The sequence below is a fragment of the Vigna angularis genome, chromosome 1 (assembly GCF_016808095.1).
Source record: "Vigna angularis cultivar LongXiaoDou No.4 chromosome 1, ASM1680809v1, whole genome shotgun sequence".
In the NCBI taxonomy this organism is placed as follows: Eukaryota; Viridiplantae; Streptophyta; class Magnoliopsida; order Fabales; family Fabaceae; genus Vigna; species Vigna angularis.
This window is the reverse complement of record NC_068970.1, coordinates 4,206,419-4,263,704: the sequence shown is the minus strand read 5'-3', so window position 1 is coordinate 4,263,704 and position 57,286 is coordinate 4,206,419. Positions and strand designations below refer to the sequence as shown.

Here is a 57,286-nt window from a genome sequence, read left to right as displayed (position 1 = left end):
TAATTTTCATTTCAATTATTTCCTATATCCACGAACTTTTTTTATCAACACTAATAATATAATTCATATCAATTTTATATAATTATTTCTTTATTTATAACTTTTACCTTTATTATGATCACGTTAAGGTAATTGTTTATATATGGTCGTCATTATGTTTAGTTTGAATTTCTTGGTAAGATTTATCCAAGTAATTTCACATCAAATTTAAATCAATAAAATTAATATTCTATGAGTTAATTTACTTGTTACCATAAAATTGTTATTTACATACAGAAAAGTATTATATATTTCGCAATGAAGATTTATTTAACAAAAGAGATATATTATTGTTTTTAATGATTACTATCGTATTCATGATTTCAACCTTTTTTTTATAAATAAACTACGGAATCTCATAATTACAAATAATAATGATATAATTTGTTATTATATTTTGCAAATTTAAATATGCTATTACAAAACTTTCACTAACTAACTTTAAATCTATTACTGGAAACACTGTATATTTGTATCGTTTTTATTATGCTAATAAAAAAATTTAATTTTTATCATAAGAATACGAATAAAATAAAATATTATAATTGTATTATAAATTTTTTTATTATAGCTAATTAACTAAGTTATAAAATTTAAAAGATAAAATAATATAATAATTTTTATCAATAAAAATTAAATTGGTAAAAATATGTACATTAAATATGGATATAAAAATAATCTATAAAGTATAAATAATAAGTAATTGATTTACTTTAGTTATTAATTTTGAATTTAAAATTTAAATTCAATAGAAGAAGGAACAATTAAAAATATTCAGATAAACTTTGATTTTAATTGATTATTTTTTTTTTATTAATTTAATTTTCAAAGGCTGTGGCTATTGTGACGCTAGCTATTTCTCATGTTTATAATAACTGTTTTCTTGGTAACAAAATACGCTTGTTTCTATTTTAATAATATTTTTGTTATTAACAAATATTTTTTCAATATTAAGATTATTTATTATATATTTTGAAGAAAAGTTTCCTTATATTTGCATTTTTAATCAAATATATTTTATATATATCTTAAATGAATTTTTGATCAATATTCTTAGATAATCAATTTCTTTATTAGTCAGATGCATTTGAAGAAGTTTGATAGTTGACGTAACTGAGGGTGGTTAGATTTTTTTTATGTTATATGTAGTACTAATGAAAGTTTTAATATTAATTTTGAATATTATATTATATTTAGTGCTGTGAAAAAAAATTATAACTATTCGATAAAAGATAGTAAAAATATATTATTCTTTTAATCGTTAGTCAAGTTTTGGCAATATTGAATGATTAGGTTTCCTAAGAATTTAGGAATATTCTAAAAGAAGTTGTGATCACGTGAAATTAGGAAATTGCTTCTTAGAAATGTTCAAAGTTGAGTTATGAATCCACATGGGCGAACTCACCTGAATATAAAACAAAAGTGAAAAATAAAATATATAATATTCGAAAAGTAAGATAAAAATCCTAATAAAATAAAAGTTAATTTGTTTGACACGTTTGAAGATTAGAAAAGTAAATGGTTGATCACATTGTAATTGTGGTGGATGAAGGGTTGAAAATAGTTTTCTATTTCAATCATTGTCTGTGCAACGTGGCAATGCGATTGCGTAGACCTATAATATCAAATGCAATTATTGTCAAACTTAACATACCATATCATAAACACTTAATATATTTTATCACGTGTTACATGAAACAAGAAAGATAAAAATAACATATTGGAAGATGTTTAAGATCATAAAAAATCACCATAATTCATATTAATATACATTTTTGTTTCATCTTCTACTCAGTTTCTTTCTAATAGGTAATATAAAATATAAAAACAAATGGTAAAACATATTTTATGTCTATGCAAAAAATCTCATCAAAGATATATAAGGTTTTCAAATAAAACACTTTTAAATAAATACTACGATGACATTTATAATTTTTTTTATAATAATGTGTGATAAACTTTAAAACAATTATTAAAATTAATATAAATAAATAATATATATGTCTCATTGTCACGTAAAGTCAAAATATTTTATAAAACAAGGACAATAAAACATAATTTTTAAACTTTTGGTCCATGACAACTCTGTACTTAAAAAAAATGTTCATTTAGTATAACATTTGACTTAAAAAAGAAAAAGAAAAAAACAAAATGATAGAAACAAAATACCAAGTGATAAAATCGCAAATTAGTTTATTTGATATCTATTCACATAATATTATATAACTAGAGAAAAATATATGTGGGCACGTATGTTTATTTTTTTATTATAGATAATTCATTTAATTTAAGAAAATAAATTAGTTTATAAATTGTGATTTAAAAAGATAAATGATAAATAATTTTATTAATTAAAAAATAATTAAATTTAAATTAACGGTTATTTAAAAAATAAAAATAGAAATGTAATTTTTTTAATCTAAAATAGCGGTTATTTAAAAAGATAACAACATATTACAAAATTGATAAATAAATTAAATTAATTAATTAATTGTATATAATATTTAACTTAGTCTAAATAATTAGTGATACATTTTATGTGTGTGTCATATACATATAAAAAGAATTGAAATGTGACTAAATAAGTACAACATCAAATAGACCTATGTTCAGAGCGGCAAATTTAATCAATTGATCCAATTTTATTTGTTTATAATGTATGTGATATCATCATATAAATAATACAAGAATATATGAATTGAATTTTACATTAAGATATTTAAATTTCATCACATTCTACGTATTGTAATAATCCGCATGCTCAAGTCAATAACATCAAATCAAAAAAACAAATATGAGAGTATAAATTTGTTATAGTCTAATAACAATTCATATTATAATTATTTATTATATTATTTTTATTTATATTTAGAACATTTTTCATGACATCACACGAATTATTAGAATTCAAGTTGTCTTTTCAGCTATTTTTCTTATCTTAAATTATTATTATAGACAGATCTTCCTTCAACTCTTTACTTTTTTCTTGCACTTTCAAAATTCTAATTTTATTTATTTTATTAAGAATTAATTCGCTTTTAAAAATCCGTTAAAAGTTTTACAAATTTAAAAAATAGTTAAAATTTTAATCAGTTTCAAAAACTAGTGAAATATTAAAAAATTTTGGTTAAGAAAATTTCTTAATTGACTTCGAAACATTTTAAAATTCTTTTATTTTATTTTTTTCATTTTAAAATTCTTTTTATTTTCATTTTAATTAACGTGTCTTTTAAATTTAAATTTTTTTAATATGTATTATTTGTTATTATTTAATAAATAAAATTTTGTAAATTCAAATATATATTAAATTATATAAAAGTATTAAATTAAATAAATATTTATTAAATATTAAATTAGAAAACAAAATTAAAAAAATATGTTAATCGGTTATAAAAATTCATCTAACATCTTAATTTGATATATATTAAAATATTATTATTTATATTATTATTAATATAAAAACAAAAAACAAACTAAAATTTAAAAAAATTAAGAAAAGATAAGAAACCTTAATTACCGATTAAAAGAAATTCTTAATGAATTTTCGAAAGTTCGTTAAGATCCACGATTAAAATTTTAATATTTTTTAAAAATTTTAAAACTCTTATGAAAGCTATTAGTTACTAATAAAAAATAAGGGTAAAATGAGAAGTTTGAAGATGAGAAAGAAAATAAAAAGGTGAAGGGAGAAACACTCTTTATATCAGTCCTTGTTATTCCAATAGTTTATAATTGATGTCAAAAGTTTAAACTTTTATTTCTAATACTTGTGTGTGCAATATAGAACTTATTCCTAATTTTCCCCCTTTTTAATCATCCTTATTTTTTTCTTCACTAAAACACTCATTGTTTTATTCTCCAAACTCGGTTAAGTAATTTAATTAAGTCAAATAAACATCTATATTATATATTTTCAGATAAAAACAAAATGTTTCATGTAAGATTTGAGAAATTAAGAGAAAGTGGAGAAGGACAAGTATACCCAGTTTATTGAACGGATCGGTTTTGGCAGTGATATATATATGAAATTTTCAAATTTCACATTCCACTCTCTGCATGCACATCTCACTCTAACTTGCTTAATCCTTCTTTTTCTTCTCCTTCTCTCTAGATTTCTTTTATCTCATTTCATCTACTCTACAATCAGACTGTGTCTTGGAATTGTGGTGTCCAGAGCTTTTATTTCTACCGATCATACTCTTGTTTAAAGTTGGTAAGTTTCATTCCTTTAATTCTTGTGAATTTATGTAATTTATGGCACATGCAAGTAAACTTTGTTGTTTGCATGTGTTCATCAGCCTTTTATTTCTCTTTCTAACTTCCTCTTTGGTACTTTGGTGGGTCTCTTCTCACTAATTAGTGAGTTATAGGTGTCCTTAGGATTTTTTGGAAGTGATCAAATTTATGGAAGGATATAAGTCTTTCGATTTGGTTAAGAGGTAAGGGAAGCTAGTTAATTTAATTGTTTGGTTGGTGATGTATGAAAACGTTGTTAGTTGGTTTTGCATGTGAGTGAAATTGAATGTTTGGGTGATCGACATTGTTGTTTGACATGTTAAATGTTGTGATTGTTAAGTTGTAGATTATACTGATCTTGGGATGAATTCTTGGTTGAGAAAAAAATATTCATTTGTAGTAAATTCTAATATGTATTTCATTCTATAGAAGTCTGCAGAATTATGTAGAAAGTCGAGCGTTCGTTGTTGAAATGCTCGGTCAGGTCAGGTATTTGGTTTGGTATTATCATTCGTTCTTAGTCGTACCAGGTATTAGCGTTCGTTATTAGTAGTACTGTGTATTAGCGCTCGGTTTAGTAGTGTTAGGATTTGTGTAAGTGTTAGGCTTTGTATTCACCTTTCGATCTTATAAGTGTTATGCTCGGTGTTGTATTAACTTGCAGTTTTAGTAGTATTCGGTCTTGTCATAACGTTCGTTTTCGTACTAGTATACCGTTTATCTATCGCGTTCCTTCTCACACTAGTGTTTGGTCTTTTATTAAGCGCTTGTTCTTATACTAGTGCTCTGTACTTGTATTCGGCTTAATTGCGTTCGGTCTAAGTTATAGATGTTCAACTTCTCATGGGCTTTACACGTTCATGAATATTCGGTTATGATTGGATAATAGTTCTTGTATACAGTTTGGTCATATTGTTGTAACGCTCGGTCTCTCAGTAGTGCTAGGTTTTATGAATGGTATTCAGTATCAATCTTAAGTGTTCGAACTAAGTTGTAGATGTTTGTCGTATGTCATAGTGCTCGGTCTCGTATTAGTATTTTGTTTAGTGCTAACGTTCGGCCTTGTACTGGTACACAGTCTTGTAATGATGTTCGGTTTTGACATAGTTAGTGAGTTTTCGTTCGGTTGTACTTCGGGGTTGTGTTGTTGTCGTTCGTTCTTCTTCTACGAAAAATTATTTAGTCTTTAAATGTTGATTTCACTGTTTGGTTCTGATTGCTTGTTATAACTGCATTGATCTACTATGTATTAGAAATTATATTGATGTTCAAATAAGGTATGATGTTCCTATCGATATGAAAGAGAATTCCAAGGAGGGATGTCTCAGTGCTGGTTATCAAAGTGGTAAAGTATGAGTATGGACAGCAAAATCCACGAAGTTCATCCTGAAATTCTGATGGTTACCAATTCTCAAGTAGAGATGAGTAATGCATTGTGTGAGAATGACAAGAGGTCTTAGCCCATAGGTTTTTGGGTGAGTTATAACGGACTAACCTCGGGTGACAGTTGATGGTTTTCCAGTTACTACACCACCCGAGTGCATGAACGACCTCAAGCTACATATTCATATAATCCGGATGGTCAAGTCATTTGTTCGGTCATGTATTTTATGGTTATCTTGGTATGCTTGATATGCTCGTATGTTGCATGTTTGTTTTGTTAGCCTTATACAGAAGAGATGTTACATTTTTAATATTATATTATTTAATATTATATCTTTCCCATTTATTTTATTTCTTTTAGTTAATATCTGTGATGGTTTTTGGAGTAATATAGACTACAGAAAAATTTCATATTAGGTCACTGAGCCTACTATTTCCTTCATATACATCACCATCGTGTTTTAAGAGCAAGGGTTCAGAAACCAGAAACAGGCAAGCGTACAACAATGGCTGGAGGCTTCCGCTTTTATTCTTGTAAATCTGAATATGATTAAATGTGCTTCTTTGATATATTTAGATTTATTGAATCTTCAGTATGAATCTGTTACATATTTTTACATTTGGTATCAGAGCAACGTTTATCCTCTGCCTTATCTGGTTCACTCCTCTGTGCGTATTGTGTTTTTAATTTTATCAATTGTTTTGAAACTAGGTAGAAAGAAGAAAGCTTTTTGTGAAATTTTATGTGAAATATTTTGATGCTTGAGGTTGAAGATGATTGAAACGGCGTTTTATTTTATTTTCTTCTTTACCTGTTACATACATATGTGCACTGGAAGTGAAAGGTATGTTGTTTTCTGGTTTCAATTCAGATTGATCTTTTGCTTTTCACACACACACACACACATATATATATATATATATATATATATATATATATATATATATATATATATATATATATATATATATATATATATATATATATAAATATATATAGTACGAAAGTTGCATTGCCTTTTTTTCGGTGCTTTTCTGGTATAGCACGTTTGCATATATATTATATATGTTAGTTACTTTTGTGATAGGCTCCAGTTTTACACACGCTATTAAGTTTATTCGGTGTGTGAACTTAAGAATTACCTTGGATGGTTTGAAAATGACTTCCTTTTTCTTCTTTCTCTGATTATTTAAAACATGACATAAACAAAATTAATTTATTCTTGAATTATGTTTTGAATATAACAAAGAGCAATCAAACTTGTCTTTTAATGTAAAATCATGTTTGTAAATAGTCTAAGTTCATCTTTGTAACTGTTTTTAATAAGTTAAAAAATAGGTGTTACAGTAGACTTTGAAGCTTGATCTTGATCACAAGTAAAATTGATTTTGTATTCTCTTTATACAGGTTTATGGTAAACAGTAAGTATTGTTTAAATTGAAAGTTCGTTTTTTTTGATCTAAAAAAATTCACTCATTTCATTTTATTTTATTTTTAATTTATACATACATATTCATGTTACACTCCATATTATTATAAGCTATAAATGGGTTATTCTTTGAGTACACAGTTGGTTATTCTTTTTATAAGCTATAAATGGGTTGATCAAATTAATCAGTTCAATTGATGAACTATAAATATTTTTTATTTTTCATGTTTCAATCGAAGATTTATTTTTTCAATTTTTTTTATATTTCTACAAATGGATGATAATATCAAATTATTATATTTTTTATTGAGATAAACTGATAGCACTCAAATGTATTAGGAGTAAATGTCACAGCGTATCCAACTGAACCTTATACAAGTCAATTTACTATTATATCATTATTAAATATGATTTTTTATCAATAAAAGAATTAAAATATCTTAATACTACAATTTTATACATTAATTTAATTATGAATGAATACATAATTAATACTATTAAGATTTATATAAACCATTTCGAATCATATCTCAATATTTGTAGAAAAAAATTACAATCTCAAAATTGATTTCAAGTGTATAAACCAAACCCAAACGAAATTAATTACATGGGTGGTTTATGCCTCACGCAAGTATACCTGTCTTTCCGTTTCAACGACGTCGTCCAATTTACAATACTAAAACAATGTGTAGCTTCCTTCCCGATTGAAGTGCCTATTCTCTTGGTTTAAACTCGGTTTTTATCCTCTTCTCTTCAGTTAGGTTTATCGACGATTCCAAAGTTTCCAGCGAAAAAGGTTATTACTATTATTAATATTATTGTTATTTTATTATCATGTAATTTTCCTACTTCCTCCTCGATCGCTCTTGGTTATCTTTCTTATGCATCAAAACCCTAATTTCGCATCCCTCGCGCTTATTTTTATTGACGAACTTTAGTATGTTCTTTGAATTATTTGTTTTTGTGCGTGCAATACGATACTTACTTGATGTTTGTTGTCGCTGTTCAATTTCCTTGAAGTTGTTTGCCTTAACTGATTCTCTATCACTTCCTCTTCAATGAAGTGTGTTACTTTGGGACTTTCTATTGCAGTTTTGCATTGCTATATTTAAGTAGACGCAGGGTTGTTTTGTTGGGTGAATGGGAGCCTCTGATGCTAGAGTTACTTATTCTTCACTTTCTAAGCTAGACAAGGAAAACACTACCTCTCTGGGCTACGGTGCGATGAATCATCACGGCGAATCCGTATGGATTGAACCTAAGCCTGAAACCACGTGTGGCCAATTAGGCTCAACGTTCTCTGACAAAGAGGTGTTATATCAGTTCCCCTCTGAGGATGATGATCTGTTTGACGGAGGTTATGAATCAGGTGATGATGCTCGTGGTTTTGTACCCTCTAAAACGCCACCGGAGGTGAACTTAAAGAATGTGCTTTCTGGGATCTTTGCTATTTTGACTGGACGGAACAAGGGTCCAAGTCCGAGGGTCACTGCAAACCAGCAACTCCCAAGTTCAAATGTATCATTTTTCGGCTCTGGAAAGAATGGGGATGTCCTCCTTGACTCTTCGGTTTACACGCCTAGTGCACCACCGCTCTGTCTGCCCAATGGGAGTGATTATAATTCATACAAAGAGGTTTTGGAAGCTGAACCGCCGGATTGGATTCCTGATAGTTCCACTAATGTTTGTATGCAGTGTGATGCTCCATTTACTGCACTTACTCGTGGTAGACATCATTGCCGGTTTTGTGGAGGGATTTTCTGTCGAATATGTACCAAGGGGCGGTGTTTATTGCCTGTTGGGTTCAGGGAAAGGAATCCTCAAAGGGTTTGTGATGCCTGCTATGATCGGCTTGATCCTTTGCAGGGGGTTCTTATCAACACCATAAGCAATGCTGTGCAGGTAGCCAAGCATGATGTCATGGACTGGACTTGTGCTAGAGGATGGATTAATCTTCCTGTTGGTTTATCTATGGAGCATGAAATATATAAAGCATCTAATACATTAAGAAACTACTGCCAGGTTAGTTTCATTTGTTGTAATTTCACTGAAGAATTTTTCAGTGCAAAAGGGTCTGATTAGTATTGCTTTACTAATATATCCATTAAGTATCTTGTTAAGATTTTTCAGAATATGAACCTTGCTGGTTTTATCTCATGTGAAATACTTTTTGTTGGCAGGTGGCCAAATCCAATCCTGAAAAGTCGATCCCTTTAACGGTTCTTAAAAGTGCCAAAGGCTTAGCTATTTTAACAGTCGCCAAAGCTGGTGCACTCGTCTCTTACAAACTGGGTACTGGTTTGGTTGTCTCTCGAAGATCAGATGGATCTTGGTCTGCACCATCAGCTATATTCTCCCTGGGTTTGGGATGGGGTGCTCAGGTATGGAGCTTATATATGGGTTTGTTTTTTTTTGTAGATTGAAACTATGGTTATGTTCCCTGATATGATTTGGCAGAAACAAATAATATAACAAATAGAGGGGGAGCCGTTTTGAAATTTGTTCGTGCTTAGAATTTCCTCCAAATATTGATTGACGTGATTATTCTGTCTGTGACTTATTTCTATGAAATACTCTTGAGTTGCTAGTATAGCCAACTTCAAATAGTGGGATAAGGTTTTGTTGTAGTGGTACTTTTAGATCGTTAATGACCATTTCTGAGCCATCACTTCATTAAATACTATCCTTATTATAGGTATGTAATCAATAAAGAATATAAAAATCCTCTTTGGTCATACATGACTAAGTTGACTTAGTCAGGAATTAATTTCTAACTGATGGACTATATCTGCTCATCCTATATTCTCAGATTGGTGGTGAACTTATGGATTTTATAGTTGTTCTTCGTGATATGAAAGCTGTGAAGACATTCTGCAGTCGCATGCATTTTTCTCTTGGTGCTGGTTGTAGTGCCGCAGCAGGGCCTGTTGGGAGAGTGCTTGAAGCAGATATTCGGGCTGGTGACAGAGGCACTGGCATGTGTTACACTTACAGCTGCAGTAAAGGTAATTTTGGTGTTTTTTTTTCCTTAATGTCAGTGGATCTTTGTATGTTAAATGCCAAAGATTTCTTTTAATTTCTTTATATGCTTGGGCATATATATGTGTCATTAGTGATCATGTTAGTATCCAAACTATTGCTTTCAAATTGAATTGTTTCAACATCTGGTCTAATATTTTGTCAAGGTCATGGAATAAGCAATAATCTTCATAATGTTCTTAATGCGCAAACCTAGATATCTATTTTTAAGCATACTAAAAAATGTGTGGTAGATGACTGCATACAAGTCCCATTTTTGTTTAGTGGAAGTGTTGCTAAAGGCAAACCTTGTCGCAAGGTTGTTGCTACCTTGTGTTTTGATCCATAGTAGAGTTCCTGACTTCAACTTTTGAAAACAGTTTTCTCCAATTGTGAGGGTAAGGCTGCATAAAAGTACCTTCCCTTGACTTTGTTTGAGCCTCATGCATTTAGTTGCCCTAAAGAATATGGCGTTGCTGTCATTTGTCACTTGGTAAAGACGTAAAGTGGATTGAAGGCACTTGTTCGGGTCTTTGTCTTTATTGCCTAACATTATAGTGTCAATAATTTGTCAATTTTGTACATGCTAAATCTTTGTATTGTTTAATAAGGACTTGGGTATTATGTGGTGTCTTAATCTCACATTGAATAGTGTATGGAATGCTTGGTTGGTGCACTTTAGTGGCTTTATTGTCCCTCACTTTTAAGGGGAGGGTATCTGAAGTGCTTTGGTTGCAAAGTGACATGGAAAGAGCTACATATGGAGGGATAACCAAAAAGACTGAGCAATGCATTAGAAAGTATAGCTGCAGGAGCATAAGGTCTTTGGGTTGGCGTTGTGTTATGATAAGAACTTGAGTACTGTGGAAAGTCTAAGTTGCAGGTCAAGTCACATAAGATGTTCCGTGGAGTATTAAGTAGCTTGGTTTCTCCCTTTGATTACTTAAGTGCTTTGGTTGCAAAGTGATTTGAAAAGAGCTACCTATGAAGGGATGACCGAAAAGCCCGAGCAAAGCATTAGAAAGTGCAGCTGCAGGAGCATAAGGTCTTTGGGACGGTGTTGTTTTATGATATGAACTTGAGTACTGTGCTGTGGAAAGTCAAAGTTGTACATCAAGTGATATAAGATGTTCAGTGGAGTGTTTGGTAGCTTGGTTTTCTTCCTTGGATGACTTAAATTCTCTGTAACGACTGCTTTGTCTGGCACATAATTTATGACTGTTTGCTTGTGCCTACTACATTGTTTTTATCTTTGTTCTTATGTTATTTTCCATTATTAATGTCCGTTTTAGATGACGTTTGAGTATAATAGCTAACCAAAAGGAATGTTTCCAAACCGTAGGTGCTTTTGTGGGAGTGTCTTTGGAAGGAAATATGGTAGCAACAAGGATGGATGCCAACTTGCGCTTTTATGGTGATCCTTACCTCACCACATCTGACATTCTACTGGGAATGGTGGACAGACCAAAGGCTGCTCAACCTCTGTATGCCAGTCTTCAAGAACTGTATTCCTGTTTACGTTTCTAAGCTGGTCTCTGCTTCCAGGTCCACAATTGCACCTTCTTTCTGTCTCTGCTGCAGGCGGTGTCTTAAATACTGCCTGTTGTATATACACTTCTAGTTCTTCCATGGATTTCTGAATTATGATTCCCATAGTTAATTCCAACTCCTCCATGTTTGGTTCATATGGGTGAGGGATCCCCTCGTAATTCGGTCATATGTTACGATTGATATTGATGCTCTATACACGAATTTATGATGTGAATATTATACTAAATTGTAAATAGACAATCCCTGAAATCAGTTATTCGTTTGCTTTCTTTTATTCATGCTGATGGATTTTTCTGGAATTAGAAATATTTTAATTAGAGTAATATACTTGCCTAAAGGCAAAATAATGTGTTTGGAAGCTCGAGGAGACAACCAATTTCTTTTGTTTACTGGTTGTTCAAATGTTGCCCATGAGAATTGGTTTTATATAAAATATTCTGTTTTTACTTTTCTGGTTGAGTATAGTTTTTTTTTGAATCAGCATATTACTACTCATCATCAAATTCTTTAGTTCGAACATGGTTGCTATGTGGTTTGCATTAAGAATAAATCTTATACACCATGACATGGATTGTTTAAACTATATAGTAATTGAGATATTCCTTAGTACATGAACACTTTAGGATTTTACAGGAATAGATAAAAGTTTGTTTTCGTTGGATTATGTTTTAAAAAAATAATATTTAGAGAAAATCGTCTTAAAATACATTTTATTTGAATGCTGGGACGCGGGGATCTTGATATATTATTTTATAATCATTGTTTGATTTTCTATTTTTGATCAGATGATTGAAGATTTTAGTCATTTATATGGTTAAATTTATTCTCATAACTTAGGCCTTTATTTAAGACTCTTCATATTACTTTAGTTTAAGGGAATATTATTTTACAATGCCGAATCTTAAATTTAAAGTCCTGACAATTAATAGTGAAGATAAATTAAAAATAAAACTAATAACTTATAATAATTTACCACATTAAGATGTCACGTCTCTCTGATCGTAAACTCTATTTGTAGTCAAATTCTTTTTCGAAAAATTTGTAGTCAAATTATTTTTTTCGAAAAATTGATCAAGGTTGCAACTTCTTCGGGCTAACAGTTTTAATTTGATAAAAGTATCCCACCATCAATATTAATTCGTTGACTGTGAGAAATACTTATAAATTTGGTAAAAATATTAAAAGTTACTCTTTAATCATTCTTAAAAATATCTTTTAGAAACTAAAATATTTTAGTAATTATAAATTATGTTTTTTGTTTTTTTAGGAAACGTTTGGTAACAATTATTTTACAGTTTTTCGAGATTCGAACTTTATTTTTATCTCCTCGTAACATTAAATTAATCTCCAAGAAAGTACGTGCAAATTTCATTTATTGAAACTCTTCTACCATATAGTTGGCAGGATGTTGCAGGGTTTTATTGGACTTTAATTTTAATGTATTGAAATTTAATTAAAAAATAAAAAATAAGTATGGTTTTTAAGTAAAATTAATTAAATTATTATGACCGAATAATAATTTATTCTTTTATTATTTTATCATGTTTATATTAATTTATTTGGACACCGAGGCAATATATTTTGGAACCAATACGTGATGAAATTTTCTTTTCCTTCTTTGTTTTAGAAAATTCCTAAATAATGCAAAAACTGCTTGGAAGCTTTCATTCTATTGATTACTCTCTTTCATGTGAATATTGAATAAAGTTCAAAATGTGGCATATATCATAAACTCAACTACCAAGTTTGTTCCTATCGTTGCCAAATCCAACTCTCCTTACACAAATCTATTAACTTTTTGAAACTCTATGATTTATCATGTGACTAAGACTTTCCCACACAAAATAAATTTGTTTTTCTGTGAAAAACGTATTTATTAAAATACAACGATTTAAAACGGATATAAGTTAATATCATTAACTTCTTTCCTCCTAAGCTATGAAAAAATTACTATATGAATTAAAAATCTATTTACTGCTTCATTTTATTTCTTCTTTCAATTTTCCAGTCTCATCTCAATTTATTATTCTCTTAAATTAAAAAAAAAAACAATAATTCATTTTAGGTACACGATTGATTGTCCATAAATTTATGTGGCTCTACTTTTGAAAACTATGGCAATCGATAGTTTTAGTAACACGTCATTTTAGCGAAAGTAGGTCAAATTTCTCGTGACTTTGAGAGGAAAAAACTCAAATAATCGTGATCAGAAGAAAAAAAGAAAAGAAAAGAAAAGAGTTTAGTTATCAGAAGAGAAGAAACGTATTTTTTAGTGTAAAACATTTTATATTATTATTTGAATAATAAAATTACTGCTAGTCTAATTTTATAAGAATAATAAATTTATTATATACAATAGTTGATTGAAGTGATAGTATAAAATAATTTATATTGCTGAGTTATTGATGTTAAAAATTTAATAATATTAAAAAAAGAAAACGACAGAGCGTATAATAATTACAGAAACCACGTGTAATTATAGAAGCTCGTAGTTTTCCAGATGTACAAAGCGCGTGGCGGTTGGTTGGTACTTCTTCCAACAACTTTAAACAAAATAAGAATAAAATAATGTATGAAAAATAGGAATAATAATTAATCTGAAAAATAAACATCAGAAAATAAATGATGAAAAATAACATATGGTAGAAAGCGTCGGATACGCACGTGATAGGGTGGCGCTATGTGAATGGGATTTTTCTATGTGCTTTTGGTTTGTCATCGCTTTCTTTTCCCTTCATTCAAAATACGTTTTTTTTTTACGATAATTATAATAACAAAAACAGTTTATTACAGTATTATTTTATTTGCTCTATCACTGTTTGTAATTATTACTCTGCTGGGTGTTTCTGGAGGGCTTGTGAGATCTGATTTCGGTTGTTTGAGGTTTCAGTTTCCCGAAAAGTTACTGTCTTTACATGCATGCTCAGAGTTCAACGGCTGATTGCTTGGTGGGTCGGTGACGGAGTGGAGAAATTTTGTGAACCAGCTTAGGGTGGTACTGATTCTGCGCTTGTTTGCTTGAGTGGTTGGTGTTTTCGCATCTGGGTAGTTGTTTTGGATTGAATTTTCTTGCTGTGTATGTGCGGAAGTAAGGCATTGAGTTGAGCTGTCTAAGATCCTATGAACTGAGATGATGGGGTTTTGCTTGCCATGACGGTGGCCAATGGTGGTCTCTGCCTTTGTTCTGGAAGTTAGTCTGAACCATTTCATTTGTTAACTATATATTATCTGTTAGCTGTTATTGGCTTTCCAATGTTTTCAGCGATTCATGTTTGAGGATAGGATTACAGTAATAGTATTACTTTGTATGTTTACTATTTCATTGTTCTTTGATCAACACTAAATTTAAACCCATTGCTAGTGTATTTTTCATTACTTATGGTTTCTGTAATTGTTGATTTTTCAGCCGTTCAGAAGCAGCGAATTTCTTTAGTATTATATAATTAATATTGTTGTATATCAACTAGTTATATTTTTAAGGGAAAAAATGGTAATTAGTAGTGCAAAGATGTGCTGTTTTTTCACTGTTCTTGGCTTTTTAATTTTTGTAGAATATTTATTTGTTTATCAGGATATGCTTCTTTCCGGCATCATAGATCAGATGGCATGTTAACAAGGCTGGTCAATGAAGGACTCATAATGAGAGGGCTTGGGTTGAATCACAGTCCATGGGCACCCCCGATAAGAAAAGATCTGATTTTGTTGATGTAGTTAGGTCTTGGATCCCTCGAAGGACTGAGCCACCAAATGTGTCGAGGGACTTCTGGATGCCCGATCAGAGTTGCAGGGTATGCTATGAGTGTGATTCTCAGTTCACGATATTCAACCGCAGGCATCACTGTCGAATCTGTGGGCGAGTTTTCTGTGCAAAATGCACTGCCAATTTTGTTCCCGTGCCTTCAGATGAGCCAAATACTGTCCGTGAAGAGTGGGAGAAGATAAGGGTCTGTAACTATTGCTTTAAACAATGGGAAGGGTTAGCAACAGTTGATAATAATGGCAGTGCAGACCCTTCGTCCACCCCTTGTCTTAGCCCTTCACCATCTACAACAAGCTTGGTCAGCACTAAATCCAGTTGCACCTGTCATAGTAGCAGCAGCACTGCTGGTTCAGTTCCTTATACAACTGGGCCTTATCAGCGTGTGCCTTATAGTCCCCGTCAATCTTCGCAAATGAATCAGATAGCCGATGAACAAGATAATTTAAATTCTAGCAGGAGTTCAAATCCCTCCGAGGCTGTAGGGAATTTGACTTCTAACCAATTTGGCTACTGCTTCAACAGGTAATCCTTCTTTTGTGGTTCGTCTTGTAGGACTGCTGAATGCAATTGTCTATCCTTGCCCCTTAAATATTAGAAGTCATTTAAGTCATCACATTTCCATGTCTACATCAAGATAAAATAAGGATGAAAAGGAGCTAGTCATTTCCATGTCTACATCATCTCATTTCACATTAGTTCTTAATGTCATTTGTTGACTCTAGAAAGACATATTTGACTAGTGCATGTGCAGCTTAGTAGACTCTGATTCATTGACTTTAGAAAGATATATTTGACTATTGCATGTACACAGATGAATGTTAGTCTTGCAAAGATGTGTTTTTGTATGGCTTTTCTAAAATTTGGATTTTGTTTGTCTGTGCGGCTAAGTTTTGATATGATCACTGATCATGTTCTGATCTAGAGATGAGCCTAATGGTGCCGTTGATATTGGCTGTGAGATTTTGGTACTGAAAAGTAGGGTGGTATAGAAAGGATCTCATTTCACATTAGTTCTTAATGTCATTTGTAGACTCTAGTAAGACATATTTGACTAGTGCATGTGCAGCTTAGTAGACTCTGATTCATTGACTTTAGAAGATATATTTGACTATTGCACGTGCACCATCAAACCAATATGTTGAATACTGCTGTTGTCATCAGACTTTTGTTTTTCTGTTCTTACTATTAGCTTGTTAATTCTTCTGAGTCAGGAGTGATGATGAGGATGATGATTACGGTGTTTATCATTCGGATACAGAATCAAAACATTATTCTCATGCCCATGACTTTGAAGATCCAGTTAACATTAATGGAGTTGAATACGGGCCACATCAAATGCATCCTGATGAAGCTAGCATTCAGGAAAAAAACTTTAGTAGCGTAACGCCACATCTTGATCTAGAAGGTATAGATGGGATTGAAGCTCCCAGTAAAGAAGATCATGAGCATGCTGATGGATGTGAACCTTCTCCTTATCATGAAGAGACCAATAATGCAGATCCTGTGGATTTTGAGAGTAATGGACAACTATGGCAACCTCCTGAGCCAGATGATGAAGAGGATGATAGGGAAGCTGTTCTTTTCGATGATGACGAGGATGAAGGTACTACTGGAGGTGGGGAATGGGGATACCTACGTTCCTCCACTAGTTTTGGATCTGGAGAATGTCGTAGCAGAGATAAAACAACTGAGGATCATAGGAAAGCCATGAAGACTGTAGTGGAAGGGCATTTTAGAGCTCTGGTCGCTCAGCTCTTACAAGTGGAAAACCTAACTACTTGTGATGAAGATGGAAAAGAGAATTGGTTGGATATAATTACTGCTTTGTCTTGGGAAGCTGCTACAATTCTGAAGCCTGATATGAGCAGAGGTGGAGGTATGGATCCTGGTGGATATGTAAAGGTTAAATGCATAGCTTGTGGACATCGAAATGAAAGGTAATTTTCATAAACCAACTATCACTAGCTTAATCTCTTAAATGAAGATACAAATGGTTATTTATGTGTATATTATTATATTTTAACAGAAATGATTATGTAGAAAAAGATATTAGTTGATAAATCTACTGAGCTGCATACGTGTTTTATTATTTTCTTTTCTTTCAGTATTATGGTAGATTTTATCTGATTTTAACTTAATGCTGCTGACAACTATGCTTCTAATTCGTTTCAGTATTTTCCCTGTACCAGAAAAAAAAAACAGGGAAAAATTATAATAATAGTATGTGCCCCATTGAAACAAAAAGAAGGAAAATGAGCAAACAAAATGTGCAGTCCTTGCCTTTTCTTTTCCCCTTTCCCATTATACATAGATAATTCATAGCTCAAGAAGCTATGTTCCTGAAATTTATTTTACGTAGATGGGCATTCCATTATGTTGAAGGATGGTTGATGTTTTCTCCTCACGTTAATCCTTTTCTTCCCTTAATAACCCCATTAATAAAACTGTTGGAACGTTCGTATAATTGCTAGTACTGTACAATCGTGTATATATGTCTGCTTAAGTGCGTAACTTCATTGTGCCTGTATGGGGCAACTGGAGTTGGGGCAATCATAGGATATTAGAGTGTTAAGATTTGTTATATTTCTATATGTGTCGTGATTTCCTTTTATTTCTACGTCTGGTTTTCTTGACAAATTTGATTCCTGTAATAGGGCCTTATTCTATGCAAGCAAATCTGATACTAAGTCTATATGATGTAAATATTGCTATGGTGTAGAATTATCAATAATAATATTCATAATTTTTTTCGAGTTAGAGAGTATGCTAGCGTGAACCTGTTCTCTTAATAATACATCAATGTTATGTGAGCAAGGTGGTGAATGGAAAATAGTGTTATTTACTGCATATGATTCATGTTTTGGGCGAAGTCTTTATAAGTCTGTTCATTATTTCTTCTATTTGTCTCTGTATACTCTTGATGTTCTAGTTTTCTATTTCCAGCATGGTGGTTAAAGGAGTTGTATGTAAAAAGAATGTGGCTCATCGGAGAATGACATCAAAAATTGATAAACCTCGTTTTCTAATACTTGGAGGTGCTTTGGAGTATCAGCGTGTTTCTAACCAGTTATCAAGTGTTGATACTTTGTTACAGCAGGTTCTCTCCACCCACCCAGCTCTAAAAACTTGATAATTATATGCCAAATATGCTTGTAGTTGCTGGCCTTAAATCTGAGCAATCTTCCTTTCAATCTAATTTCTATTAACTGACAGTACCTATTAAAAGATTTGGTTGTCATTGGTTTATTTCCTATAATAATGTTGCTGAATTTCATGATTTTTACTCATTCCCAGGAGATGGACCATTTGAAGATGGCAGTTGCAAGGATTGATGCTCATCACCCTAATGTGCTTTTGGTGGAGAAATCAGTATCTCGTTATGCCCAAGAGTACCTTCTAGCTAAAGACATATCACTTGTTCTGAATATAAAAAAACCACTTTTAGAGCGCATTGGCCGTTGCACTGGTGCGCAGATTGTCCCTTCAATTGATCATCTGACCACTCAAAAGCTGGGATATTGTGAAACATTCCATGTGGACAAATTTTTTGAGGAGCATGGTAGTGCTGGGCAAGGTGGGAAAAAATCAACAAAGACTTTGATGTTCTTTGAGGGTTGCCCGAAACCTTTAGGTTGCACCGTAAGTTTCAATGACTTTGACTTTACATATTATGGGACATAAAATTCAGTGTTAGTACATACACATTTTTACTGTCTTCGGTAGATCCTTAACTGACACTTTCATTTGATCATAGGCTAAAATAAGACAGGTGACAAATACAGAGAACGGAAATTTTGTATAATTTGTGTAGAAATTTCGGTCTGCATTGTGCTTTTTCATGTAGCTGATTAAATAGCATGTGGGATGACTGTCGGAATATTAAGCTAATGATGGCAAAGGGAACCAAAGTCATTAAATTAGCATTAAAACTAATTGCAACTTTTGAAATTGATTACGTAACATTAAGTACTGCTGAATTAAATCATGTCAATGAAAACTTCTCAAAATCTGAGTTTGTTTTAGATATTCTCGATTGGATTGTGAAAGAATTGATGGAGAAACTTGAAATAATTGATTTTGAAAGAAGATTAAAAAATTTATGTGTGTTTGGGAATGATATTTTGAAAGTGAGGTTAAATTTATCGTAGTTAGCTTGGAATAGTAAGTTTTAAAGGAAAGTTGAGTTTTTTAGTGCTTGCTGTTCTTCGCCCTCCATGTTTTTATTTATTTATTATGTGTACGTTTTTCTTTTGCTTTGAAGATCTTGCTGAAGGGTGCTAATGGGGATGAATTGAAGAAGGTGAAACATGTGATCCAATATGGAGTCTTTGCAGCTTATCACCTGGCACTAGAGACATCTTTTCTGGCTGATGAAGGTGCTTCACCACTAGAGTTTCCTTTGAAATCTCCCATAACTGTTGCATTACCAGATAAAGCATCTAGTATTGTAAGATCCATTTCTACTATCCCTGGATTTTCTGTTCTCTCTGCCAGAGAGTCTCAAGGAGCAAAACCTTTTCAAATACCAAAATCTGATGACATGCACAAGACTGAAAGAACCCCATCTAGCTGCAGTGAGTCCACTGAAAGATCTTTGGTCGGTGACTCAATCCATATGCATGAATTCTCAGGACAGGCCATCCAATCAGCCCAGGATATGCCACCTTCCCTCTGCGAAAGTTTCCTTTTGAACACTGCTTCTAAGGAGGATGGTAAGAAATTTTCTAAGGAATTTTTTCAATACAGACCAGATGAGAGAAGAAAAATCACGTTAAACAATGATCTTATTTCAGATTCTTTTGGAACCTTTGACTCTTCACAACAAGATGGCAATAGCTACCTCAGAGCTGCAGCATTGTACGCTAATCAAGGCCCTAGCCCTGGACCACCATATGTAAAACATGATAGTAGTAATAACAATAATGATCATGAGGACATGATACATTCAAACGAAGATTTTCCTCCCTCAACTTCTGACCATCAGAGTATTTTAGTCTTTTTATCAACACGTTGTGTGTGGAACGGAACTGTTTGTGAAAGGTCCCATCTTGTAAGAATTAAATACTATGGAAGTTCTGATAAGCCTTTGGGACGGTTCTTGAGAGATCAACTACTTGATCAGGTATTTTTTTCTTCCAAATCATTTCTTTCATTAAATAGATTTTAACAGTGGCTATGGCTATTCTGTGAACTCTAAACTGATAACATTCCCATATTAGAGTTACACCTGCTGCTCATGTGAGTTGCCGCCAGAAGCTCATGTTCATTGTTATACTCATCGGCAAGGCAGCCTGACAATTTCTGTTAAGAAATTATCAGATTTTGCTTTACCAGGAGAACGAGAAGGTAAAATTTGGATGTGGCACAGGTGCTTGAAATGTCCTCGTGTAAATGGTTTTCCTCCTGCTACACGGAGGGTAGTTATGTCTGATGCTGCCTGGGGCTTATCCTTTGGGAAATTTTTGGAGCTGAGTTTCTCAAATCATGCAGCAGCAAGCAGGGTTGCAAGTTGTGGTCATTCGCTTCACAGAGATTGTTTAAGATTCTATGGGTACATTTTCCAACTCCTAAATTGAATATATTATAAATTGGGGTGTGGTGGAATGTTTGCTTGGAAGAATATAGGGGAATCAAAGAGTGTGTTTGTTTCAAGGTTTGCATTTATTCCTTGGAATGTGAACTTGGGAATGTAATATTTCCATGTTTATTGTAATGTTTAAAAAATTATTCCCAGGTACTCTATCAGCCCTGGAAAGTAACAATACTTTATTTTACTCCATTTTTATTCCCATGATGAAGGGTGGGTATTACTATGAAAATACCGTAAGTTTTTTTCCAAATCCAATTATAAAACTTCCATTTCTACACAATTTTTTTATTCTAAGGTTTTTTAATTTTAAATAATATTTTTCTGAGATTATTTAAATTGATCCTATTACATTTTTTAATGTACTCAAGAATAGCATTCCTGGTTCTGCATTTCCTAGCAACACACTATTATACCTTGAAATAACTGCCCACAAAGAAATCAGGCAAATTTAATTAGTTAGATAGAGGGGATTACTTAAGTGATGTATAAATAAATAGGAGAGGTGACATATATCCCATATTCGCATTGTTTAAGTTGAGAAAACTGAGGCATGGCCTTGCTGCCCTAGAAAAGAAAAGATGCAAAAACAATGAAATTATAAACAGGGAAGATTGATTGTTTCGCTCCTCAATGTTTTAGGTGGGTATGTATGGAGCAAGTACTGTTGAATCATGCATAATTTTAGATTGGAAATAGAATCATCCTTTTTTCCTTTATTTTTCAAGTCTAGTATCGATAAGGCTTTAATTGTATCAGTTGAGATTGTGAAGCACTTGAATTGAAATACTCACATGTCTTTCTACCAAATAAAAATAAACTTTTTTGTTGTCTTCTTGAATAGTGTTTTTCTTTGCGCAGTTTTGGGAAGATGGTTGCCTGCTTTCGTTATGCTTCAATTCACCTGCATTCTGTTTATCTTCCCCCACCTAAACTTGAATTTGTCAACTATGATAGGCAGGACTGGCTACAAAAAGAAGCTTATGAGGTTGGTAGCTAATATTAATTGAAATATAGAATTCTCTTCTGAATGTTTCTGTATTTATGAGATTGTGATCTTGTTCACCAGCTGCATGACAAGGCTGAATTACTGTTTAGTGAAGTGTATTCAGTTCTGCATCAACATTCAGAGAAGGTTTCAGGTCTCGTGTTGCAGGAGGGTGGACATAGTGTGTCAGATTTTAGGAATCTAACTGTGAAACTTAAAGAAATGCTGCAGTATGAGAAAGAAGAATTTGAGGTAAGTGGTTTGAGACTGAGATTCGTTACCCCTTTTTAAACTGTTCCCCTTTCGGGCCTCCTAAAAAAAAAGTTTAGGATGGATTTTTTTTCCTGCATTTTTGTTCCTTAGATTGAATCCCTCCACTTATACTCTATATTAATTATAAATTGATAGGATTGATATAAATTTTGTTGTTTTTCCTTGGTTGAATAATTCTTGTTTATAATGTTGAATTACCCAGAACTCACTACGAAAATGGCTGCACAGAGAAAGCAAAGCTGAACAGCCTGCAATTGATATTCTAGAGCTCAATAAGTTGCGGAGGCATATCCTAATCCAGTCTTATATTTGGGACCAGCGCTTTATATATGCATCCAATTTAAGTAAAATTGCTCTTCAAGAAAATTCCAAGATTTTAAATCATAGAGAGAAGTTGCATGGTCCTAGGGAAAAACTTGTTGAAGCAGATCTTGCTACTAGGCCAGCAAGAGGCCATAGCAGTTGTGATTCCTTTCTTTTGGAAACAAAACCTGATGGAAACCTAAATTTAGAAAATTCTAGCCACCTTAGTCACCCTGGTGAGGTGATTAAAAGTGAGGACAAGGTTAAAGATACAAATCATGATAAGGATGACCTTTCTCTCTCTGGTGGTGCAAATATCAATGATAGATCTGATTCTGTAGAATTCGAGATGTCTGTAAGGAGGGCTTTGTCAGAGGGAGAATCTTCTGTTGTGGCCAACTTATCCGATACCCTTGATGCAGCATGGACAGGTGAAAGTCACCCTACAATTTCATCAGTCAAAGAAAACGGTTGTCTGTCTGCTGATATGGTTGTTCATTCACCTGTTGCAAATTCAGTTACATCAAAATCAAATTCTGATAACTATAATGCTGATATAGACGGGATTGAGGCAGGATGCACTAATTACTCTAAATTACTTTCCAAAGGACTTGAGACTAAATGGAAAGCAATGCCTTTTGCAGACATCTTCGGATCATTCGACAAAACTTCTTCTTTCAATATACAGAAGCTTGTTGAGTATAACCCAGTCCATATTTTATCATTTCGAGAGGTGGAGCGCCAGACTGGTGCTAGACTGCTTCTGCCAGCCGGAACTAATGATACCATAGTGCCCGTTTATGATGATGAACCCACTAGTGTCATAGCGTATGTGCTTGTGTCAGTGGATTATCATATGCAAATGTCAGAATTTGATAGACCAAAAGACAGTGGAGATAGTTCAATTTCATTGCCACTCTTTGATTCAAGTATACTTTCTCTCAACTCTTTTGATGAGACAATTACTAATACATACAGAAGTATTGGCTCTTTTGATGAGAGCATGATATCCACTGGGTCTCGGAGTTTACCGGCTGGGGATCCACTCTCATACACAAAGGATTTTCATGCAAGGATTTCTCTTACTGATGATAGCAACCTTGGGAAAGTGAAATATACTGTAACTTGCTACTATGCTAAGAGATTTGAGGCTTTAAGAAGAACGTGTTGCCCTTCTGAGTTAGATTTTGTGAGGTCCCTTAGCCGTTGTAAGAAGTGGGGAGCTCAGGGAGGAAAGAGCAATGTTTTCTTTGCAAAAACCCTGGATGATAGGTTCATTATCAAGCAGGTTACAAAAACAGAGCTGGAGTCATTTACCAAGTTTGCACCAGCTTATTTTAAGTATTTATCTGAGTCAATCAGTACAGGAAGCCCAACTTGTCTCGCAAAGATCTTGGGAATTTATCAGGTACTTTTTGTTACACAAGGGTTGGGTTGAATCTTTCTTGTAAACAGCTATTGTTTTCCTAGTGCAACTTATTTACATGTTTGTCTGCTCTAATTGGGTTTTATTGTGTTCTTTCTGTGAAGGTAACATCTAAGCACCTCAAAGGAGGGAAGGAAACAAAAATGGATGTTTTGGTTATGGAAAATCTTCTTTACAGAAGAAACATTAGACGGCTTTATGACCTCAAAGGTTCTTCCCGATCACGGTACAATCCAGATACAAGTGGGAGCAATAAAGTGCTGCTGGATCAGAATCTCATTGAAGCTATGCCAACCTCTCCAATATTTGTTGGTAACAAGGCAAAACGGTTGCTGGAGAGGGCAGTGTGGAATGATACCGCCTTCCTTGCAGTAAGTCTGATACCCTTTGCAATTTTAATTCTTTCTGAGTAGGGTTTAGGTCTACTTTCATCGCTTTTCATGCAACTTCCTTTTCCTTCTTTTTGCCTGCAATATGATGTTTGGCTGTAAGCATCATTAATAGAGTCTAAACGAGTGATTGGCATTTGCAGTCAATATATGTTATGGACTACTCATTGCTGGTTGGGGTGGATGAGGAAAAACATGAGCTGGTATTAGGTATAATTGATTTTATGAGGCAGTATACATGGGATAAGCACCTCGAAACATGGGTGAAGACCTCAGGCATCCTTGGTGGACCCAAGAATACTTCTCCAACTGTTATATCACCGCAGCAGTACAAGAAACGGTTTAGGAAAGCCATGAGTTTATATTTTCTTATGGTACCAGATCAATGGTCTCCTCCAGAGTTACACCCCAGTGGATCCCAATCTGACATTTATGACGAAAATGCTTAAGGGGGGACCCATTTCATTCACGTGTTCAATATTTTACCTTGTATAAATCTTACTATTCCAGCATCCCTTGACACGGGTTTCTCACCCATGTTCATTCTCCCTTCTTAGTGTCCGTAATATTTGCCTGCCGAATAATGCAGCTGTTGATCTGTGTTCCTTAAAGCATCGGAGGTATCCTGGACCATATCCATCAAGGGTAAGTAACTGTACAGCGATTTCCCCCCTCTTTTTAATTTTTTACATCTTGTATTTAATCTCCTGTTTTCGTTATCCGTCGTCTTCAAATTTTTATTTTTACCCTATTAAAGGGTGCTTGATTGCACATTGCGTTAATTTTGTTCCACTGTTATATGACCCTAATTGTTTGGTGTGTATATGTACACATATACAAACACATACATATATATGTCAAAATGGTTTCTTCGTATGGCCTTAAACATGTCAAGTAACAATATTATCGTAATTAGTTGAATGTTTGACGGATTTTTTAATAAAATTATTATCAATGATCAAATTAGCCTTCGTGTTATAAAAAATATAATGATTAAATTCAATTATTCGTTAAAGCATATAAAAAAAATAAGTGAAAAAATGCAGGCTTGATTTCTCACTATTAACTATCCACTCTAAAAACTAACATTTAAGGAAAAATTAAGAATGGAATTATGTACGATGCAATTTACTTTTACCTATTGCTAAAGTGAAATATTTTCCTAAATAATCCTGAACTAGCATTACTTTAAATACTGAGTCGGACCGTATTATAAGTTAAGACCAGAAGCGAAAACATGAAAATTGAAAAGAACATATTATAACTTTCTTTAAGGTTGTTCCCAGTTCATTGCATACAAAACTAAAGTCGGATCGTGTGGCAATATAAAGAGCTATACTATTACCATTCTATAGCCATCGCATGAAAGAACAAGGGCAGGTAATTGTCGCTCACTGGTGAAAAAATGTACATCAATAACATCCATCAGTGTTGAAAAAATGAAGATAAATTGTCCGCAGCAAAACCACAAACTCTGCCATCTCTTGCTCTAATAATTCTACAAAACTATCTAGAATGTGTATGTAACCAAGTCTTTGTCCAAGATCCTTCAGTGGGTAAAAATTGGATAAGATATTATTGAATGGCCTTTACATACAAAATTAGAGTAAATTATCAAGCTCGTCTTGCAGATCCTGTACGGATATCAGATTAATGATCTGGATCTCTTCACTCGAGTATTCTGCTTGTAGCAGGGATCGGACTTGGATATGGGCTTCCACGATATTTGTCCTGCATGAACACCAGGAGAAACAACATTTTTAGATCGGTACGATTCTGCATTCCCTAGTGTAACAAATTCCGACCAACATTAACCAAGTTTCTGCCCAAAAAAGCATCAATTCACAACATATCGTCTAATTAAAAGGCATTTTCTATGGAGAAAAGATCTTCAAGTGAAACTACCACGTTATACATTTTAGAAATTTGACTAACTGAAAAACGCAATTTTTTTCCCCATCAAACAATACGAAATGATAATCAAGATGCACTTGTCACAGTAAAGGTGTGCAGAAAAATGTTCATGCCGTAACTCAATATTGTACATATAAACTTACTTTATTGGTTTGAAAAGTATAGTTCTTGTTGACGAATTCTGCAGATAAAGCTTCATTTTTGCGATCACCACCGGCAGTTGCTCCTGAATAGCAGCCCTGACCTATTAGACCACAGAACATCAATTTAGCTCGATAAATGAGAAATTCCCAATCAACATAACGAGACGAACATTATTTTCTATTTTAACTTGTGTTATTTAGACATGACTTCTCTAAGACGTAGATGAGTCTCTAGCTTTCTGTCTGCATAAAAAGGACAATTTCGTTGGCTATAATGATGATTGATGAACTATATAATACCTGGAAAAAAAATGCAGCACTTCTGCTTTTTATCTAAAGCTCTACTAATTTTAAACACGGGATTAGAGTCTTTAATTCTTTATTTTTTTTTATCATCACTAAATTGTAGGAGTTCTTCGCAGAGAATACTTTCATAGTAAACTGTCTCGTAGTTCAATGAATAAATAATGTAAATAACTATAAATGGCCTACCTTCTGAACAAGTTCAACCACCTTATCTGGAGTAGCGAAGGCTTGATCCTTCAGAGGTTTGGCCATACCTGACTCTAGCTTTTGATTCTGACCACCTGAAGATAATGCAACTTTGACTGCCGTGACCTAAAAGACAAATGAAAACTTTAGTAAATACATTTTCTCTTTACAAAGACAATAAAAGAAGTTCACTACTCTCACTGGAAGATTTGCAGCAGGCAAATAACACAATTTGTAATAAGAACCAATTATATATATTTACATGCATTCGCTTTAAAGCCACGGGTCTATTTTAGTTCACTAGCTGGCAAAACATCAAATAGTTTGGTTACAGAAACAGACCTTTGTAACGAATGAAAGTAAAGGATCCACAACAAGCTTAGTAACCGACATGATGAACTCCTCACATGTGGCTTTGAGGCTCTTTTCCAGTTCCTGAAAGAAACCATACGTCAAAGGCCTAGAAAATTGTAGGAATTTGGTTTATGCCACATACAAAATAAAATTAGTAAACAACTGGTGAACTGAAAATAAAATCCATTTTAATAATTTTCCAATCAATTAATTCTGGTGTAGAGACAAGACAGTATCAAAGTATGAAGGGTTGCAATTATAACTACACATTTAGGGGCGAAATTATTTTAGTTAACTAGGAAAGAAATAAAGCAGGTAACCATTGCAGGGAAAATGGACCACATATTGGGTTTGACAACTAAACATGCATGTCGCAATCAAATTAAATTTGAATTTAAAACTCTTGAACGACCCTAAATTCCACAAAGTCACAAACCTTCTTGGTGTCAATTTGATTTTCCAAAACTCTTGGAGACAATGTCCTTGCCAATGAAGTTGATCTTGACCAGTCAAATAGTGAGGCTTGACCTCTTAGAAGTCTTCGTAGATGATCCTGATCCATATTCAATATTCATAGAGACATAACATATTAGCGTTAGTGATATTAACGCAAAATCAGCAATATAAACAATTAAATGTTAATCATGACATGGTGACAATATCAGTAGGCAAAGTCCATGATAAAAAAAACAACTCTTTAGCATCCACATACTCCTTGAAACCTTTAAAATAGTAGATCAAAGGATGTTCAAATAAAATAGATTAAGAACAAGCAGTTCTTGTAGTTTATTAGATCATTGGTAATTTTACTTCCCGAATTTCCTCTTTGTTCTATGATATCTATCTATTGGGTGAGCACTGACACATTTTTCTTACAGAGAAAAAAGCATGCATTTTACTTAAATCTCTTCACTATAAACTTAGAGATAGGGTCAACCAATTTGCAAAGTAATTGGGATGCCCTACTTGTTCTTATTCTATTGTTTAATTCTTTTTTCAGCCATTTAAGATATCTTATCCTAATACCGGTATACTTATTACCTTCTTTTTCTCTTAATATTTTTTCTACTAGAAAAATAACTTCCTCTAAATGGCACCAGATACATGTAAAATGGCAAAAGTACTCAGTCCTCTATGCGAAGTTATAGGCCTCATTTGATAAGAATCGTGATCATGAATGCAGCAATATCATCTTTGACTACTAAGCATAACAGTAGACAGAATTGCCACAAGTCCAGACACTTTTCAATGTAATAAAGTTGAATTATGAGAAATGTGTACAAATTTGACAAGTGTTTGAAGTCAGAATGACGGTGTCACTCAGCTAACAAAATATAGCATTGGGCTATGAAATACTAACCAGCAAATGAGAGAAATCAAGCTCCTTTTGTGTGACGGAAAATTCAATATTGAAGGGTGCAATCTGGAAGACCAAAAAAATTACTCAAAATACTAAATCTATTAAATAGTTAACACAAGAAAGTCTGACAGGATTACCTGCTCCCTTAAAATTAAAAGATGCTTTATAAGGAAGAGCTGTCCATCCATTTGTGATGATCTTTTTGTAATTAATTTGCTTGCTTTCTGTGGCAGACAAGAGGAAGTAGAAACAGAAACAAGCCAGTCAAAACAAAGTATCAACCACGTTGTCAAATTTAAATAACCATGAAGAGATAACGCCCCCACAAAAGTTCGGAAATCTCACTGCTTTGTCTCCTAGGGCCTATGATATGTGCAGCTATTCTTTCTAGGCTTCCACCGTTTTTGCAGTTCAGCAATTTTTCTTTAGAATTACATTTTTAGGATTTTCAACAAAAATTAGACCTGCCCTGGGGTTACATCTGTTTCTCCTTATTTAACTTAAGAGATTTTTGCTTGTCCAAAGAAGCCAAGATTATGTGGTGGTGCTGTCTTTGCAGTTCTCAGCCATGTTTGGCTGGTAATAAATGCTAGAATTTTCAAGGTAATTTCTTCTTCTACAAGGAAAATGACAATATGCCTTGATTTGGATGTTGCAGACTTGATGGCCCAAAAAAATTTATCTATCCTAATGTGTTGTGTGCAATTGAGCCAGGGATTTGCCTTGTTCCTTCCTCCTTTTTTCAATAATGAGCCTTTTATTATTTCAGGTAAGAAATTGTATCCTAGTTTGTTGTACCAGTTTCCTCATGTTAACATTCAAGGGTTTGGTAATAAGAAAGAAAACAAAATCTCGTGGCAATGTGTAATTATTGGATTTTGTGGTAGTAATGGAAATGAGTGTAGCTCAAGAGTGTATTTCGACAATTGATCTGCTTTTGGAATAGGGTTGTGAATATGACACTTGGTCTTTAGTGCATGTATTTCAGCATATTATCATTTACAACATGCAAGAAGATTGGACAGCTTCTACACTAACTATAGGAACTTCTATTTCCTATCTATTGTTTTGCTTTTCTTTATCTGGTCTGAGGATTGTGTACACTTCTTCAATTGAAGGGGTGGGGGGCGAGGAAAGAATATGTACCAATACAGATAATCACTAGTTTGCCATTACCTGAATCGATGTTGAGCAAACTTCCACTGCTTCCTGATTGAAATAACAAAAGCAGATCATTAATTAATTATTCAAAGGAAGAGGAATTTGGGTCCCAGGGGAGATTAAAAGTAGTTAAAGTGAAACCTTCAATACCTGTGCTAAACCAGTAAAAACTTCAGACTCTAAACAACGATACAACTTTGAAAGACATGATAGAGTTTTCTCCAGGGGTGGATACCATGTTTTAAATACATCTGGGTTGTCATCAGCCTGCAAATTGAAAATTACAGAGGATGAAAGATAGACGATTTTAAAATTTAGACCTATTTACATAAAGCAAATATGCAGCAATAACCACAAAACGAATACAAATCTAGTTGAGGTCTCCAGCATGTGTGCAACAAGCACAAGAAATGTTCACTAATTTATCGATAAATTTGCTATCTTGGTGAAATTGAGGGCAAAATCAAGATAGGATTGGGAAAAATAATTGATTCGTCAGATAGTATCATCAATACCTCAATTATCAGATTTTCAACATCCTGTCAGCCATATCAGTTTACAGTTCAGAAAAAGGTAATGTTTTTGAAGGTGAGAATAAAGACAGAAGAATCACCTGTACTTGTCACCACAGTTACATACTCAACTGGAAACTAATGAAGCAGGCAAACAACCAGAACTCAAATTACTAAATATATCTCACAAGCATTACCATATGAAAATCAGCATATAGTGGTCATCATGCGTGAGAAACAATCATGGCTGAATATGAATATTCAATCAAAACCCAATAAATTGCAAGGAAAGACACTTTACAGGATTGATCTCAGAAGTACTTTCCACAGATATCTTCAGCTTTTCAGGGTAGTCCAAATCTTCATTAGTTGGGATGTAATTCGCTATCTGTAAAAATACAAGGAAATAAGGTTTCAAAAACCGAAATATTAGAAAAAAATTATAATAATCACCTCTAGGAACTAAATATGGTAAGCCAAAAAATTGTTAACCACCAATCAAATAAAAGTACATGTAACCTGACAATGTGATTCTTAAAACTGAATTATTTATTTCAATCATCTAAATACATTGAATGGAGCCAACAAGTGTTTGATTTACAGTAATGGACAACACAAGAAGCATCGTAGCGGTAGGTAAGTGATGTCACAAACTTTTGTTTAGCATTCTATCTATGGAAGTTGAAGCAAATCAAGACTTAAGTTATTTAAGGAAAGAGGGTTGAGATTTGAGAGGGAGAATGTGAGTCATGGGGAGGATGGTTATCAAGTAAAGGCAGAAAAATAGAGGTAAGCAGATTGAGTACATGAAAATTGACACAGTTCCACAGATTTATTCCTTTCAGTATTGATTAGAACAAACAAGAAGAGGGGCAAAACCCAACCAGGAAATATCTTCAGCATTTAAAACAAATATATGAGGATAAAACAACAAACTATAAGAAAAAAAAAACTAGTAACCTACCTCATCTCGTATATGAGTCCGGGCACGAAATGTTAACCGCTCATGGACATCTGCCAAAATTCTCTCAAATGTAGGATGAAGACCAGCTAGTGATTCACTCCTCCTACTATGCTGTTCACCGAGGACTTCCATTTTAAGTATATCAACAAGTTCACAAAGAAAATCAATAGTTGTTTCGTGAACAAGTTTAGGACGCAGTGTATCATACAGATATGTTGAACTGCAAGCAAAATTGATAAAATCATGAGTTGCAGACTCTACAAGCATGGAAATTTTGCTTTTAAAGAATAACATTCACAACAAACATATAATGAGAAAGAGGGAGAAATAAGCTGGGAAGTATCTAAAAATGAAGGAATGTGCCACATAGCAAGTGGAGCTTCTATCACACATTAATGCTCCTTCACTTCCCTTGCCAAACACTCTGGAATCTGGATGTGCTACATTCCCAGAATCTTACCTAAGCACACTCCCAAAGATTTCTTGTACTTGGGACATATATAATGACTGTTTTGGGGGCCACCTTATGTCATTGCTTATGTCTTAAAGAACACAAGAAAATAAGCTATTTGTCCTCGATGTGAAAGCTCTTATTTATTTCCACTTATCCACAAATAGACCTTGTCTATGTACTAGTGTTTTGTTCTCACTCTCTCTCGCTAAGAGGATTTCTTTTCTTTCTTCTAATGAATGTTTCTTCTGTTGAAAAAATAAACCAGGTATTCTTGTTAACAGGAATACAAACTTACAGAGGATCCATTAATGGAGCTAAACTTGAAATCTCCTTTGAAGAAGCTGGAAAAAAATGATCAAAAAGTTGGTGTTCAAGTTGACAGACCTGCACAAATTATAATCAATGAGACTTCCTGCCATAAAGATATGAAGCAACTGACACCGTTAAAAGTTTACATCTAACAAACAAATAGAGTAATCACAAAAAGATTAGCATTTATTCTTCAGTTAAAAATCTGTATGCTGTGCACAATCACCTTAATTTATCTATATTATTAGCTGCACATAATGATACATAATGCCAGGTTGTTGTTATCATTGTGACATCTTTAGCAAAAACTTCCTTAATATGAAACATCATTGAATGTTATTGACACAAAAAACAAAAAGTCATGGAAAACTAGGTTTAGAATGAATTATAGAAACAAATAACAATATATTTAACGTGGAGGAACTACAATATACTAGAGATCAAAGACCAAATATGTAATGTTGTGTATAAAACCGGCAAGAACTTCAAATATGTACTAAAGGACAACTACGATTAAAACACAACCAAAATAAAAGCTTTGAACCAGCCTAAAATAACTCTTAGAGAATCTTACTAGTGCATGTTCACCGCACATCAGACAATTTGCAACTCAAAGCACAATGATCAATTTCTGTATTCAAATTTCATATTTATTTCCATTTTATAAAAAATAAATATTTATTGATAATAAAATGAATATTTTCATCCTTCCTTTTCCCAAAACTGCCAAAAATCTCTTTGCCCAATTCAAATGTTAGTTAAGAGGCTAGGATATCAAAAGTAAACTGAAAGTTGAAGTCTTTTTTCTAAATAACCACAGCCACTATGCATCTCTCCCTTTTTTTATTTCGGTTATACCCAGTTTCTGTATTTCATTACTATTCTCTGAGTGATGACACTTTTAGCAGTCTAAACTCTAAAGCTAATATGGGCACATAAATATCATAGTGATGCCACAGTATATTTAAAAAAGACACCAGTGACCAATATCAATAAAAGGGATCATGATATTAAATTGATAAAAAGAAATAATGGTACCTGAATGAGATAAGCACATCCTGATCTAGTCAATGATGGCAAGGACTCCTTCTTGGCAAACTCGGATATTCGCCGCTGAACTATACCTCTTATCTACATGCAATGAAATAAAGAATTTTGTAATCATTTGACTGCATAATACTGGAAAAACATATTACAGACACCATACAATTACAAAGCATGTAAATTTTCTCACCAAAGAGAGGCGTTGCTCACAGTATAGTCTGTGACATTCGGCAAGGATTTGACCATACTCTTTCCTTGAAGACCTGCTTTCAATCTCTTCAAGTAGGGGCTTAAGCTGCAAAAGTTACAATTCTTAATCAGCTGCACAAATAGGAACTATAGATATGCTGGAGAAAGCTTATTCATTAAAGCTGACCACTTTATATAAAACTTCAAATTCAAAGATTTAAGTCAAATGAAAAAGGTTACCTCACTTGCTGCTGCCTTGAATCGAACATATATAACAGATGCCTCTACTCCCTCAGAGATAGAAGCTTTGTCACCCCCACTTCCACGGATCGCTTCCTGGACCTGATGTTCAGGTATGTGACAATATATATTAACATAGGACTCTAAATGCTCTTATCCTTGTATAATACATATATGCACATATATTATCCACTCAACCTGCAAACTAACTTCACCTGAGAAGAGGCACCTTTGAGAACCGCAAGTACATGAGAACGCATCATGCCCAACGCTCGAGACTACAAAAAAATGACAATATTTCCAATTACTAAAGTTTAAATATCTATCAAGCATGGCTTATATAAGATAGGACAGATTTCTAGCTATAGACTGAAGATTGAACAAACAGTTTCATAAATTAATTAACAATTCCTATCAGTAAACTTGATATACCTGGAGCTGCCGAAATTTAAGCAAGTAAACACTAGATTCTGCATACTGTGGATTGCTCTCAACATACCTTAATTAAAAATTAAAAATGTCAATGATCACATTTGTTGTTCAAATATAGAAGCAGATGAAGCTTAAGTTAAATTACTTGATGACATTCTATACACTTGAGCATGGCAAATATACAAATCAAATGAATGAAACTGGAATTTTACTCACGAGATGCATTCATCAAGTCGTTTGAGAAGTGGGAGAAAGTTTTCATTTCCAACGTTCATGTTTGGAGAATAAAAATTGGTAGCAACCTGTACGAAAGAATTTAAGCAAACCACATAAATAATTTAAAATAATAACTACTTGTAATTTTGCCAAACTTCAAGACTGTGTAAATAGTATATATGTATACACACACACACATCCATACAATTTCAATTTTAAAGTTAAAAAAAAGACTAGAATAGCAGACATATCAGCAAGCATGCTGCATAAGTACGGTGCATAGATTTTGAAAATTAAAGCAGCAGCATTAACAGATACCTTTTTACCAACACTAACCCTGAAGAAGTGATAATTATATCAATTAAGTGATTGTAGAACACAACGTCTTCACACCAAAAAAATATTCACTGGCAACAAAATACAAATGTAAAAAGCAAAAGAGGAAAACATATTTCCAGCATAAAATCTCTCTGAAATTCACACTAAAAAGCATATCTCTTAACCTATTTTATTGTAAAAGTATTAAAAAAATCATTAATTTGATTTGATTGCACAAAAAAACATTGCTCAAAACCTAATTTATTATACAAGTTTTTCAGTTTCACGTCAGAAAATATATGAAAATGCTTATTGCAACATCCTAATGCCCACCACAATAGCAGCTTTCAGTGGCAGATATATAAATGTTGTATGTACTTTTGTATGCTCAAATTCTTTAGCATTAACTTACTATCGGATACTTAAACCAAAAAAAGGCAATGATGGAAAACTAAATCAAGAAAAGAACCAGTCAAGCCAGCAGTCAAACCTTACATTCTCCAGTTCATCAAAGTAATTGAGTTTACTACGAAGTGCATCTGCAAAATCAATTAGTCTTTGCTTTTCTTGTAGCTGTAATAGCAAAATAAATGTGAGAAAATCAGTCATTTCAGTCAATGAAGAAATCTAGGGCAGCTAAGTAAAAATCAGAAAAGATCATAGACTTCAAAAGGCCAAACAGGAACAATAGATCCAATAAACTATGTAGTGTGAAACTCATCTATGCATGAAGGAAAAAAAGAAGCCAAACAACCAAGAATCTCCCATTCCATTAACTAGCTTTCCTGATTTATTAGTTTAACATTTATATAAACCTATGTGGTCTATTACTATAGAAATAACAGAACAGATAGCTGGCAGCCCTGACCTACAATATGAATTGTGCAATCATTCAATTAAACACTAACGAATAAGATTTGAGGGGAAAGATAACAAAACCGTACCAGTCTATCGCATGCATCATGAAGCGTTTTAGTCTTTGTAGCTACAGCCTGATGCTGCAACTGTAGCTCGTTAAATAAGTCTAGGGTGTCGTCAACCTGCATTAGATCAAGTCATCAAACAGAAAACTGTATGAGAAAATGATAGTAACCAAATTAGATATCCATAACTAGTCCACCAGAAGAAGATAAGAAAATAACCTGTTGGAGAATTTCATCACATGTCTGTATGCGGTCTGTTAGAGTGTTCACGTAATGCTGATATTTCTCTTCTGTCTAAAATTGGAAACTAAGTTAAGAGTCCGCAAACAAATTAACAGAATATGAAAAATCGGCGGCATAACAAAGTCTGGTAACTAGTAACCTCTGATTTCATTGCAGATTCAAGATCCGCAAACCATTTGTAGAACTGCGCCAAATTCAAAGACAAAAAATATCAATCGTGTCATATAAACTCATGTGGAGCATTGAAAGCCAGAAACCAGATTGCGCAGACAACTTGCCTGATTGGTATTGACCATAACAGTCTCAATAGCACCGGAGTCATCGAAGGAACTATCCTTCGTTTTAACGGAAAACGCATTGTGTTGCACCGACGCATTCTCTTGAGCCTATAAATGCCAGAATTACATTTTAATTGTTCGTGAGAATATCAATTACACGTAAATGGCAAAAGCTTACCAACTTGAGAGGCAACGGTCGCTCAGAAACCGCGTGAGAGAGAGAGACAATCGCGGTTTGCTGCTGCTCTGTCAAAGGAGCATTCTGCAAAAACACAATTCACTTCAAAAAATCAAATAACTGCAAATAAAATCACAGATCTGATCCGTGACAGAGTAATATTCATTTATAAACAAAAAGATCAATTAGGATGATGTGATAATAATTGAACAAGAAACGCAGATGCAAAATACAAGATCTGAGAAATCGAGGTAACTAGGGGGAGGAAAGAGCGGAAACACAGAAATGGAAGCGTGATTTGGATGGGAAAGGGAAAATGTTGAAGGATACCTGTTCCCAAGTGGAAGCGAAGTTGTAACCCTTGGAAATGGCAGCGGAATTTGGAAGAGATTGAGGTGGACCTCTGCTTCCCATTTTCCTCTGTCACCGCTTGGCTCTGCTTCTCCTCCTGCTTCTCCTCCTGCTTCCTCCTTTCTTGCACTGTCCCTGCTTTCTTACATACACGTTAACAGCTCCCAGTTTGAGTTTTCCACACCAAACGCAGCGTTTTGTTTCTCAGTATATCGTGACTTGTTTGCGTTGCTTCCTAAGCTTTGTCTTCTTATTACAATTTTAATTTAATTGGTTATGTTTGTAAGCAAACAAATACTTGGATACAATTTTTTTTTAAAGAATGTATCATTGTTCTTCAAATTATTTAACCGAGATTTCCTAAGACAAATAAAAAGGTATTCAAGTTTAGATAAATTAAGATATTTAATATTTTTTGTATTTTAATTGAAAACGGCAGAATTTATATATATTTATATTTATATAAGTGAAAATACATATACACGTGTATTTATTTTTTCATAATAAAAAATATAATTATAAAGTACTTTTTTACAAATTTGTTATAAATAATTATATTATTTTATAAGTAAAATTTTATTATAATTAGTTAGTTTAGTTTAAAAAATGGTTAGATTTAAAAAACAAATAAAATTAATAAAATAAAATTTTTAATTTAAAAATGATTACTTAAAAAATAATTATGAAAAGAAAAATATATGTATCCCTTGTTTACAGATAGACATATAAATCTCGCTTTTACAATAATGATAATACAAAAGATGCACTACCTCCTAAAAGACATTAACACTCTCATTAGATTTAAAATATACACTTTTTTTAGCATTTATGTCAATAGGAAATTTCATCAGAAAATTAAAATATAATAATTTGAATTGATTTTTTTTTAAATATTTTATTTTGATTAAATTAATCGAAATTTTGTATTTTAATTACTATTAAATGTGAAAATTATACCATTATCAGAAAAAACATTTAATTCATTAAAAATAATAGTGAACAGTATTTTTCAATTGTTGCTGTAAGATTATTTTTCATTAAAAACCCTATAAGACTTTTTAAATAGTACTGAAGAAGAAATTGTTTTAGTTGATATTAATTGAATTTACTTAAAATTTATGTTTGCTGTAATTATTTCAATCACATATAAGAGTTATTTTATTAAAATTGTTGGTTATAACTTTTTTAAGAATCACAACGTGGGATGATTGGTCCCGCAAAAATAATTATGGCTAGTTAATCATTTGATAATGATTAGTAAGCATAAAATAGTCTTAAAAAAATTTCATTAAAATAAAATTTTTATCTTAATGTAATATTATATCCAAGAGAGTATTCGAAATTGCTCATCCAGTATATATAGTTATGATTTCTGAATTGGATAATATGAAATAAACTTTCAGATCCGATACTACATTTCACACGTACATACTTAGCGATCTAGAATGTAATCTTTGATTCGGTATTGCATTCTAAATTAGTCCGACTTAAACATTTTGGAGCATATTCTTCTTCTTCATGCATAACCAATGGATTATCCTCCTCTCCCCTAAATTCTTCTCCTTCATCAACCAATAGAGACCTACACTCAATATCGTTCCACCTCAATTTTTTTTCTCTTCTTCAATCAAATTATAGTTTTCGGCGAACCTCCAATGCCTTTGCATACAACTCAACATATTCAAGTTCCACCACCTCCTCAACTACTTCACGTGTGGCAGAGAACATAAATGACACGAATGAAAGAATAAACATGTATGACTCTACCATCCATTGCTTTCAAAATTGGTATGAGTTCCATCAATAAACCAATGACACCTTTGTAACTCACAAACTTGAGATTAGCCACTTGAAACCATTAGAGATTGCTACAAAGATAAATCATGGGTATTAATGAGGTACATTATGATGTTTACCTAGGTGGACTTGAGCGGAATGTATTATGACGTCGGGGAACAACATAAAGTTCAAATTTCCAATGGCATTCACGACGACGATGTTGTCATGGGGCGTGATTAACTTCGGTAAGAGCATGGGAGCGGAGCTAGGGAATGCCCTGAAGGCAATAGGTGGGGGACTGCTAATTTACTAAAGGTGACAACGAGGATTGGTTCCTATGTGGTGTTTGTTTAGATTGATGACCCTTACTTAAACCATAACTGTTAAGAGTGATAGAAAAACATGGACATGCTACACACCATTTTAAGATTGATGAGTCCCACCCATGCTTTGACATGGCAAGAGAAACTTGAAGTGAAGGAAAAAATAAGTCTAAAGTGGAGAAAGTGAGCAATACTTGCTTGCATCCTGCACCATCATTACTTTGCATGCTTCATTGTCTCCAATGCAACCATTAGCCTCCAAGATCAAGATGTTTAACATTGCCAAGCAGCATGTATGACCTTTGCATTCATGCATGAACATTTGTGCATGGTTGAACCTTTTTCCCAAGCTATGATAAGAGGGAACTTGTGACCTTATTAGTGAAGGTGTTGATCTTGTTGGGGTGTTAACGCCACACATGCTCGAGAGGATGGCATGCGTTGTTACCATTGAATCCTAAGATGCCAACAATAGCCTTCTTCAAGCAACTATCGATGTCTTAATGGTTCAGGGTGGTGTTTGTGGTAGCGTTGAGGGACCTCACACTGGCACAACATGGTGGTGGTACCGCCCCACACTTTGTCACAAAAATTATGCATGACAATAGAGAACTTGTGCTTGTCCCTACTATATGGTAGCATGTGTCATGGGTGCCATGGAAACCACCAAGTATAACCAAGCAAGGACTCATGCACACTTGATGTTAACCATGGAAGCAACTCAAGGAATCACCAAAGTTGGAAAACTATAGGGAGATTGAAGAGCTACTCAACTTAACAATGGGTGTAAGGAGAAGTTTCTAACAACTAGTTCATGTAAAAGAAATCACTCACGTTCTTCTCGCATGTGTTACATTAACGAGGTGTGAAGATCGAAATCACATATGAAGCATCACAACAACTTTGACTTTGATGCTATTATTGCCACTAACCATAGTAAAAACCCTCAAGAAGGGCGAGAATGAAAAGGAGGGTATTACATGCCTAGATGAAAATCCAAAATGCTAATAAAAAATATACTACTAAATTCGAGAGTATATTTCAAATTGTCAAATCCAAAAATTATTATTGAATTTGAGATTGGACCATCCAAAAATATATTCTTGGATCTAGTATTATATTTCATATTAGTTAATCCAGAGACCACGTGTAGTATCAAATTGAGCCATCTGAAATGGAATTCTAAATTCATTACTACATTCCAAATAACAATACAACATGGAGGGAGGAACACCAAATTGTAAGATAATGAGGGAAATGTGTTATGTGTTGTTAGCAAGAGGAGATTTGTGGAGATGGGGTGTAATGCTGCAACAAGGAGAAGAAAGGGGAAAATGGGAGAGAAAAAGGAATTAGGAGTTTTAATGTGAATGAGGGTAAAAGAGATATTTTAAAAGTTAGGAAGGTGCATGAAGAAGTGGCCTTGTTGATTTAGTTTGTGTTCTTTGAGTCTATTCCAGTAAAATTGTCCCAATTTGTATTCGTTGGTTTTAAATGAAAACCGAAAGAAACGCCACCCATTCACAATAATTATTTGAAAAAAAAAGTCATAAGGTGCCTTCCTCCCTAGAATTTCCAACACTAAAACTCGCAAAACAACCCGTGTTTAATACCAGTGACGTATATACTGTGCTGATTATATTTTCTTTAAATATTGATATTTAATTCAAATTCAAGCACAAAACTTAATACAGGTGGATCTTTAGTTGACTACAACTAAACTCTACAATACAACTTTATTAATATCGACATAAAAAACCAAACACATTATGACAGATAAAATGAAATGGAGGATCACCAAACTGTAAATTATGCAAAATTTGACACTAGATACATACAAATCAACTGTTATATACCTTAGAGAAAAAAAAGTCAAGCAAAGGGGGGAAAATAAACTTGATACATGCTCAATTTACTTAGTCTTTAACATCTGAAACTCCTTCGGCACAAATCTGAAACCTTGCTTCAGCTTCAGCCAGGCAAGGAGAGCTTATCACTTTACAGATCCGTTCTTCCCCTCTCCCTTTCCTGAGAGCTAGCCTGTCAACAATTAAATCCAATAAGAATGATTTCAGAGAAAAACTTAAGACTGCAGAACCTACTACTTGTGGAACTACTAGTATTTCAGGTTCATACCTAGTTGTTGTAGCATGAGCCATGATGTTGCCTCCAATAGGTTTGATTTGAGGTCCAGCAAAGACTGCAGAACCGTCTACTTGTGAAACTACTTGATTTGTTATAACAATAGCTACACCAAACTAAAAAGAGAATAAAAAAAAAATTAACTCCAAACATTGCTCGATAATAACATCCTAAACCTGAATCTAAAATTAGTTAAGCCTAGAAGTTTTACCTCATCTGCCAATTTTTGAAGGCTCCTCAGGAACTTTGCTAGATGCATTTGACGGGCTGAAAGCTCCCCTCTTCCCGAGAAATCTGTCCTATAGAGGGCAGTAGCACTGTCGACTATCATGACAGCAAACCTGTGTATGTAAAAGTGTATGTAGAATAAAAAAACAAAGCCTTAAAAAACTTTATTTTACTAGCTAAACCAAAAAAAAATTCCAAAATCAATATCACTAATTAAGGAAAATCTTACAGCTTTAGCATAAAAAAACAAGGCATATAACACTTTACCTGCTAAGTGATAAACAAGATGAGAAAAGAACAAATAATTATGGTATTATACCTAGTGCAACACTATACACTAAAGACACATTATATAGTCTTCGACAGATTTTAAAATTATTAAGTAGAGAACCATTGCAAAGCACACCTTGTTTCCACCATCATTGAAGCTGCTTCAAGCAGAAGCCGTGATTGATGATCTGTGTTGTATGCTCTAGCATAAGCAACATTTTCCAATACATCAGCGCCATTTAATCCAAACCTGCAACACTGGGAAACATTAATACGGAATAAAATAAACATATCATATACACACGAGCGAATTCATATCAAGAATCATTCATTATACCTATCTGCTATCTGTAAGAGTCGCTGAGGTCTAAATGTTCCCTCAGCATCTATGTACATAGCTTTACCCTCTCCCCCTCCTTGGTCTAGTGGCAACTAGAACATCAACAAAAATAAAAATTTTGGTAAAGATGTGAGAGTTGCAGATAAATTTGAACCAAAAATTTCACAAACTCGATTTCTAACACCGAGTACACTAGAGCAAATATCTTGAAGCATGGACACTTAATGATCTAGACTACTAACTTGGCAAGTGACACAAAGAGTGTGACACAACTGAGTCTTCCCAGATCGAAATTCACCGTATAACTCAGTGATAGAACCGGTCTCAACTCCACCTAATAGTATCAACCATATCAAGTCAGACACTCAAACAATAAAATTCACAACGTTCCAAATCCACACGCAATAAAACACTAAAAGGTTCTTAATTGCTTCTGATTCTGACCTTCCAATATCTTGTCAAGCTCCCTCGATCCCGTTGTTATCTGAATGATTGCATCACGCTGGGCATGGAGCTCGCTAGCACTGGTAAACCCCATAGGCACCAGCTTAGAAGCTTCAAGTAAACAACAAAACTTTAAACCAATACCTTCACAGTTATAAGAATAGGGTAATAAGGAAAACAAGTGCAAAAGTGTTTATTCACCTGCTTCAATGATTTTGTCGACTTTAGCTTCACTGATACCTTTGATTTGCAAAAGGTCTTTTCTAGGAGTATAAGAAACGGATTCAACAGTGTAAATGCCCGCGTCTTTAAGCTTCTTAACGTCCGTGGCGGCTATGCCCGAAGCCTATGATGATGATTCAACATTAGGGTATCAACATAAAAAACGTAAAGAGGGGATATTGCCCTAAAATAATGAAGGATGACAATTGAAAGCCAGAAACCGAAATCGGGAAAATTAGGTTAATGGGGTTGGTGAAAAGATGAAAAAGAAAGGATTTTTGAAGAAAATAAGTGAAGGGTAAGGGTGCTGAGGATTAAACCTGAAGTTGCTCAACGGGTAAAGGGCCATGTTGTATCTCTTCGGCTTCATCTTGTTGTTGGGGTGCTTTCTGGTGGTGTTGCTGCTCCATGGTTGCCGACATTTGATTCTGACCGTCAAGAATTCAGTGTATGAGAACAAAGGGATCGGGGCGAAGGGAAGATAGAAAATTGGGTGAAGTGGGTCACTAAGGAACGGATTCAAAAGAACACTGAAAGAGGCGCCAAAATAAATTTTCTCTCCATCCGAAGAAGCTTACACCACAAGCTGAACAAAAAAGGTTTAAACCAAACATTTCCTCAAAAACTAAATTTATTATTATTATTTATTAATTAAAACTTTAACAACTACACACAGGGTGGTGGCCAATTTTGTCCTGAGATGTACATTACAGAAGTGTTGAATTATTTTTTATTTATAAAAAAATTAATATAAAACTTTCTAATGTAATAGTTATTTTATTATTAATGTATTAAAATGATGTGAATTATTCTAAAGATATTAAATTTAATTTTTTCTCTTCTCATTCTGTTAAGAACCTTAGAAAGAAAATTGTTCTCCTAAAAGTTACTGGTTTATTTAAAAAATAAAGAGGGAGACTTCACAGAAGAACACATCCCACAAACATTTTTTATATTATCAAGAAAAGGAGGTAAGTGTTGTAAATAAACTAAAACTATGTCGTTTTAGATATATACTTTTCTGTACTTTGCCTATATAAGGCAGTATTTCCTTAATGAGAATTAACTCATTCTCTCATATTCTTGTGCTCTCTCTCTCTTTCATTCTCTGAGTGCTTTTACACCTTTCTCTACATTCTGTAAATACATCCTCTGAACTATCAGTGGTATCAGAGCCAGGTTCCGATCACCTGGTGTTGTTTCGTTGACTAAAGCAAGGTTCTGAAAGACAATGGCAGGAATGGTACAAGGCACCTTACCGGTGTTTGATGGTAAGCTTTACGATGATTGGTGTGTAAAGATGGATGCCATCTTGGGTTATCAAGAGGTAGATGAAGTTGTCAAGAAAGGTCTTAAAGAACCTACAAAAGGAGATTCAGAGGAAGTGAAGAAGATCTATAAAGAAAACAAGAAACTTGATTGCAAAGCCCGCATGCTGATACATCAATGCGTCTCTCCGGCAATTTTCCAAAAGATTTCGAAGGCAGCCACAGCTAAGGAAGCGTGGGACATACTGAAAGAAGGATATGGAAATTCCGGGACAATAAAGACAGTCAGGTTACAGTCACTAAAAAGACAATATGAGCTTCTTAGTATGGAAGAGCAAGAAACGATTGAGGATTATATCGGGAGAATTCAGATTGTGGTAAATGCAATGCGGGGTTGTGACAAGATTGTGAAGGATAAGAAGATCGTGTATAAAATTTTGAGAACGTTAACGTCTCAGTATGATCACATTGTTGTGGCCATTGAAGAGAGTAAAGACTTGGAAACATTGAAAATTGAAGAACTGCAAAACTCACTTACGGCTTATGAACAACGGTTGATTGAAAGAAAAACAGTAGAAAAGAGCACTGTACAGAACACGAATCAAGCTTTGCAGGCTAGAAGTGGACAGAACTTCAAGAACCGTGGAAGAGGCAGGGGAAGATCTCGCGGTGGCCGAAGTGGAGGTAGAGTGAATACCTTCTCTGAACAGTCCAAGGATGAAAATTCTAACGATCAAAAGGAAGGAGACGGTAGAGGACGAGGAAGAAAATTCAGAGGACGAGGAAGAAAGAGTTACGATAAGCGAAATGTACAGTACTTCACATGCAACAAATTCGGGCATTACTCCTCGGAGTGCTGGCATAACGAATCAGCCTTCAAGAAACACAAGAGTGATGAAGCTGCGAATTTGGCACAAGATACTGGTGATTCGGAGTCAGAACATGTTGTATTGATGTGCGCCTCAGATCAAATTAAAGAAAGGAAAGTGCACAACAGAGAAGTGCAAGACAGGTGTCATTGCGAGATAAAATACGTGTTGCAATCTGAAATAACGCAACATGCAAAAGAATGCTTGAATTACTCCGAACACGTGTTGCAACCATCAGAGAAGAAGAGTCGTGCAACGAAGAGCATAGATGATGAACGTGTAATGATGTCCAGTACTCACAGTCACACCGAGTTCGATACGTGTTGGTATTTGGACACTGGGTGCTCCAACCACATGACCGGAAGAAAGGAGTGGATGGTAAATCTTGATCTGAAGAAGAAAAGTAATGTGAGATTCGCTGACGACAGCACCGTGATGGCTGAAGGAGTCGGTAGAGTTCTGATCAGTTGCAAGAATGGCGAAATGGCATACATGGACGACGTTCTGTACGTCCCGACGATGAAAAGCAATCTGTTGAGTCTCGGTCAACTCCTGGAGAAAGGATACACCATGCAAATGCACCAGAATGTGATAGATGTGTTTGATAAGAAGAAGCGTCTGGTCATTAGAGCTCCTAAAGCAAAAAACAGGACTTTCAGAATAAATCTAAATGCAGTTGTGATTCAATGCTTGTCATCACTGAACGTTGAAGAGGAAAATTGGCTTTGGCATTACAGGTTTGGACACTTAAACTTCAAAAGTCTAGGCAGGTTGGGCGATAAAAATTTGGTGAAAGGTATTCCTACAATCACTGCAACACGCAAGATTTGTGAAGGCTGTGTTGTTGGGAAGCAAACCCGAAAGGAGTTTCAGAAATCAATGATTAAGAGAGCCAAGCAACCTCTAGAAGTCGTCTACTCTGATGTCTGTGGACCTCTTGATGTGTAAACAGTGGGAGGTAATAAATATTTCCTACTCTTTGTTGATGAATATACTAGGAAAATGTGGCTTTATTTGCTTAAAGAAAAGAAGGAAGTATACTCACACTTTCTTCATTTCTGTGCCATGGTTGAGAGGAAAAAAGCATTGCAGATCAAAATTTTTAGGACGGACGGTGGTGGTGAATTCAATTCTGGTGAGCTAAACAAATTTTGTCTAGAAAAGGGAATCGTTCATGAGGTCATAGCCCCTTACACACCTCAACACAATGGTATTGCTGAGAGAAGAAACAGGACTTTACTGGACATGACAAGGTGCATGATTAAAGGGAAGAGCTTGCCTAAAAATCTATGGGGAGAAGCGGTGTCCACTGCAGTCTATTTACTAAATAGAAGCCCGACTAAAGCCTTGTCCGATTGCACTCCAGAAGAGGCTTGGACAGGAAAGAAACCACATGTGCACTATCTGAAGATTTTTGGTTCGGTGTGTTACAGGCATGTTCCAGCAGAAAGAAGAACCAAACTCGATGACAGAAGTGAAACACTCATTTTTGTAGGCTATCACACTACAGGTGCGTACAGGTTGTATAATCCAGAAAAAAGGCAAATTGTTATAAGTAGAGATGTAATTGTAGATGAAGCTGCAACTTTCAAATGGATTGAAGAAGAGACTGGTTTTAAACCAAATTCTGGTGCTGTTGTTACTGACTGGCCAGAAGAGAAGAGATCCGATGAGATTGAACAGGCAGTCAACAACAGAGAAGATCTCAGACGATCAAAAAGAACCCGATTCCCTTCTTCAAGGCTTGCAGATCATGAGACTTTCACAGACAATGAAGTTGCAGATTCAGGTGATATTGTTCATTATGCGTTGCTTGCTGATGCTGAGACACTTACGTGGGAACAAGCTATCACGATGCAAAAGTGGAAGGAGGCCATGCTGGATGAGTTGAGATCTATAGAGAAGAATAAAACCTGGGAGCTGATGGAACTACCACAGGACAAGAGAGCTATTGAAGTCAAGTGGGTGTTTAAAACAAAGTATAAACCAGATGGAAGCATAGCCAAGTTGAAAGCAAGGCTGGTGGCAAAGGGGTTCTTGCAGAAACCTGGAATCGATTTCACTGAAGTTTATGCACCGGTTGCACGCTTGGAAACGGTAAGATTGATTGTGGCTATAGCAAATTTGAGAGATTGGAAGATCCATCAAATGGATGTAAAATCTGCCTTCTTGAACGGTCCACTTGATGAGGAAGTCTATATAAAGCAACCACCTGGCTTCGTGAGAAAAAATGAAGAGCAGAAGGTATATCGTTTACATAAAGCACTGTATGGTCTCAGACAAGCACCTCGGGCCTGGAATAATCATATAAATGCACTGCTGATAAGGATGGGATTTCAGAAGTGCCCTGTGGAATTTGGAATGTATGTCAAATCAGTTGGACAGCAAGACACATTGTTGATATGCTTGTACGTAGATGATATCCTTATAACAGGAGGCTCCGAAGAAGAAATTGCAAAATTTAAAGGTAGTATGAAAGAAGAATATGATATGACTGATCTTGGACACTTGACTTACTTTCTCGGACTGGAGTTTGTGCACAGTAAAAATGGAGTTCTAATTCATCAAAGAAGGTACATCAATGATATTTTGAAGAGGTTTAACATGTTGAGCTGCAACAGCACTGAAATACCAATTATGGCTAATCTAAAGCTGTCAAGTTTGGAAGAAGAAAGTAAGGTTGACGCAACCCTTTACAAACAGATAGTTGGGTCACTAAGATTTGTGTGTAATAGCAGACCAGACATAAGCTTTGCAGTTGGCTTGGTAAGCAGATTTATGAGTGATCCAAGACATACTCATCTCACCACTGCTAAACACATTCTCCGGTATTTGAAAGCCACAGCAGATTTCGGCTTGTTCTTTCAAAAGGAATTCAGCAGCAGAGACAGAGTATTGGAGGTATGGAGCGACTCGGACTGGTGTGGTGATCAGGTAGAAAGGAAAAGCACACATGGTTACCTATTCAAGTATGGGGGAGCAACAATTTCATGGTGTTCTAGAAAACAGAAGGTAGTAGCACTCTCTTCCTGCGAAGCAGAGTACATAGCAGCATCTGAAGCAGCGTGTCAAAGTGTTTGGCTTGAAGCCATTCTAGAAGAGTTGAAGGTCGAATACAGGAAACCAGTGCAGCTCCTTGTAGATAACAAGTCAGCTATTAGTCTTTCAAGAAACCCAGTATCACACGACAGAAGCAAACACATAGAAACGAAATTTCATTACCTAAGAGAACGTGTCAACCAAGGGAAGTTGGAGTTAGTGTTTTGTCCTACTGAAGAGCAAGCTGCGGACATCTTTACCAAAGCTTTGAGACGAGGAAGATTTGAAAAACTAAGAAATTTGATTGGCATTAGAAGCTTAAATAGTTTGGTTTAAGGGGAAGTGTTGTAAATAAACCAAAACTATGTCGTTTTAGATATATACTTTTCTGTACTTTGCCTATATAAGGCAGTATTTCCTTAATGAGAATTAACTCATTCTCTCATATTCTTGTGCTCTCTCTCTTTCATTCTCTGAGTGCTTTTACACCTTTCTCTACATTCTGTAAATACATCCTCTGAACTATCAGTAAGAAAAGAGAAATCGTAGAATTTTTGGGAAAAGAGACGAAAAAGGGAAAACAAAAAAAATTGAGGTACATAAAGGAAAAAAGCATGTGCTGAAATTTAATGTCTTATTTATTTTTTTTCTTTACCCATAAGCTCCATTACTATCAAACTCAATTATTGTAATAAAACTTAACAATTACTTTAATACAAAATTTATTTGTTAATATTTTCATATTATGCTGCAGGTGTTAAATCTTAATTCACGTTGTACATATTAAACAACTAACCAATTTTTTTTTAAAAATGCTTCTGTAATAATTTTATACACTTTTAAGCTATTAATCAATTTTTTTTAAAAAGTGCAGTTGACGATTCTCAAATAATTATTACAAAAGTAAAAAATTTAGTTAATTATAATTAATATTAAATATTACTATAATTGTTTTTATTAATTTAATCTAGTTATATATTAAATTTAATTTTTTAAATAAAGATCATGTAAGCTTATTACAAATTAACATTCAATGTCATTAGGTAAATAAATAATATTTTAACAATATATATTCATTATTTAGAAACTAATTTAGTGATTAATTTTTGTTCTTTATATATTTAGTCATTAGTTTTTATATAAATAATCACTGAATTACTTTATAACAGACCTGTAATTTATAATATAGATAAATTATTTGGTTTATAATTTTTTAAAATTTAACCACTCGAAAGTTCGTCGTTAAATTTAAATTTAAATAATAGTGACTAAAAATTGTGTCTCTGATAATATGGTAATTAGAAATTAAAAAAAACAGTTTTTAAACGAACAAAAATTAGTTATTAGAATAAATTAATCATAACTAAAAAATAGTTTCTAATTATATCTTAATTAAACAGTAACAAAATTATCTTTAGATAAATAAGTATTTTTATGGTCATTAATCACTAAAAATATAGTGTCTGATTATATTGTAAAATATTATTAAAAATAAATTATTTTATATATAAATCATCATAGTTCAAGCTGTGGAAATTAATATTTTATGGAAAGTCGTATTAGAGTGTTTAAACAAAGGACAATGTGTTAGAATTACAGGTTGAAGTGCTTAGATTTACGCACTAGAGTGTTTAGACGAAGAAAGATAGTTTAAATCAATTAATGTTAGTTTTTCATACACACGTTACACAAGTTCTTTTAAGAAAGTTAAGATTTTTTAAAAGCAGAATTATATTCAACTGTATTGGTAGAAATAAAAACACATTTAATTATTTTTTAAATTACTTGAAGTTGCTTATATTTATTTGGACAGATCTTGAAAATTAGTCAAGGATTAATAATTTTTATTAGATTGTTATGTGAGAAAACTATACTCGTTTCATTTTCCATAGAAGAAAAGCTTATTGCGCATGATCAAGGATAACGTCTCTTAGAATGTTAGGAATGAAATCAAACAATGAAAAAAATGAAGTTGTTAACAGAACACTTAAAGAAGTCAATATATATAACATCAGCAGCACACATGGGATGAACAAGAATCATTCAAACTAGTAATTTTGTGATAGCAAGAGCATTACTACATAGTTCAGAGAAATGACAGTTACGTTCAGTTAGAGGAGAAGTTGAATAATAGTCCTCAATTTGCTGCAAGTCCTTGAAGCCATCCTCACATGTCTCAGCATCAGACATGGCAGCAGAAATCAATGTATCCACTTTGTCACAATCTCCATTGGCAAGTGCTTCTTTTGAGTGCTGCAAGTTCTCTATGGCTTCCGAGAATTCCTCTTCACAGTCTCTTAAGCAACGGGACACGTAAATGTTATTAGCAGCGGAAGAATTGGACTGCAGTTCATGAACACAGGTCAAAGTTTCTGCAGCATATGCTGTGCTGAGATTCAGTGCTATCTCAGCAAGCACTCTGAGATCTGATGTCTTGCCACTAATAGGGACTGATCTTAGGGAAGAATTGCATACTTGGAAATGAAGGGTGTGTTTGCAGGTTGCTGTCACCAAATCCTCTCCTTCTGTGCTATGTGGCCTACCACATTGAACCAGCAAAACAGAGCAATTCATCAGCAAGATTGGCAGAACCAAGCATTGGTTAAAAACTTTCCTTGATGCCATCTCTGGCTCTGATTGTTTAGGGGCTGTGTCAGTGCCATATATAAAAGTTGTAACCAAATTAATTTAATAAATTAGTCTTCCAACTTATGACTCCAAAAGAATTGGACGAATAGCTGAACGGTTAAGTGGAGTTAACATGATGTTAAGTTTAAGTCATATCATTACCAATTAGGTCGTAATTAGCCTAGTATTATATCAAAATCTACAAATACAGTATGTTGGTTATATTTATTGCATAATTATTGTTAATATTGTCGGGTTCTTATTGACTTTAAGATTTAAGTGTATTCTGCAAGTAATACAAGTAATTTCTAGTTGAACCGAACACTAAAAAGTGTGAAGCGGAGGAGAAATTTTGACTTGTACATTGGAAGATTTTGTTAAGAGAAAATTTCACCTCGATCCTGTAAACCAAAACATCTTAGATTCTTAAAATTAAGTTGTTGCCACAAAGAGACAAATCCAAAAGTTAAATATGTTTATCAGCTGCTGAACCATTTAAATCAGATGCCAGACATGATTGCTGATAGAATAACACTCTTTATTGGAAGGTGAGTTTTGAATTATTTGGGTAGTTTTCTTTGAGCTTGTCAGTGGCATATTGTGTATAGATCATGACAGCTCTTTGCATTTGTTTTGTCTGTGAGAGGAATAAAATAGACCTACCCAATGGGCCAATGGTACTTGCCTTATGTTTCACAAACTAATACAATTGCTTGTCATCACAACTGTCTAAAATTTGTCTCAACATGATGTCTTATTTTATTTTTTCTTGGCATCATGTTGAGTGTTATTTTTCTTTCCTATGAGAGAGTTTTCACACTGAAAGGTATGTATATATATGACTGGTGCTGGTTAATTTGGTTATGCGTTTAACTCTTTTCATGAGGTGAAACACCCTGAATGTTGGTAGTAATGAAAATTGAATTAGGTTGTTTCCTGTATGCTTTAATTGCACATAAAAGCATTGATTTGGATTGCAAAATAAAAAATTATCCTGTTACGTGATTTGAGAGATCAAGGGGTATTTAGGATAAATAAAATGGATGATAAATTATAAATAATTGATTTATAGATTAATTGAAGTTCATTACTATTATTATAAGATATTTTTTATTAATTATTTTTATAATTAATGAGCATTAGGGATGACAATAGGTCGGGTAGGGCACGGATACTGCCTACCCGCAATCCGACTCGACAAAAAAAAAAATTCACCCTCTACCCGCACGGATACCCGCTTAAAAAATACCTACGAATATTTTAAAACCCGCAGATATCCCTGGATACCCGCGGATACCCACAAATATTTAAAAAAATATATTTTTATAAAATATTATAATAAAACTTAAATAAAATTACAAAAAATATATATATAATATAATATTTATTAAATTAAATATAAATTATAATTTAATTTTTATTATATTTAACCTTATAAAATATAAATTAATGTTAATTTTAATTAAATTTAACTTAATAAAATATAAATTAAATTTTTATTTTTATTTTTTGCGGATAGCGGATATTCATGGATACAAATAGTATAATACCCGCACCCGACCCGTTTATAAGCGGGTATTAAAAAATCCGCTATCCGTAACCCATGGATAGTAAATATCCGCGAATACCAACTATCCGTCGCGGATTTTATACACAGATATCCGCAGACGTGGATTTTTTTGCCATCCCTAGTGAGTATAATCATAAATAGTTTATTGTGTTGAAATTTATATTATATGTTAATTTATGACTCAACAAATAAATCCAATTTTACTTTAAGTGTGATAGATTTTGATTTAATTTTTCAAGTTAAAAAGTATGCTACCATTACTTATGGTAGTAGTAATGAAAATAAATCTTAACTTGTAAAAAAACAAACAGATATCCTTAACACAAAAAATTATTAAAAAGATGAAAGCACTTATACTCCTTTTTGTAACAAAGTATATTAAGAAAATATATTTGAGTGTCTTTGGATCAAGTTTTCTATTTTAGTGTGGCAGTGTGTCTGTGGATATGAATAAAAGAAACACAGTTAAATATTTTGAGAGGAAGATTAAAAGAATGATTTAGCCAACAATCAAGACCACTTTCAAATGTCTATACAAAGGGATCAAAACATCTCTTATCTCTATATTCTTTGCTTATTTTATGCACATTATGTCCATCATCTCTGATCTCTATACTCTTTGCTTATTTTATGCAAATTAACCTTTCAGGTTATCCAAAGAAAAAGAAGACGAATAAGGAAGACCTGAAATATGTCACATCCACCATTTTAACAGCTCTACTTTTTGCCCATCGGTGTCACGAATGCTCGTTGTTTCAATTTTCAATTACATTTTGTAGTTCTTATATTCTTTCAGTATAATTATTAAAATCTCACAAAAATGAAAATCCGCTTCACATCAAGGACAAACTTACTTGAAATTTCTCAATCCTATACTTTTAACAGTAATTATCATTCAAATATGGTGACAATAATTATCATTAAAAAATGGTGGGAAAGTGGCCATGAGTTATATAATCATCATTTTTTTATTAATTTAAATTGTTCAAAAAAAAATTTAAAAATATATATATAAAAAAGACAGAAAAATCTAATGAAAGGTAGTCAAGAAGTTCAGATTCTCTATTAATTTTTTTGGTGTTGATACTGTTCTCTGTTGAGTAGTAAATATACATTGATGTTGATATATTAAAATTCTTTTTAATATATTTTCAAATATCAAAATCAGTGTCCATCGCTGAATTTTGAAGACACAACACAAGAACAGTGAAAAAAAATCCAGCAGAGAATCCAAATTCCTCGCAGAGTAGCTCCAATATCATGAGATTCTTGGTTTCTCGTGGAGTTGAGAGAATTATGTAATCATCCAGCCATTTCTGCAAGAGGTTTCTCACCGTCTTCTGCACATAAACAATGTTTCAATTTCATCCAGTTTGTCGCATTTGGAACCCCTCTAATGAAGCATCATGCTGGAAAATCATGCAAGCTCTTTCAATATGACACCGTTCTTAGTGGGTACGCTACTTATTCAACTAACTTCCTTCAATTTCTTGTACTCCTGAAGGCTAACAAGGGAAGCCTTGACCTTGAGCCAATCGGCAGGTTTTGGCATAATAATAGCAATATATCCTTCTCTATCAGCCTGATGTATTGATGAAAAGAAATACATATAGAGGGAAAAAGGAAGTAAAATAAAAAGGAAAAACAGATAATTGCATGCATGAAGATAACATTACAACAAAGTCGTGTACGTTCTAATGTCACAAGTATTTAGCAGTAGCAGCAATCGTTATGATAGTTATGGATAAAAATCAAGATGAAAAAAGGATGTCTTACAAACACGGTCCTAATAAGTATCAAAAGAATACTGAATCAGAGACAACAATAATACAGTAAAAGTAACCTCTTCTAGCGCAAGCAGTCTAACATATTTGTTTTGGTGAATGACAAAAAAAAAACAGAGGACCAGAGGCCTCCAGGGAACCCAATATGAGCCCTATCAGCTCTCGTAAACAATATAAGTACGAGGAACAATTAGAAAAATAACAATAATAGACAGATTTGATAATGGAGAAGATTAAGGTTAGCAAATCAAAGCACAGTTTGGCCTTCTCGGATGTAATATTCGGAATAATTACTCCTGTTATAAGAAAGGTTTATCTACAATGAAAAAATCAGGCTGGAAAAACGCATAGTTACTCTTACCGAAACATTAAGCAGTTCTGGTTGCTTGATCAATTGTTGATTCACTTCCAAGAGGGAGCCTTTGACGCAACATCTAAAAAATCACAAGTTATGTATCAGAGAGCATAAAGGAGACCCGGAAAGACGAGGTACACAACCACAGATATACCAATAATCCTTAGATCACATGCATGTGTTATAATGGAAAATTTACCTTACAATATAAGTATCATTTTTGGTAGAAATTTTACACAGAGCAGTGTTGGACTCAAAGTGTTGTGCATTCTGCACGAAAACACTTCCCAATTTAATAATGGAAGGATAAGAAACTATTTACATAAAGTAAAACATTTTGAAACGCACAAAATTTCACGAAACAGTGTCATTGTTCTTCTTCTGCTTTCAAGAAACAGAGAGTAAAGTGTGAAAATTCAAAATTGGAAAGATATACCTTCTTCCGCTTTCCAGTGACTTTCATCTCACTGCGATCAGACTTCCCAACATTGAAATCAACGGCTGTGATTCCACCTTCATCCTTGAAAGCAACGTGGGAAGGAGCCAACCCAATCACACACAAGCTTTAAGGCAACAACAGCAATTACAGCAAATGAACATACTTTTAAGAAAATACCAATATAATCCAATTCGAAGCAACCTCAAAGGAATGAATAGTATACCCATTGGCGTGCCGGTAAACGTACTGATCGTGAGCTGGTTTCATAAAATCTGAAGTTCAAATTAACTAAATACTTAATTACCGAGGTTTAGGGTTTATAAAAAGAATGTAATGTGAGTGTGAATAGGATTACCTATGGCGAAGAAAGTGGCAAAGTTGGATTCAACGGCGGAAGGAGGAGTGATGGGAAGATTCTGCACGTCAGGGACTAGAAGCTTCTGTAAGTCTTCATCTTCCTCCTCTTCTTTAATCTCATCCAGTACTTCGGTTTCTGAACAGTTCGATTCATCCATGATCTGGTCCTTGTTTATGGTTGACATTTTAATTTTTGTTCAAATTTAAATGAGAAAAAGTACAGCGCAATCTCCTTGCACTTGCAGACTTAGATAGATAGGGCAACACCGGAACAAAGGTCACAGAACCACCTCGTCATATAGTACTTACAGATCGAAATTCACCGTATACCTCAGTGATAGAACCGGTCTCAACTGCACCTGATTGGATCAGCTATGAAATCAGACACTCCAACAATGAATGAAATTCACAACGTTCCAAATCCACACTATAAAACACTATAAAGGTCTTAATTGTTTCTGATTCTGACCTTGCAATGTACGTAAACAACACAAGTTTAAAACAATACCTTCACAATTATAATAAACGGGTAATAGAAAAACAAGTGTAAAGGTCTTCCTTAGGAGCATAAGTAACGGATTCAACAATGCAAATGTCAGCGCCTTTGAAGCTTCTTAATGTCCGTGTCTGGAATGATATTAAGCATTAGGATAACAACATAAAAAACTTAAAGAGGGATTTTGCCCTAAAATAATGAAGGGTGACAATTGAAAGCGGAAATCGAAATCGGGGAAATTAGGTTAATGGGGTTGGTGAAAAGATGAAAAAGGAAGGATTTTTGAAGAAAAGAAGTGAAGGGTAAGAGTACTTACTTAGAACAAAGTGACTACATAGATAGGATTCCAGATTCTGTGTGCCAAAATCTTAATGCGCCTCTTACACTTCGAATTGTTGGGAGTGCTGTTAACCCCACGAAGTTGGTTTTTTAAATCTTCCCACTTTTTATTTTATCTACAAATACAACGTATTTTTTAAGTTTCCTTTTAACTAAATAAAATATTTATCATATAACTTATTTTTAAATCAAAATTGAATCAATTATATATAATATCAGTTTTAATTTCAACGAATCAAGTGCGATACAAATTAATTTTTAATCAAAATTGAATTAATTATGATGAAAGTTGACATTTATGATAATAATAATTACAATTATGGTTGTTACAGTTTTTATGGTCACAGATGTTCCTTTCAAGCACCATTTGGGGTCTGTTTTATAATCTCACATGATTTTGCTGCTGTATCAGTTCCATACCCACAAGCTCCTCTTACAAGTGAACATTTATCTAAACTAAAAAGTAACCTAACAATAAAAATAATCGTTTGAATGTATTTTTTTATTTAAATATATATACATATATATATATATATATATATATATATATATATATTTATATATATACTGCTAACCTATGTAAGTTTTTCTTTATACATTTTAGTTTTTAAGTAAAGTGTACAGACAAAAAAAAATCTAAATTCATAAAAAAAAAGACACACTTTAAAACCAGAAGTATTTTAATAATTTTTATTTTCAATTTAAAATAAAAAAATCAGATAGAGTCATCTAACTTTAATCCATTTTTTTCACTCACATAAGTTGTTCTTGCTTTATTTATTTGTCACTTTAATAATAAAATAATTGATTATGTTGATTTTTGATTGAAGTGTTATGTTATATATTTTTCCTTCTCATTATTATTAAATTTCGCTTTTAAATTTTAGAAGTAGTAATTTATCTTCAAAGAAGTTTGATACTTTGACTATTATGTGACCTATTTGGTGGCTTCCTTGATTTGCTTTGCTTAACATTTGAATAACGAAATAATTGATAAGTTTTGAGTTAAAATCATGTTGATTTGTAAAGTGAAGAATCATTACTGGTGTGAAAAATCATTACTCGTGTTTATTTTATTTTACTATATTTCTAGGTTGGATTTTTCTCTAAATTTCCAAAGCATAATGACATGCGAAATAATTGGTAATTAGTCTGAAGTGCTTTTTAGAGATGATGATTTAACATCCAAAGATGATGAATTGAAGAGATCTTGAATAAATATTTGCGTGAAGGCAAAAATGCCAATAACTCAACTCTTTACAAAGACAAATTGTTTAACCGCGACACTTATGCTTATAATTTTTATGGTTTATTTGCAAAAACTTGTGATTTTTCAGTTAGACGTGGTCATAGTTACAAACGGAACAAGAATAACATTGAAGATATACATAGAAGAGAGTTTACTTGTCACAGAGCTGGTGTTTCTAAACAAAATTACTAAAGTAGAAAAACAAAGGAAACGAAAAAGTTCAAGATGTGATTGTAGTGAAAAATTGTTGATATCTGAAAGAACATTTGGCAAACTTTTACCAAATTTTCTTTTAGATATCAACAATTTTGCACTACAATTAAATCTTGAACTTTTTCGTTTCCTTTGTTTTTCTATTTCAGCATTTTTTGTTTATTTAAAAACACCTGCTCGGTAACAAGTAAACTCTCTTCTATATATATCTTCAAACTCTCTTTTATATATATCTTCAATGTTATTCTTGTTCCGTTTATAACTATGACCACGTCTAACTGAAAAACCACAAATCTTTGCAAATAAACCATAGAAATTGTAAGCATCGGTGTCGTTGTTAAGCAATTTGTCTTTGTAAAGGGTTGAGTCATTGACATTTTCACCTTAGGCAAAGTTCCATTAAGATTTCTTCAATTTCATCATCTTCACGGACCTCTCCAATTTCACCATCTTCGGATGTTGAATCATCATCTC

General features: G+C 33.5%; 6 protein-coding genes across 11 annotated transcripts; 2 read left to right on the top strand and 4 right to left on the bottom strand.

The window, feature by feature from the left end:
* Positions 1-7,726: 7,726 nt before the first annotated feature.
* On the top strand, positions 7,727-11,876 carry LOC108321351 (uncharacterized). Of its 3 annotated transcripts, none has more exons than XM_017553087.2 (5): positions 7,727-7,884; positions 8,181-9,110; positions 9,269-9,469; positions 9,898-10,093; positions 11,449-11,876. In XM_017553087.2, the coding sequence occupies exons 2-5, from the start codon at positions 8,229-8,231 to the stop codon at positions 11,631-11,633; spliced, it is 1,464 nt and encodes a 487-aa protein (XP_017408576.1). In that variant the 5' UTR covers positions 7,727-7,884; positions 8,181-8,228; the 3' UTR covers positions 11,634-11,876. The 3 variants fall into 3 exon arrangements, with proteins under 3 accessions (XP_017408576.1, XP_017408585.1, XP_052727759.1); XM_017553096.2 differs by having other exon boundaries at positions 7,758-7,884; positions 8,153-9,110; XM_052871799.1 differs by lacking the exon at positions 7,727-7,884 and adding an exon at positions 7,928-8,025.
* Positions 11,877-14,420: 2,544 nt separating this feature from the next.
* Positions 14,421-25,256, top strand: LOC108343031 (1-phosphatidylinositol-3-phosphate 5-kinase FAB1B). 2 transcript variants are annotated; one of them, XM_052871798.1, is made up of 13 exons: positions 14,421-14,652; positions 15,229-15,939; positions 16,629-17,354; positions 18,361-18,514; positions 18,712-19,056; positions 19,679-20,129; positions 20,211-20,539; positions 20,637-20,968; positions 21,866-21,992; positions 22,074-22,244; positions 22,468-23,976; positions 24,099-24,365; positions 24,527-25,256. In XM_052871798.1, the coding sequence occupies exons 2-13, from the start codon at positions 15,326-15,328 to the stop codon at positions 24,830-24,832; spliced, it is 5,331 nt and encodes a 1,776-aa protein (XP_052727758.1). In that variant the 5' UTR covers positions 14,421-14,652; positions 15,229-15,325; the 3' UTR covers positions 24,833-25,256. The 2 variants fall into 2 exon arrangements, with proteins under 2 accessions (XP_052727758.1, XP_017436540.1); XM_017581051.2 differs by having other exon boundaries at positions 14,421-14,847.
* Positions 25,257-25,778: 522 nt separating this feature from the next.
* Positions 25,779-36,671, bottom strand: LOC108319461 (conserved oligomeric Golgi complex subunit 3). Its single transcript, XM_017550609.2, has 25 exons — positions 36,438-36,671; positions 36,108-36,191; positions 35,930-36,037; positions 35,791-35,835; positions 35,628-35,702; positions 35,430-35,525; positions 34,981-35,058; positions 34,168-34,253; positions 33,952-34,018; positions 33,735-33,797; positions 33,520-33,621; positions 33,281-33,385; positions 33,085-33,177; positions 32,033-32,121; positions 31,284-31,503; positions 30,621-30,707; positions 29,958-30,074; positions 29,823-29,855; positions 28,784-28,870; positions 28,647-28,709; positions 27,723-27,839; positions 27,275-27,367; positions 26,933-27,058; positions 26,441-26,541; positions 25,779-26,114 (listed from the first exon to the last, which is right to left on the bottom strand). Exons 1-25 carry the CDS (start codon positions 36,519-36,521, stop codon positions 25,985-25,987), a joined length of 2,349 nt encoding a protein of 782 aa, XP_017406098.1. The 5' UTR covers positions 36,522-36,671; the 3' UTR covers positions 25,779-25,984.
* Positions 36,672-40,337: 3,666 nt separating this feature from the next.
* LOC108335372 (DNA repair protein RAD51 homolog A) lies at positions 40,338-42,814 on the bottom strand. Of its 2 annotated transcripts, none has more exons than XM_017571386.2 (9): positions 42,527-42,813; positions 42,186-42,330; positions 41,985-42,095; positions 41,783-41,874; positions 41,538-41,632; positions 41,337-41,450; positions 40,914-41,043; positions 40,697-40,818; positions 40,338-40,600 (listed from the first exon to the last, which is right to left on the bottom strand). In XM_017571386.2, exons 1-9 carry the CDS (start codon positions 42,626-42,628, stop codon positions 40,477-40,479), a joined length of 1,035 nt encoding a protein of 344 aa, XP_017426875.1. In that variant the 5' UTR covers positions 42,629-42,813; the 3' UTR covers positions 40,338-40,476. The 2 variants fall into 2 exon arrangements, with proteins under 2 accessions (XP_017426875.1, XP_052727757.1); XM_052871797.1 differs by having other exon boundaries at positions 40,394-40,600; positions 40,697-40,760; positions 42,527-42,814.
* A 6,547-nt stretch (positions 42,815-49,361) lies between these two features.
* Positions 49,362-50,031, bottom strand: LOC108341613 (putative invertase inhibitor). The gene has a single exon (XM_017579279.2). It carries the CDS (start codon positions 50,005-50,007, stop codon positions 49,426-49,428), a length of 582 nt encoding a protein of 193 aa, XP_017434768.1. The 5' UTR covers positions 50,008-50,031; the 3' UTR covers positions 49,362-49,425.
* Positions 50,032-52,624: 2,593 nt separating this feature from the next.
* On the bottom strand, positions 52,625-55,460 carry LOC108334215 (uncharacterized). Of its 2 annotated transcripts, none has more exons than XM_017569928.2 (8): positions 55,328-55,460; positions 55,024-55,142; positions 54,514-54,874; positions 54,382-54,430; positions 54,156-54,282; positions 53,919-53,989; positions 53,726-53,798; positions 52,625-52,920 (listed from the first exon to the last, which is right to left on the bottom strand). In XM_017569928.2, exons 3-8 carry the CDS (start codon positions 54,698-54,700, stop codon positions 52,732-52,734), a joined length of 696 nt encoding a protein of 231 aa, XP_017425417.1. In that variant the 5' UTR covers positions 54,701-54,874; positions 55,024-55,142; positions 55,328-55,460; the 3' UTR covers positions 52,625-52,731. The 2 variants fall into 2 exon arrangements, with proteins under 2 accessions (XP_017425417.1, XP_017425428.1); XM_017569939.2 differs by having other exon boundaries at positions 52,778-53,162; positions 55,328-55,440.
* Positions 55,461-57,286: the final 1,826 nt, after the last annotated feature.

What these genes read in the sequence shown, in the direction of transcription:
- LOC108321351 (XM_017553087.2), top strand. Translation starts at nt 8,229, where the DNA reads ATGGGAGCCTCTGATGCTAGAGTTACTTATTCTTCACTTTCTAAGCTA. An exon ending in GTTTGGGATGGGGTGCTCAG is followed by an intron (nt 9,470 to 9,897) that starts GTATGGAGCTTA and finishes CTATATTCTCAG; the next exon opens with ATTGGTGGTGAACTTATGGA. An exon ending in CACTTACAGCTGCAGTAAAG is followed by an intron (nt 10,094 to 11,448) that starts GTAATTTTGGTG and finishes TCCAAACCGTAG; the next exon opens with GTGCTTTTGTGGGAGTGTCT.
- LOC108343031 (XM_052871798.1), top strand. Translation starts at nt 15,326, where the DNA reads ATGGGCACCCCCGATAAGAAAAGATCTGATTTTGTTGATGTAGTTAGG. An exon ending in TTTGGCTACTGCTTCAACAG is followed by an intron (nt 15,940 to 16,628) that starts GTAATCCTTCTT and finishes CTTCTGAGTCAG; the next exon opens with GAGTGATGATGAGGATGATG. An exon ending in CACTGCTTCTAAGGAGGATG is followed by an intron (nt 20,130 to 20,210) that starts GTAAGAAATTTT and finishes ATCTTATTTCAG; the next exon opens with ATTCTTTTGGAACCTTTGAC.
- LOC108319461 (XM_017550609.2), bottom strand. Translation starts at nt 36,521, where the DNA reads ATGGGAAGCAGAGGTCCACCTCAATCTCTTCCAAATTCCGCTGCCATT. An exon ending in TTTGCTCAACATCGATTCAG is followed by an intron (nt 28,871 to 29,822) that starts GTAATGGCAAAC and finishes TGTCTGCCACAG; the next exon opens with AAAGCAAGCAAATTAATTAC. An exon ending in ATACTTTTCAAACCAATAAA is followed by an intron (nt 26,115 to 26,440) that starts GTAAGTTTATAT and finishes GTGTTCATGCAG; the next exon opens with GACAAATATCGTGGAAGCCC.
- LOC108335372 (XM_017571386.2), bottom strand. Translation starts at nt 42,628, where the DNA reads ATGTCGGCAACCATGGAGCAGCAACACCACCAGAAAGCACCCCAACAA. An exon ending in CTCTTTGTGTCACTTGCCAA is followed by an intron (nt 41,633 to 41,782) that starts GTTAGTAGTCTA and finishes TTGATGTTCTAG; the next exon opens with TTGCCACTAGACCAAGGAGG. An exon ending in CTCTTACAGATAGCAGATAG is followed by an intron (nt 41,451 to 41,537) that starts GTATAATGAATG and finishes CCAGTGTTGCAG; the next exon opens with GTTTGGATTAAATGGCGCTG.
- LOC108341613 (XM_017579279.2), bottom strand. Translation starts at nt 50,007, where the DNA reads ATGGCATCAAGGAAAGTTTTTAACCAATGCTTGGTTCTGCCAATCTTG.
- LOC108334215 (XM_017569928.2), bottom strand. Translation starts at nt 54,700, where the DNA reads ATGTCAACCATAAACAAGGACCAGATCATGGATGAATCGAACTGTTCA. An exon ending in GTTTACCGGCACGCCAATGG is followed by an intron (nt 54,283 to 54,381) that starts GTATACTATTCA and finishes GTTGCCTTAAAG; the next exon opens with CTTGTGTGTGATTGGGTTGG. An exon ending in CAGAACTGCTTAATGTTTCG is followed by an intron (nt 52,921 to 53,725) that starts GTAAGAGTAACT and finishes GTTTATGTGCAG; the next exon opens with AAGACGGTGAGAAACCTCTT.